We start from the raw sequence: 72,089 nt of genomic DNA, 5'->3' as shown, positions 1-72,089 counted from the left end.
TTACCATCAGGAGCACGAGTGACCCAAAAGTAGCTGCATCACTAAACCGCCCACCCCAGCATGGGTGTGTCCCCAGAGAGCCCCGCCCAACTAGTAGTGGCCCTGCTTCTCCTCAGCACTGCTTGTCTGGCCTTGGGAGAGGTCTTGTAAATCTTGCTTCTGCTACTTTCTGTTTCATATTTTGTTTCTTTTCTCAACCTTATGAATTTCATTTATTTCTTGAGTCTGACTCCCCCCTCCTCCCTGTGAGAGAGGATGTTTCATTTGAAAGGAAATGGTTGTACGTGCCTCTGAGGATGCTTCTGGACACATGTGCCACTCACAGACCCCAGAATTGCAGCTGCCTTATTTATCACGGCACTGGCTGCCAGCAGCCACGCTCCCCGGTAACTCTTGTGGGGAGTTTTATCCATGATGGCAGAATTTTTCAGTCTTCTTATCCACACCTGAATCCCTATGTCTAAACAACATTTGACACATAGTAAGTATTCAATAAATATTTTAATAAATGAATTGATGGATTCTAACAACATATGATGGTCCAAGTGGAAGTCCTTGTTAGGGACCTGCCTTCGGCACCTGCTTGCCTTAACCACCTTAGGGTGTTTCTTCCTCAGTGTGCTTTAGATCTGTAGGTGCTCCGTGGCTCAAGGATGATCACTGCTTCTGTTGAGCAATTCAAGAAACATTCCTGTTGCGCCCTCTAGGTGGAAACACACAGCTTTTCCAGACAGCAGTTCTCTTAGGGAACTGTAGAAATGGACTCTGAATGGAAACCATTAGATAGCCACACAGCTAGCTGCCAGGGTCTTCTTCATGTGCCCTGTGGGAACATGATTACCTGGATCTGTGAGATAATGCTTTTGAAGCAATTACCAGTAATTAAGCTCATCAACTAGTTATTAAATGCCCACTCTGAGGCAGCCTGTCTTCCAGATGCTTCAATATGGCTCATGAATTTCTCATGAGGCTTTAAACTCAGTTAAGCCTAGAAACCGGCAAAAGCTGCAGATTCCCCTCCGCGTGTGGCTTGATTCACATACACTGTGGTTCACAAACTCTAGACATGTGTTTCCTACCTGAGGATTTTGTGTCAATTCTTTGAGTTATATTTTAAAAATATTTTAATTTCACGAGTGAAAGCATAGGAGCAGCTTATATATCAATTAAAATGAAAGAAAATAAGTAAACAAAACAAAACAAAGAGCAGAGGCTCAGAGAGGGCCAGAAGCGTTGGAGGGACACGCCACCTCCTCCGTTCCTTTGTAGGCAGGAATAGCAGCATTGGTGCTGCCTTCCAAGACAAGAGCAGTTTCTACTGGGCTTTTTTTTTTTAGCACTTCCAACTTTTAACTGTTTTGTTTGTGTTTCATTATTCTTATTTAACATGTGTATTGATTTTAATCTACTCCAGACACTAGGAATACAATGTATTAAACTCCCTTTGTCAAGAATGTTTCAAATCTAGTGGAAGTCCTAAAACACACACAGGTTCTGCATTAGTTATTTTTCTGTTGCTTTGACAAAGCTTCATGACCAAAAGCAACTTATAGAAAAGAGAAAATGTATAAGAGACCATGGGAGAAGGAAATCTTGGCAACACATAGCAGGCGTGGGAACAGGAGCAAGAAGCTGAGAGATCACATTTTCTACCTCAAACATGAAGCAGGAAGAGTGAAGTAAGGCATGGCTATACAGCTCAAAGCCCACCTGCAGCAACATACTCTTTCCGGAAAGGCTGAACCTCCACACCTGCTGCAAACAACACTGCCAACTGAAGATCAAGCGTTTATAACCCAAGCTGATAGGAGACCTTTCTTATTCAAACTACTACAGTATCTATAAGCCAAACTTGGAGGTAGCATGTGCCAAAAAAACAGATATCTGCAACTAAAAATGTCTCAGAGGTCGAGCCTAGCTTGGGAAAGGGCAAGGTTTCCTGAAAACCAGGCATCGGGCATTTATGACTAAGCCAGGAAAAAGGATGCCATTTCATGATCTTTGCAGAAGAGCCTCTAGTCTGGTAAGTTACCCGCCTGAAAGAGGAAACTATGACCCATGTAAAGTTCATGACATTATTCTTTCATCAAAAAGATGAAAATGAAACACAGGCATAAATCCCCATGCTGGCGAGTTGTAGACACTCAGCCTGCACCCACCTCTCCCCAACTCACTTTCCACTGGAGAAAGTTTAGCGTCTAAACTGATGTCTAATTACAAGCTCCCCACTTCAGCAGACTGGAAACGCATCAGGGATAAACCTCAGTGCTGGCAGTCTGTTTCCTCCCAGTTAGACTGCATGTGCAAAGCAGATTTCAGACCCTGCTCATTCTGCTGATTACACATAACACAGAGAGGTGGCATTCGTGAGCCATCCCAATCTGAAGTGACTGCAAGCCTGGCCTCGGTGCCAGTGCAATGACAGTTGGCTTAGATACCCGGGTGGAAACTCATCAGCCAATATTGTCCTCTTATAGCTGATGTGGGAAATCAAGGTCCTTGAGTCACATCCAGACTCCCCCACCACCTCCTCACAGGACCTTGTTGAGATGACTGCATCAACAACTGGACAGTCCTATTTTTCATGTCAGCTTTTCCTCTAAGTTTAAAGAACTGTTCCAGGGAGTAAATTAGGGAGAATGATTTTGTGAGCCATGTCTGGAGCTAATAGCTATATTTTATTCCTTTTTCCATGGCATGTCTGTAGGAGAGTGCTTGTTTGGGGGTTTCTTTCAATGTGGCATTTAAAAGAAAAGAAAGATCATTATTGTTTTACATTTTTCGAAACTGAAATGCAAACCCTCCAAAGCTTTAGAGTAGAGAAGTGGAGACCACAGTGTAAGAAGAGCAGGCCAGACTGGGTACAGGAAGCTGCAGCCACAGTTACACAAATACCACCACATCAAAACTCCCTTCTCTACAAAACCCAAAATCTGAGGGCCTGAAGGGGGCCATGACAAGGCAGGGGGTCGCCATTTCATGTTCATGTTGTATCTTAATTCTCCATTCTTCACATTTTCCCACTATGGCTCCAAATGTTAGTCATGTGTGCTTTTATATTAATGGCAAATATTCTCCTTTTTCAGTTATCTCAGCAAGGTCCTGTGAGGAGGTGGGGGGGGGGGGGAGTCTGGATGTGACTCAAGGACCTTGATTTCCCAGTCCTGGTCCTCAGCTGCCTGCACTCCCTGGGAATGATTTCATACTTGATGGTGAGATGCCCTGGCTCCTCCTCCAGTGTGAGCACGACAGAAGGAGCTGTCATAAGGGTGAATGAGGAAATTAGGAACTGTGTGAGCAAAGGGGTTCAGGGTGGTGGTGGTGGTGGAGGTGACAGGGCTTAATATGTAGCACTAGATGGCCTGGAACTCATTTTGTAGACAAGCTTGGCCTCAAACTCAGAGTTCCATCTGCATTTGCTTGGGTTGAAGAACTTCAGTTGAAGACAAGCACCACCACATCTGGAAAGAATTTTTTTATTCCTTCTTAAAAGATCAATTAAAGCTACTTAGTGAAAACAACGATGAATGTTTTTAACACTAGAAAATCTTGGAATCCCAAAATAACAAATAGAAAGTAAGAACTAGTCTGGAAAATATTTTATAGCCATACCAAGTAATAAGATAAAATTTCTTTTATTAATAGGTAGTAAAATGCTGATTAAGTACCTATAACTCACCAAGCTCCAGGATAAGTACTTTACGCAGACTATACATCAGATATTGAAACTGATACCATGTAGACTCATCTAAGATACAGTCTGAAGAACTATCAAAGGCACAAGTACAAGATCTGCATTCAGGAAGTTCAGAGTTGAGGCCATGAAGCCTGGCTCACTATCCTAACTCTCCACAGCAACTCCGTTAGCTGAGTTGACTAAGTTGGTACGCTGCCAGTGCATTGCAGCAGAGAACTGGCATGATCTTCATTTTACATTTTTTTATGTGCAGAAAAAAATATTAAAGGAAAAGTGGAAAATCAAGCCTCTTGTTAAATAGAAATAATGACATGAAAATTGACCCTCAGAGCAAAAAACAATATATTTAAATGCCACTTTATTGAAGGGCTTCTTGGCTGCTTGGCAAGTTTCAGTTCAGATAAGTTACTTTGAGAAGGGAACAAAAAACAATGTGCAGTGAGTTGGTGACTGAATAGGAGACAAAGCAAGGTGACAAAGTGTAGAGTAAGGGGTTCAGTCACTAATACGATCAATATATTACATCTGACGGGGTCCAGTCACTAATACGATCAATATATTACGTCTGACGTGAAAGACATTAGAGTATGAGATACAGATAGCAGCAGAGAGGACAAGGAGCCTGAGAGTAGGGAGAGATCTGAGAAACAGGAAGGACATTGGGCAGTCAGTGAAACCAGGCTCCTGGAGGAATTCATAGCGTTGGTACATTTGCCATAGACAGAGCGTGGCCAGCCATTCCAAGACATCTGCTGAAGGCGAGGGATGGCATAGAGGAGATGAATAAGGCACAAGATGCAAGGAGATGAGGGTTTGTTAGCATGTGAGAGGAGAGACGATGGTGGAGAGCCCTCGGAGCAGGCAGGGTCATGGGAAGACTTGGAGTTCAGAGAATGAGATGGTCTCCATCAACAGAGTATGGATCAAAGACTTAACTTGTGACCCTTCCAGCACATGGGATTAGTAACAGCTTGTCACAGGAGGAAGTATCACTCACGCACCCGGGAGATGAACTTGCTAGTCCCCGTCATGCTATTTTAGGACAGGCACAATCACTGTGAGTCACTGGGTATGTGGGCCTGCTCCCACCATGCTAGTTCAATGTTTTTTTCCAAATTAGGTTTTCCTCAGATGTGCCCTTCATGCCTCTGTTCCTGTCCTTCCCGCCAGTCCACAGCCCAGAAGCCCAGCACTTGGAGGGCAGTTCCCATAATTCTTGCCTGGACTCACTTCTCTCTGGCCCCTCATTGATCTAACATGGATGATGGTCTTCACACAGGTCTTCACACACCTGGGAGCATGTGTCAGGATCCTGTGGCCAACAGCGTACCTGTTAGAGTTTTCTTCACAACCTTACCTTTAGGAATGAATCATTCACGTTCCCTATTAGACATTTGCCTCTGCATTGGTTCCCATCCCCCTCAGGTCAGCATAGGCAAGCTCAATTTGCTTGCAGGATCCTCTTCTGTTACAGCCCTCTTAATCCAACCTATCAGTCTCATTCATGGTTCCCAAAACACAAGCTGTTATGCTAATGAGGCTTTTATGCCTCTTTGGTTCCTCTGAATTCTTCTCTCATGTTGAGCATATGAGTCCATTGTCTCTGCTCTAGAACCTTGTCCAAGGCTGCCAGCTCTTGATACAAACTACTCCTTCCTCTGCCATGATTTCATTTTGTTAAGTGTCTGTGATGTTGGATGTAAGCAATATAATAATTATTTCTTTATGTATTTTCCCAAATAAAAAAAGAAATACATAAGATCAGAGGCTATATTTTATCTTTTCTCCCTGGCACAATTTCTAGCACCCAGTAAGAAATCAAGACATGAGTATAATAGAAAATAGGTAAATATGGATATAAATATACATGTTACTAGGGATTTCACTTTATTTATATTATAGTTTATCTAGGCATAGTAAATGGTTGATGGTCTATATATGTACATTAATCTTACATTAATACATTTAATCTTAAGGTACAATTTATAATTATAAGGAATAATTTATATTTGTGTGCTCGCTAGTTTTATGTCAACTTGATACAAACTGGAAGCATTTTAAAGAGGGAACCTCAGTTTTAAAAAACCGTCCTGTTGGATTGGACTGTGGACGAACCTGTGACACACTGTTTGATGATTGCTTGTGGGAGGGTCTAGCTCAGCTCACTCTGGATGGTGTCACCCAGGGATGGTGGTCCTTGTTGCTATGAAAGGCAGACTGAGCAAACCATCAGAAGCATGCCTGTAAACAACCCTCCTCCATGGCTTCTGGTCCTCTCCTGCCTCCAAGTTTCTGCCCTGATGTCCTTGGATGATAGAGTACAAACCGTAAAATTAAAAAAAAAAAACTTTCCTCCTCAAGTTGCTTATGGCCATAGTGTTTTATCACAGCAATAGAGACCCCAATGACAACAGTTTGTTTTATGTATTTAGTACATATTTTATATTTATTTATATATGTGCATAATTCAAAAACTATAGTTAGCTTCTCTGTGCTTGTGTGTGTGTGTGTCTTTAGAATAGTGGATCAGCCCTGGTTTCCCAGGAGAAAATATGAAGAACAGAACATGAGAGAATATTAAAACTGAAGGATTTGGAGAGACTGTTTTATTTCCATGGCCATCAAAGTGACTAATATAACCACATGAATCCCCAGGAGCTTATGAGATTTGTTTTTGGCCAAAACTACATTCTAAATAGTTACCCAAATCCTCTAGATTGCCAAAACTATATTTGCAATTGTCTTACTTTTCTTTGGATTCTAAATTCCTGTCTGAACCACTTACAAAGTGAATTCTGTTTTTTGTCATTTGTCACAGTCAATCAGGATTTAGAGTATTATAAAATGTACAATTTCCGAACCCTAGAACCCTCCTCTGACCCAGGAGAAACAAATGAAGGGGGAAAAAAGAAAATTATGTCTGAAATCCATTGCAGGTCGAGCATTAGTCTTCACTTTTACACGCAGTCTCTCTGTCATCTTAATGACTCTAAGAGACAGAATCAAATCTCCCAGCTCTCAGGTCTGAATTTGAACAGGAACTAAATACCATCTCTCCAGGCTCTTCACTTTACCCACTGCATGTCTTGAGACTTCTCAGCTTCTGTGGTACATGAGCCAATCCCATGTAATACATTTCTCTCTCCTCATCTGAGATGGGAGAGGGAGCAAGGAGAGATGTGACAATTTCATTTTTCTGGAGAATGATAACAAATATTATTTACAACTCATCATCTGTGCAGATAAAGGCAAGGTGGGTGCAAACTCTCCTGGAAATACTAAGATAGCCCATGTGCGTCAAGAATTAAAAGTTGAAGTCTGTTTCTGTCACAGCCTAAAGAGAATGAAGGTGGTGACAGGTGAAGGGAAAGCCTAGCCAAAAACCTTGTTTTGTAAGGCGTGTCCCCCTTTGTCTAAAGGCGTGTCCCCCTTAGGCTAATATTGACTTATAAAATCTTGCGGGCCCGTGGCCCGCCTGCTCTTTGTTTTCCTGCGCTCCTCGCTGGAACCTTGGATTTGTAAGTTCCCTTTCCTTTCCTTTATTAAAACTGAATTATATATATTGAAGCTAGTCTGGTGAATCATAACTGCCGATCAACCACGCACCTTCATTTGGCGTCCAACTCAGGCATTTGGGAGCCTTTAGCTCCAGTTCCCGCACTGCATGGCAGGGATTCGGCCTTGGGCTCTTGATTGCTTCAGCGCAGTTTCCCAGACTAGTTGGTCCCAGCCCTGCTTGTACGGAGCAAAGGACGCATGCCGGTGACTCAGTCCAAGCTCGCTAACCCCTCAGGCAGCACCAGTCCCGGCTGAGTTCGGCCTGGGCCCTGACCTGCCGGAGACTAGCTGTTACTGCCTGCGTCCCAGCATTCGAGCTCCGCCAGTACTGCAGACTCGGTTTGGCTGAGCGGTTACTGCCCTCGCCACCTACTGGCAGTGAACGGTCATTACAGGTAAAATTTCTTTTGATTAAAAAAAAATGTCTGACCATATCACCTTTGAAAGCTTCTGCAGCCTAATTAATTATACTATGGTAGAAATATTGCAGGATACATATGATATTCCCATAACTTGGATATTTATAGGGCTTGCAATTTTTCTCGTATTTGGTTTCTCCCTTACATGGTTTGAAAATAGAAAAATGATAAAGTCTTTACAGAATGAAACCAGGATTCTTAGGACAGAGGTTGAATGCTTAAGAAAGGGCACAACTGTTTTGAGTGACAACTTTAAGTCGGTCGAGGTATTTGCAAAAACAATTCAGACTGACACCAAGAAAGAGTTTGAAGTTCTCAAGGAAGGGAATAGGGTTTTGTCTGATATGACTCTGTCAAATGAGCAAAATTTAGAAAAACTACAGTCTGATATTAAGGAGAGATTCATTGCTGTGGAGGAGAGAACAGCTGATTTGGATCGTAAACTTCAGTCCCTGTCTGAAATATTATCAGAGAGAATTAAAACTGCTGAATGTGAAAATTGGACTTTGTCTAAAGGATATGACAGATTGGCTGACAGATTGTCAATACAAGAAGGCACAATTCATGCCATGAAAATTCTATCCAAGGATGAGATACTAACTCTACTGGAATATTTTGGAATCCTCCATGAAGGCCTTGGAGCATAATTCTGGACAGGAGATCCAGGCCTTACAGAAGGCAATAGTAAGCAGATTAGAAAAGACTGAGGAAATTATAGACTGTGATGAACAGGAGCAAACGGTAGAAAGGCGAAATTTAACTCTGTCAATGAGTAAAACTCTCCGGGATAATTTCCATAAAGTTCTACCTGCCTTTCCAATAATAACGTCAGAAAAGGTGACTGGTTCCAAAAACCCTAGGGTCATCAAGGAATATACATGGGAACCCATCCATATGAATGATCTCAAAGAAATTAAACAAGCCATTATGAATTTTGGGCTACATTCGTCCTTTGTTAGAGAGATGCTCAAAACTTGGTCTATAAGCAATAAGGCAATGCCACACAGTTGGATACAATTAGTATCAGCTGTTCTAGAGAGTGGGTCACAATTAAATTGGAAATGCATGTTCAGACAAGAGGCTAAACTTTTAGAACAGCAGGAAAGAGCAAAGGGAATTGAGATCTCCCTAGATCAAATTCTAGGTGAAGGACTTTTCTCCGATCCTCTGGAACAAGCTAATTATGATGAACACACCTTATCCATATGTACTACAGCAGCCTTAAAGGCTTGGGACAGGGTTCAAGACCCAGGACAGAGACTGGAATCATATATCAGAGTTACACAGGGTCAGAGAGAACCCTTTAGTGATTTTTTACAAAGGCTAACTAAAGCTGTACAAATAGGGATATCTGACCCAGAAGCAAGACATATAATAATTGAGTCTTTGGCTTATGAGAATGCCAATGTGGAGTGTAAAAGGATCCTGGGGCCTTTAAAGATGAGATCAGCGCCCTTGGACGAATGGGTCTTGCATACAATGAATGTTGAATCATTTGACTATGGCACTGAAGCATGGATAGAAGAAGCAATTTCTAATGCAAAAAGGAGGCATCAAGTTACCAAATGTTTTAATTGTGGCAAGATGGGACATATTAAAAGGAATTGCAAAGGATTTTCAGAAATAATAATAATAATAATAATAATAATAATGCCTCGTCTAAGAATAACAGATGTAGGAGGACTCAGCCTTCAGGTATATGTAGGAGATGTGGAAAAGGCAGACACTGGACAAATGAGTGCAGGTCAACAAGAGATAGACAAGGCAACCTGTTGCCACTGGGAAACACAATGGGGGGCCTCTCGCAGGCCCCCATGACGAATGTGGTCCAGTCATTTCCAGTTACTGCCGAGAACATGCCTTGTCAAGAAAATTAGAAAGCCCCATGCCTGCTTTTAAAAGCAAAAATGGCCTGAAAGATGAGTTACGTGTATTTTGGCAGACTTTTATAAATGAACAAAGACCAAAGTTAAGAGTGTGTGTAAATGGTGTTTTTATTACTGGCCTACTGGACACAGGTGTGGATGTAAGTATCATTACTCCAGAATCTTGGCATCCGTATTGGCCTCTTCAGGATGTAAAATATTCAGTTCCTGGGAATTGGAACCCTATCTCAAGTAACGCAGAGCACTAGATGGGTTGAATGCATAGGGACAGAAGGACAAATAGGAAAATTAAGGCCATATGTAGCCAATATTGCAGTGAATTTATGGGGCCATGACCTGTTGCAGCAATGGAATACCCAAATTAACATTCCTGCTGCTTCTGGAGCCTATATCACTGAGGAAAATATTAAAAGATATTACAGAAGGCGGAAACCGGCTGTTCGGGCTGTACAAGAACACAAAGCAATTGATGGCCCTTCAGAGATACGAACAGCCCTGCCTCTAAAATGGTTGACTGAGAAACCAATATGGACAAAGCAATGGCCTTTAGCTGAGGAAAAGTTGCAGGCTTTAGAACAGCTGGTACAAGAGCAATTAGATGCTCGACATATAGAAGAATCTACCAGCCCTTGGAATTCTCCTGTATTTGTTGTTAAGAAAAAAATCTGGTAAATGGAGAATGGTGACATATCTCAGGGCTATCAATAAGGTTATTCAACCTATGGGCTCTCTGCAACCTGGAATTCCTCTGCTCTCTTTATTACCAAAAGGATGGCCTCTCATAGTTATTGATTTAAAGGATTGTTTCTTCACTATACCTTTACAAGAATAAGACAGAGAAAAGTTTGCCTTCACAGTGCCTACTTATAATAACTCTCAACCTACAAGGAGATACCAGTGGACCGTCCTCCCACAGGGCATGTTGAACTCTCCCACCCTGTGCCAATACTTTGTAAATCAACCATTGCAAATAATACGCAAGCAATTTCTCAAATCTATAATTTATCATTACATGGATGTATTCTGTTATCTGATTCAAACATGGATACTTTAGAAAGACTGTTTGAAGAAGTAAAAATAGTTTTACCTAAATGGGGATTGCAGATTGCTCCTGAAAAAATTCAGAGAGGAGATTCTGTTAATTATATAGGTTATAAAATAGGTTTGCAAAAAATTAAGACACAAAAAGCACAAATTAGGAGAGATCAGTTGCGGACTCTCAATGACTTTCAAAGGTTGTTAGGAGACATTTCCAGCTTACCACCAGCTGTTGGGATAACACCTGATATGATAATTCATTTAAGTAAAACCTTAGATGGTGAAAAAGACTTAAACAGTCCCAGAGAATTAACAGCTGAAGCAGAAAAGGAGCTGAGAATGATTGAGGAGAAATTACAAGAGACACATGTGGACAGGGTGAATCCAGAGCTCAGTTGTATTCTCGTCATATTGCCTTCCAAAATTTCTCCTACAGGAATTTTAATGCAGAGAGATGATATTATCTTAGAATGGATCTTTTTACCACATAAACCAAGTAAGAAAATAAAACTTATGTGGACAAAATCTCTGAATTAATTATAAAAGGCAAATTGAGACCATCAACTAGCAGGAATAGACCCAGCAGAAATTATAGTGCCTTTCACTGCTGATGAACTAAAAAAGTTGTGGGAAGATAACGAACCATGGCAAAGAGCTTGTGCTAATTTTTTGGGAGAAATCAATAACAACTATCTGAAAAGCAAGAGGCTTAACTTTATAAAGAGAACTTCTTGGATTCTTCCTCGAATCATCGGTGATGCTCCGATAACTGGAGCACGTACATTTTATACTGATGCTAATAAATCAGGGAAAGCAGGTTACAAATCAGAAGATTTGAGTAAGGTGGAACAAAGTCCTTATGATTCTGTCCAGAAGGCAGAATTATATGCCATTCTTATGGTGGTAAGGGATTTTAAAGAACCGCTTAATATAGTTACTGATTCACAATATGCAGAAAGAGTAATCTTACATATTGAAACTGCTGAATTTATATTGATGATACAGAACTAACCTCATTGTTTATCCAGGTACAAGACATGATCAGGAACAGGCTTTGCCCAATGTATATAACACGCATCCGATCCCATATGGGTCTGCCAGGTCCTCTAGCACAAGGTAATGCAGAAATTGATCAATTGTTGATTGGTAGTGTGCTGCAGGCCTCTGAATTTCATAAAAAACATCATGTCAATAGCAAAGGCTTGAAGAAAGAGTTTTCTATTACATGGAAACAAGCTAAGGAAATTGTAAAGAAATGCCCTACTTGCTCTTTTTATAACCAAACACCACTGCCTGCAGGGGCTAATCCAAAGGGCACTCAAAGGAATGAAATCTGGCAGATGGATGTGTTTCACTTTGCAGAATTTGGCAAATTAAAATATGTACACCACACCATTGACACTTATTCAGGTTTTCAATGGGCAACTGCTTTAAGCTCAGAAAAAGCTGATTCATTAATCACTCATTTATTAGAAGTTATGGCCATCATGGGTATACCTACACAAATAAAGACGGATTATGGTCCAGCTTATATCTCTAGGAAAATGAAACAGTTTTTTGCTTATTACAATATTAAGCATGTTAAAGGTATACCATACAATCCTACAGGTCAAGCAGTCATAGAAAGATCAAATAGAACTATAAAGGATATGTTAAACAAACAGAAAGGGGTGGAAAATACCCCTAGAAATAGGTTACATAGTGCTTTATTAACCTTGAATTTTCTCAACGCTAATGAGAAGGGGACAACGGCTGCAGAAAGACATTGGATAATGGAAAAGTCTTCTGAATTAAATCAACCAGTTTATTTCAAGGATGTGCTGACCTTGCAATGGAAGCCAGGAGATGTGCTGCGTTGGGGAAGGGGTTTTGCTCTTGTCTCCACAGGAGAGGAAAAATTGTGGATACCGTCAAAATTAATAAAGGTTCGGTTTGAGAGGAGAAGCGCCTTGGAAAAGAAAAATAATTCATTCACAAAGATGATGATCATACTGATGGTAAGAAAAGCATATAGGTTGGGGGCAGGGTTCTTTTTTATCTCCACAGGAAACCACTCATCTTCAAAGAACTTAAGGGACCGTGGATATTTAAATACTGATGGATGGACACTAGTTACAACCTAATATGGATCAACACAGAATCTGAATAAGTTTAGTAAGTATAAAACATTTTTTACATATATATACATTACTGTGCTTTTATTTAAATGTATATAGAGCTGGTTTTGGAGTTGGACTATGGCTCATTCCCTCTTCAATTCCAAGCCTGTTGATAAGAGATATCTCAGAGTTTCTGTCTCAGGTCAGGAGCCATGAAATGGGACAGAATAATAATAGTAATAATGATGATGATGATGATGATGATGATGATACTTGATAAACTTTCTTTACCTTTCCTCATATCTGTGTCTGTCTTTATTATACCTTCCATCGAATATATATGTCTGTATATGTCTTTGTAGATAATGTTTACCTTTCCTGTAACAAACAACAAATTTTCCTTCAGTAATCTTTGAAGTTTCCAGGATGAAGATGGGGCCCCACAACATCAATTTCACCTGATTACTATGACGTCATTTTTTTAATAGCGCTAAAATTAGACCTGTTTTTTTTTTTTGGTACCAACTACACAAGACAGTTTCAAATGGTGTACAATTTTGACAACACTCTGGCCGGACCTCCTCAAAACGCTCAGAGGCTAGTTACAATTTCCTCGACCAAATGTTATTCTGGGAATTTTACCATTATTTGCTTTCACAGGACCCCCTGAGAAGAACGTTGCCCCCATGTCAGCTGGAAGCAATCTTAGAGGACGACGCTCCCTCTCCCAACAGAGTTTGCCCTCTGGTTTAGGGACATCATTTAGTAATTGGTATAGGGTTGAGGGGATGGGGGAAGTATTATATGGACTCAGGGGTGTTTATGAAAAAAAGGGGGGGAATTACCTGGTTTGATGGGATGATTGGTATTTGTGAATTATTGTTATTAGAAAATTGCATTGGTGTTGATTCTTGTATATTGAACATTGTATGTGAGTATGCTTCTACCTCTATTGTATGACAGTATGCTTCTACCTCTGTTTAAAACAATTGTTATATTGAGATATTTATCATATTGCAATGTACATTTCTACCTCTGATATTATTTGTGTAATGACATTGTTTACGTTTGGGAATATTGTCCTCATTTATTGCACAGTTGTTTATTCTCTTAGTCTCCAAGTTAGATAGCTATCGAGAATTATATATCAATAGTCATATGTTTGTCATATTTATATTTAGGATATTCAGGTTTTTTAGATACATAGAAATTATATTTAGTATAGATAGTATAATCTTCAACCTCTTTGAAGAGCTGTAGAAAATGGCCTTTAATCTAACCTAGAGTTTTGTACTTATGAGACACAATCACTCCTGGCAACACTGCTCTACTCCCGAGAGAATGTTGAGCACCAAAGGCACTCCACTGAGAGCTTGTCTTCTTCTTGGCAGAACTGGCCTTTAGGCAAAGATAAGCCCATATCAACTACTGACAAAGATACAGACTATCCATAAGTGGATAAAAAAGGATTGTCTTATCTTGCCAAGACAGGATAGGATAGTTCTACAAAAAGTTCCTTGCCTTTGAAAAATGTTGTGTCAGTTGTGTTAGGCCTTAGCCAAGTTGGTTGCCTCAACATTGCAAAACAAAACTTTGGGTGACTGCCCAGGTAGTTAGTTGTCTCTGTCATTTGTTGCACATTTTGGAAGTTTCTTGTTTGTACTTCCTGGTTGCTTAAGTAATATTACTTCCCTTCTCAGATCTTTGATGGGGTTGAAGATTAGATAATTGTAGTTACCCTCTACATTATTTAGACTCCTTGAAATAGAATGCTTAGTAAAACTTTTGTTATATGTTTCTTCTTAATATTATTTGTTGTTTGTAATTTTATATTTATTATTTGTTCCTATTGAATATAGTTGTATTTGGTTTGGTTCTGTCTTATTTAGACAAAAGTGGGAGATGAAGGGGAAGCCTAGCCAAAAACCTTGTTTTGTAAGGCGTGTCCCCCTTTGTCTAAAGACGTGTCCCCCTTAGGCTAATATTGACTTATAAAATCTTGCGGGCCTGTGGCCCACCTGCTCTTTGTTTTCCTGCGCTCCTCGCTGGAACCTTGTATTTGTAAGTTCCCTTTCCTTTCCTTTATGAAAACTGAATTATATATATTAAAGCTAGTCTGGTGAATCATAACTGCCGATCAACCACGCACCTTCAGACAGGGACCTATGAGGTGGGTATTCAGATCACAATTTACCAGTGCTTCCTTAGGAACTTCAGATGGATTATCTGAGTCAGTTCTTTTTTCCAGAAGACAAAGATTTATTTTTCAGAATATCCCAAGTCCTCTGCTATAAGAACTGCATTGTAGCCTGGCGGTGGTGGCACATGCCTTTAATCCCAGCTCTCTGGAGGCAGAGGCAGTTGTGGGTCTCTGTGAGTTCGAGGCCAGCGTGATCCACAAGAATTAGTTACAAGAACAGCTAGAGCTATTAGACAGAGAAACCGTGTCTTGAAAAAAAGTACATTGTTTCAGATCTCCATTTACATCATTTAGCTACTTGCTTTTTATAGACAGACAGACAGACAGACAGACAGACAGATGATAGATAGATAGATAGATAGATAGATAGATAGATAGATAGATAGATAGATAGATAGATCATTTAATTTTAAAAAGTAATCCTGCAATCAATATTGTCTTGATTTTATTGGATGGGAAAAGTAAAGAGGGTAAGTCTATTACTTATTTCCTGATGGTTTTAACCTTACAAGATCTCTCTCTCTCTCTCTGTCTGTCTGTCTCTCTCTCTCTCTCTCTCTCTGGTTTTTCAAGGCAGAGTTTCTCTGTAGCTTTGGAGCCTGTCCTGGAACTAGCTCTTATAGACCAGGCTGGCCTTGAACTCATAGACATCTGCCTGCCTCTGCCTCCGTGTACTGGAATTAAAGGTGTGCACCACTACCACCCAGCTTCACCTTCATCCTTAACTTAGGGTGGTTTTTCTCAGTTCACATGGCTGTTCTAATAATTAACTGATGACTTTGTAGTAGATCTTTCATTATTGTGTGTGTGACTGTAATCCAGGCTAGTCTCAAGTTTGCAATCCTACTACCTCATCCTCCTGAGTGATAAGATTGTGCATTGTGTCTGTGCATTGTATAGTTTAATTTATTCTTTACCCACATTAAACAAAAAATCACTTTCTTATATTTGTGCATAGGGTATAAGTGATTTTTGATTCCTATTATGCAAAATTCTAAAGAGTGAAAATATTCCTGAGAAAAAGTCAAGTGATGAGATGGAGCATCTTATGGATTTTAAATCCCATGCATCTGTGGCTGGCAAGCTTATTCATCAACAACACAAAGAAGGACTTGAGGAGTTAAGCAATGTCATGTTCTATATCTCTCAGTTTTCTTTCTCATGCCCACTAGATCTTCTTCTAAAACCACAGCCCCTCATGCCTCTGTTCACAACTTCAAGAAAAGTGGCTCTGAACATACCTGGGAGAACTGAAAAGCACAAAAACAATTTCCAAACAGTCTCAGCCCCAGAGAACTTGAAACACCAAGGCAAGCCCTGGGGTTATCTGCACTGTGTCTACGCTGGGTTCTGGACCTCACCACAGTCTGAGGAAGTGGACTGATTTAGTGGGTCCTTGTTGTCACTGGACGGCTTCCTGTGACCCTCTGTGGAGCTCATGAGCAAGGTGCAGTGACCACACACATTTCATGGCTCATTGTCTTTATAAACTCTGTTACCTCAAATTCACTCACTCACTTCACTCACTTTTCCCAGTGTTGGTTAACAAGCAAGATTCTCTCACAATCAAAACATCATCTCACCGTCTCAACTGGACAACACCTGTGAGAAAAAACCCTAAAGTGGATTCTTGTTCTCTCAAGTCTCTGTGTTTTCAAGAGGAAGTGGAACAAATGAAGCCTCTGAAGCTTTACTCCTCATCACCACAAATCTGGAGGAAAGGGTGAGCTGACTCCTGGGGGAAGAGGAAGTCAGAAGAATTCACCTTCAGCTGAATGCTACAGCACAGAGACAACTTAGCAGTCTCGGTAATTTTAGAAGTACTAACTCTTCAGCGCTGAAGAGATAACTCAGTCTGTGTAAAATGCTTGTCTTGCAAGCACAAGAACCTGAGTTTAATTCCCAGAACTCATGGGGAAATAGTGGTTTTTTCAAAAGCCAGGCATGGCATGTAAGCCAGCAGTGGGAAGGCTGAGACAGGCAGATCGCTGCATCTACTAGTCTAGCCTACCTGGGGAACTCCAGGGAAGTGAGAAGCTTTCTCAGAAAAGGGTAGACAGGTCCTGAGGAGAGATGGCTGTGTTTTCTCTTATTGACCATGTCCTTTGCTTTACAGAGCTTCTCAGTTTCAGAAGGTCCCATTTATTAATTGTTTCTCTCAGTGTCTGTGCTGCTGGAGTTATATTTAGGAAGTGGTCTCCTGTGCCAGTGTGTTCAAGTGTACTTCACACTTTCTCTTCTATGCGGTTCAGTGCAGCTGGTTTTATATTGAGGTCTTTGATCCATTTGGACTTGAGTTTTGAGGATGGCAAAAGATATGGAATCTATTTTCATTCTTCTACATGTTGACATCCAGTTATGCCAGCACATTTTTTAAATATGCTTTCTTTTTCCATTTTACATTTTTTGCATTTTTTCAAAAATTGGGTGTTCATAGGTGTGTGGATTGATATCTGGGTCTTCATTTTGTTTCCATCGGTCCTGCTGTCTGTTTTTATGTCAATACCAGGCTGTTCTCAGTACTGTAGCTCTGTAGCAGAGTTTGAAGTAAGGGACTGTGATGCCTCCAGAAGTTCCTTTATTGTACAGATTTGTTTTGGCTATCCTGGGTTTTGTTGTTTTTCCATATGAAATTGAGTATTGTTCTTTTGAGGTCTGTGAAGAATTTTGCTGGAATTTTGATAGACATTGCACTGAATCTGTAGATTGCTTTTGGTAAGATTGCCATTTTTACTATGTTAATTCTACCTACCCAAGAGCATAGGAGATCTTTCCATTTTCTGGAGTCTTCTTCAATTTCTTTCTTCAAAGATTTAACGTTCTTGTCAACTAGATCTTCCACTTGTTTGGTTAGAGTTACTACAAGATATTCTATGTTATTTGTGACTATTGTGAAGGATGATGTTTCTCTGATTTCTTCTTAGCCCATTCATGATCTGTATAAAAGAAGGCTACTGATGTTTTCGAGTTAATCTTGTATCCTGCTACATTATTGAAGATGTTAATGAGTTATAGAGTTCCTTGGTAGAATTTTTAGGGTCACTTATGTAAACTATCATATCATCAGCAAATGGTGAGAGTTTCACTTCTTCGATTTGTGTCCCCTTAATCTCCTTTTGTTTTCTTAATTGCTCTAGCAAGAACCTCAAGTACCACATTGAATAGATATGTAAAGAATAGATAACCTTATCTTGTCCCTGATTTCAGTGGAATTGCTTTGAGTTTCTCTCCATTTAGTTTGATGTTAGCTGTTGGCTTGCTGTATATTGCCTTTATTATGTTTAGGTATGTTCCTCATATCCCTGCTCTCTCCCAAGACCTTTATCATGAAGGAATGTTGTATTTTGGTGAAGGCTTTTCAGCATCTAATGAGATGATCATGTGGGATTTTTTTCAGTTTGTTTATATGATGGTTTACATTGACAGATTTTCGTATGTTGAACCATCCCTGCATTTCCAGGATTAAGTCTCCTTGATCGTGGTGGGTGAATTTTCTGGTGTGTTCTTGGATTTAGTTTGCCAGTATTATATTGAGTATTTTTGCATCAATGTTCATGAGTAAGACTGGTCTGTAATTTTCTTTCTTAATAATGTTTTTGTGTGGTTTGGGTATCAGGGTAATTGTTCCCTCATAAAAAGAGTTTGGCAATGTTTCTCCTGTTTCTACCATGTGGAACAATTTGAGGAGTATTGGTATTAGTTCTTCTTTGAAAATCTTTTAGAATTCTGGGCTAAAACCACGTGATTCTGGTTTTTGTTTGTTTGTTTGTTTGTTTGGGGTTTTGTTGTTGTTTTGTTTTGTTTTTGGTTGGGAGACTTTTGATGGATGTTCCTATTTCTTAAGCAGTTATAGGTCTATTTAATTTGCTTATCTGTTCTTGATTTAATTTTGGTAAGTGATATTTATACAGAAAATTGTCCACTTCCTTTAAGTTTTCCAATTTTGTAGAGTACAGATTTTCGAAGTATGACCTGATATGATTCTCTGGATTTCCTCTGTGTCTGTTGTGTCCCCCTTTTCATTTCTGAATTTGTTAATTTGGATATTCTCTCTCTGCCTTTTGGTCAGTGTGGATAAAAGTTTGTTTATTTTGTTGATATTCTCGAAAATCCAACTCTTTGTCTCATTGATTCTTTGCATTGTCTTCTTTGTTTCTATTTTATGTATTTTAGCTCTCAATTTGATTATTTCCTGCCATATAGTCCACCTGGGTGAGTTTGCTTCTTAATGTTCTAAAGTTTTCAGATGTTCTGTTAACTCACTAGTGTGGGATTTTCCCCGCTTCTTTGTGTAGGCATTTAGTGATATGAACTTTCCTTTTAACACTGCTTTCATTGTATTGCATAATTTTGGGTATGTTGTGTGGTCATTCTAGTTAAACTTTAGGAAGTCTTTAATTTCTTCCTTTATTTTATCCTTGATTCATTGGAGATTCAGGTGAGAACTGCTAAATTTCAGTGTGTTTGTGGGCTTTCTTGGAATTAGTGTTGCTGTTGAATTATAATTTAAGCCATGGTGATCCAATAAGACACATAGGGGTATTCTGATTTTTTGTATCTGTTGAGGTTTGCTTTGTTACTTAGTATGTGGTCAATTTTTGAGAAAGTTCCATGAGGTGCCAACAAGAAGGTATATTCTTTTATGTTTGGATGGAATGTGCTATAGATGTCTGTTAAGTTCATTTGAATCATAACAGCAGTTAGTTCCCTTATTTCTCTGTTAATTTCTGACTGACTGACTTGTCCAGTAGTGAGAGTGAAGTGTCGAAGTCTCCCACTATTAGTGTGTGGGGATTAATGTGTGATTTAAGCTTTAGTAGTGTTTCTTTTACATATGAGGGTGCCCTTGTATTTGGGCCATAGATGTTTAGTATTGAGATTTCCTCTTGATGGATTTTTCCTGTGACAAATATGAAATGTCCTTCTTTGTCTCTTTTGATTGCTTTTAGTTTGAAGTCTATTTTGTTAGATATTAAAATAACTACACCAGTTTGTTTCCTAGGTCCATTTAATTGGAAATATTTTTCCCAACCCTTTACTCTGAGTTGATGTCTGTCTTTGAGGTTGAGGTGTGTTTCTTATATGCAGTAGAAGAATGAATTCTGTTTTATTATCCAGTCTGTTAAGTCTGTGTCTTTTTATAGATGAGTTGATTCCATTTATATTAAGGGATATTAATGACCAGTAATTGCTATCTCCTGTTATTTTAGTTTTCATTGTTGGTGATGTTATTGTGTGTGTTTTCCCCTTCTTTGGGATTTGCTGCTGTAAGATCATCTATTGTCTGTGGTTTTGTGGGTGTAGCATCCTTGGTTTGGAGTTTTCCTTCTAATATTTTGTATAGGGCTCGGTTTGTGAATAGATATTGGTTAAATCTGGCTCTGTCATGGAATATCTTTTTTTCTCCATCTATGGTGATTGAAAGTTTTGCTGAGTACAGTAGTCTGGGATGGCATCCTTAGTCTCTTAATGTCTGCATAATGCTTGACCAGGACCTTCTGGCTTTCATCATTTCCATTGAGAAGTTATGTATAATTCTGTTAGGTCTGCTTTTATATGTTGCTTGGCCTTTTTCCTTTTCAGCTCTTAATATTCTTTCTTTATTCTGTATGTTTAGTGATTTCATTATTATGTGGCAAGGGGGCTTGTTTTTTTGTTTGTTTGTTTTGTTTTTGTTTTTGTTTTTGGTCCAGTCTACTTGGTGTTCCATAAGCTTCTTGTATCTTTATCTGCATATCTTTCTTTAGGTTGGCAAAGTTTTCTTCTATGATTTTGTTGAATATATTTTCTGTGCCTTTGAGTTGGACTTCTCCTTCTTCTATCCCTATTATTCTTAGATTTGGTCTTTTCATGGTGTTCCAGATTTCCAGCGTATTTTCTGTTAAGAATTTGATAGATTTAACATTTTCTTTGACTATTGAATCTATTTCCTCTAGTGTATCTTCAGCACTTGAGATTCTCTCTTGTATCTCTTGTATTCTGTTAACACTTGTATTTGTTGTTCCTGATCATTTTCCCTTATTTACCATTTCCAGAATTCCTTCAGTTTATGTTTTCTTTATTGTCTCTATTTGAGTTTTCAAGTCTTGAATAGTTTTTTCACCTGTTTGATTGCTTTTTCTTGGTTTTCTTTAAGGGATTTGTTGATTTCTTCCAGTTTTTTGTCTTTTCCTCCATTTTTTTCATCTTGTCTTTAAAGGCCTCAAACATTGTCCTAAAGAGTTTTTAGGTTATTTTCTTCTGTTTCATCTATATTTGAGTATTCAAGTACTGCTGTTATAGTACCACTAGTTTTTGTCACTGTCTTATTGCTCTTTGTGGTACTGAGTGTGTTCTTACCTTGTCTATCCATTTTTCTCTGATTAGTGTAGTTAAAATCTTTTCTCTGGTGATCACTCTTCCTGCCACCACCTCCTGGCTGTGATCACTCTTCTAAATGCCAGTGAATCCAAGGCTCATATGGTTGCTCCTCGTGGTGGAGTCCAGGCCACAGTTCCAGTCACCCCGGTGGTCACTCGGCATTCCCAGCAGTCACTTGGTGCTCCCAGAGGTTGCTCTGCAATCCCAGAGGTCATTCAGGCCTGCCCTCATGGAGGTCACTGGCTCACACCTGCTCCCTCAGAGGTTACACCCTCCTCCTGCAGAGTTTGCTGTCTTGGGCCTGCTCAGAAAGAGGTGGCTAGCTCTGGCCTGCTCTGGTGGAGGTTGCTAATTTGGGCTTTCTCCAGCAAAGGTCTCTGGCTCAGGCCTACTCTGTCAGAGGTCACTGGTTCAGGCCTGATCCCTCAGAAGTTGTTCCCTCATACCTGCTCCTGCAAAGGTTCCTGACCTGCCAGATCCCACAGAGGTTGCTGGCTTGGGTCTGCTCCAGCTGAAGTCACTGGCTCAGGTCTGCTCCCACAGATGTTGCTGGCCCAGACCTGCTCCCATGAAGGTTGTTCCCTAGTGCCTGCTCCTGTGAAGGTATCTGGCTCCTACTTTATTGTCTTGAGACTGTTATGTCCCACAGTTGATTCAGATACAGAGAGAGATGATAGAAAAAGAATTTCTTACAAATTATCCTGCCATGACAAAACCTCCCGACACACAGGATATCATACTAGATCAGGGCTTCTTCCAACACTAGTATACAATAGAGTCACCTGAAAAGCTTGTTAGAAAGGAATGCAGGTCCCCAACCCAAGTATCTGACTCCCTAGGAGTACAATAAACTACAAATGTACATTAAGTTTCCTGGCCCTGACCCTGTTGATATGTGGACCATGATGAAGGAGGCTTAATTAGGCTACTGTGCTATGATAACACCTTCTAATATCGACATATTTTAATGAGAAAATATTAAACATTCATGAATGATAGCCCTGTGTTATGTTGTATCATGGTAAGGACATTTACTTCAATGATTCAGACAGTAGCTATTTCAAAGCCAAAAGCTGTAAAGGGCCATTTGGAGAGTCAATTTGGAAGGACTGAGGAGTCTCTAGAGGACTAATAAAGCTTTGCTTCCCATCATGCTTACAAAAGTATTTTCAAAGATGAGATAAGTTGGGTGGTAACTGCTGTCAACAAGGGAAAATATCATCCAATTGGCTAGAACTCAAAATGGGAAAGCAAAAGGAAACTCTTGGCTCTTCCTCCTTTAGTGGGTTGTTTTCTCTTGCTGTGACCCTGGAACAAAACATGCAGGGTTCTTCTGGCTTTGAATCCTGAGATGTGCACCACTGGCCCTCTGAGGGCTCTTGAACCTTCAGCCTTTGTCTAGAGCCTGATGTAGCAGTTCTGATTCTAAGTTCCTTCTTCATGGATTGAGCCAAGCATCTGGCTTCCTTGCTTCTCTGGCTTGAGGAACAGTTTCTCTGGTCCTGTCAGTCAGTCCTCTAATTCATGGTCCATCTCTGGAGAAACTAACACAAAGCTAAGACAGAATCCCGTGTCTCGGCAAAAGTCAAGTAGTCAGTTGGTGAAATGCAGGGCACTGTCCCAAAACAGCAAGTCAGATGGCTGTTTCCAGCCTATCATCTGAACCACCCATGACTTTCCTACTCAAGACCCTTGGGGAGCAAACTGTCGAACATCATTGCTGTTATCTGGAGGAAATAATGTGTTGTTTTCCTATTGACTTAGTGGCTGCACCTGAAGTTACTGCATTTTAACTATCTTCTGTGTCCCTGCAGTCCTGTAGGCAGCAGCCTGGCATGATTTCCAGTTCCACTGACACCAACACTGCTACTGCCACCAAATGTAGTTTTTTAACTAAGTCTTTGTTGTCCTGTTTATCAATAAAGACTTGGGAGTCAGATGCTGTGGTGAAAACCTACTACCTCAGAGAGGCTGAGATCCTGACTGGAGACCCAAGAAGAGATCTTCTCTCATGCCATCCCAAACCAAAAAGACCGTGAATCTTTAAGTCCCTCCCTACTCCTTCCTGTGTGTCTCTCTATCTACCTTCCTGGCTGCTCCCTACTCTCTATGGATAATTGCTGTCAACTAGTTGCTGGCTCTGCCCGCAATCCAAGGTTGATTTTATTAACATGGTCTTGGGTTTCACAGTACGATCAAATATCCCTCAACAAGAATGTCTAAGCGAGAAAGAGAGAAGGAGAAATAGGAGAAAGGAAAGAAGAAAAAAAAGCTTTGGGCAAATGAAGCTTTGAAAAAGCAAAACAAAGCCTCACCCATGGTCAGCTTCCCTGCCCATCTGACTGTCTGCTAAGGAAGTTTAAATCCAAATGCTGGCTTGTCCTAAAAACAACCTTTCCAGTCTTTACTGTGGCATTTGTCTTCCTTCTTCCTTCCTTCCTTCCTTCCTTCCTTCCTTCTTTTCTTCCTTCTACTTTGCAACAGCAACATCATCCTGCTTATGTTTCCAACTGAACAAAACCCCCATCAACACTACACAAAAGTAATACATTTCATATGATATTACTCAGGGAGAACTCAGGTTATATTTCTGGAGAACAATCTGGCTATGTAAATCCAAAGCTTCTATAAAGAATATTCTCTTTGACTCTATTTCTTGTAATTTATCCTAAGTGAATATGACAGTACCTTCAAAATCACAGCAACAATATTCATCAAAACAAGGTCTATTTTTGAAGCATTATAAAACCTTAAATGTCTGATAAAATAATATTTTTATATCTGTGGCACATTAAAACCAATCACTTAAATATAAAATATTTTTAATTTGCATAAAACATCTCCAGAATGTTATATTGCATTTTGGAAAAGAAGTTGAAAGCATTAGCTTTTAAACTATAGTTTTGAACCAATGAGTATGTAGCAAATAAGAGACCATGGGTATAAACTAAAACAATGGTCCGGAATCTCACTGTCAGAGCTTAGTAGTTATAAGGCTTTTAGTCATCCAGAAATGCTACAACAAACAGATGTATATTTTGCCAGAGAAACAAATGTAAGTTATTTAGAATGTTTGAGCAGTTATAAAGTTAAACTTTCGTGTTCCATAAAAGATAATGAGAGCACATGAGAACGCAGTCCTTCAAACTCGAATTGATTCCCCTTGGCTTAAAAACACATCCTCAGAACTGTCCTCACCATCAAGCTCTACTTGCAAACCACTCAGTCAGGCTTCTGTGGTTTAATCACTAAATAATCCTAGATTCTCAGTTCAGTACAGATGCAATGTTTGAAAGAGATCTCTCAGTTGTAAAAAGGTTATTTCTTCCCCTATTGTTTTTTGTTCCATCCCTTTCCTGTTCATTAACTATTCTTCACTCAGGATAGACTCCAACAGCATAAAAAAACTTACAAAAATGATTCTTATTATTCTAGTGTACCTTTTAAAAATGCAAACTGGAAACAATTATAGAGCTATTTAGAGAGGCTCTATCGGAAATGTGATTTGTGTGTTCAAACTAAGTGATGAAAGACAGCTTCCTCTTTAGAAATCAAAAGCTAAATGGGTTGTAGTGGAAGGACCCAGATAGAAATGACAACTTCTCATCTGCTTTAAATTAAAGTTTAATGACTCATTTACTATGCAAGTATAAATGGCATTTAAATTTTATGTTTGTATGCGATTAAATTTTATCCTTACTTTTAAGTCCTCAAATCAATTTATATCCTTATTTGATTTTAAAAGAAAAAAGACAGTACTTCAAAAACTGGCACGGCAATAGATAATGTGGATTCCAGCATGCATGCTTTAACATGAAGGGAGACATGCCATCTCCACTCAAATCCACGTGTGCATCCTGCTGTCCCAGCATGTAGATCTTAGAACAGAACAAGATGGGATGTTGGGTTTGTGATGTTTAATGAGTGGATATTAAAAGACCTCCTCACCGTGAGTGGAAATGTTGTTTCCTGACCTACCAGACACCAATTAAGTACAAAATCTAACACCGATTTTCTTTACTTCCTTAAAATAAGAAATGATTATGCCTGCCAGTACTTTAATTAGTAGCCAAATGGCTCAGTAAAAAGGTCCACCAACGTGTCCATCAGTAGATGAATGAATAAAGAAAAATTCAGTCACTTAAAAAAATGAAATCCTGTCATTTGAAACAACATAGATGGAACTGGAGGAAATTAAGTTAAAATAACCTCGGCATGAAAAATAGGCATGTGTGTTGCTAGACATGAAAAATAGGCATGTGTGTTGCTAGACATGAAAAATAGGCATGTGTGTTGCTAGACATGAAAAATAGGCATGTGTGTTGCTAGACATGAAAAATAGGCATGTGTGTTGCTAGACATGTGTGCAAACTCAAATTTGACTCATGGAAGTAGAAAGCAGAATGGTGGTCACTAGAGAGTGGGAAAGGAGGCTGAGAGGTGGCAGCACACTCGGGAGCCAGAGGAAGGTGGGTCTCTGTGAATTCAAGCCCAGTGAGTTCCAGGACAGCCAAGACTACACAGAGAAACCCTGTCTCAAAAACCAAAAAAGAAGGAGAAGAAAAGGAGGAGGAGGAGAAAGAAGGGTAAGTAGAGATAAAGGCTATATAATACTAACAGTCAGTTAAAGAGGAAGAAAAGTTCTAATTTTGTATAGCACAGAAAGCTGATTACAGGTTACAATAATCTATATATCTCAAAATAATTAGAAAAAAAGGAATTCAATATTCCCAATACAAGAAACAGTAAACATCTTGATTTTACCATTATACATCATATGCATATATCAAATGCACCCAGCTAATATAATTAATTAATAATTAAAGAACTCTCCATTAGATGAAGCTGTTATTTTAAGTATTTTCTCTAAGTTGGCTCAATGTAATGTTATAAAATCTTCACTGTGAAGCTTGAAAAGATAGAATTTATATTTCAGATGGCATAAGCACACAAAATTAACCTAGTAGGAAAGTGCATTTACAAGCATTTTCAGAATTAATAAAGGAACCAGCATATAAGAATGTAACAGTTTCTCACAAAATGCTATAGATATTTGTAAGCCTCAAAGAAGAGATACCATAAAGAATAAAGACAAACATTGTCCTCCTCAATTTTATGCTTGTCTTAGAGCTGAAGACACCTAATGGCCCTACCTTCCTTCACTAGTTGTCTAAGAAAAACTGGAGCCCTGGAGAGATGAGGTGGAACAGAGGCACAGGGCTCCATCTGAGATACAGTGAGCTGTGGCTTCAGCAGGAACAGAGAGGGGAATCCTCATGTGACTGGGAGGGATGCTGCAGAGAACTTTGAGCAGGCCATGGGTTGCTGGCCAGAACTAATGCAATTCTCACAAGAGAAAGGAAAATGCTAAGAAAACACACTTATAACTCAGCACTCATCAAGGTCACCTGGGTAAGTTCCTTCTGAGTCTTGATCACTCTCCCTGAATCACCTAAAATATCCATCATTTTCGACATCACCCTTTCCCCTTCAAGGATCAGCTCATTTATCAGCATGAACAATAGCCTTTCCAGCATCCCTGTTCCCAGGGATGTTTGTTGTTGTCGTTGTGTTGTTTGTTTGAGTGTGTTTTTTGTTTGTTTTTGTTGGTGGGATTTTTTTTGTTTTGGTTTTGGTTCTTAACTTTTGGTTTTCAAGACAGGGTTTCTCTATGTAGCCCTGGCTGTCCTAGAACTCACGCTGTAGACCAGGCTGGCCTTGAACTCAGAGATCAGCTGCCTCTGCCTCCCAAGTGCTGGGATTAGAGGTGTGCTACCATCACCCAATGGACATTTTTATTTTTAACCTTACTTTCATTATCCTTACAGTGCTTTCATTAGTACATAGAAATATAATAACTGTGAATTTTAATGATTCAGTTAATGTGGTCTTATGAGGTGTATAAACATTGTGTCATGTTTAATTACTTGAACTATGACCATCTCTACAAATATTAATTCTTTATGATTTTAAAGAAAATATTTCAGGGGCTGGAGAGATGGCTCTGCAGCTAAAAGCACTCACTACTCTTGCCGAGAAAACTGGGTATAGCCCCTATCACCCACATGAGAGCTCACACATCTGTAACCTCAGTTTCAGGGAATCCCATGTCTTCTTCCAGCCTTTGCAGGCACAAAGCACACATGGTGCACAGACATATGAGCAGTTTCAAAGTGTTTTCTCCCAGAACTTTGAATCAGACAACACATTGGTGGTGGCATCTAGAACCTCCCTACAGTGCAATGGTGCTGGTCTTGTCTTTAAAGAGACATTCCCTGGGGCTCAGTTGCCCAGGTTGTGCACCCAGATCAGCATCTTGTATGTCACATGAAATAGAGCAAGTTGCCAAGCTTCAGTCTGCCTCTGTGATGGAACCCAGTACCTAGATCCTACCTGTGGTAGGTTTGTGTTAATCTCCTTAGTGATGTGTCAAGTTTTGTCTCTCAGAAGATTCCAGAATATTCTAGTGCTGCTGAAAAATTGTGTAAATTGGGAACCGAAGCCTGGGGATGTTCTTATACAATGTCATAAATTCTCCAGGTCTAGGCACTTCAACTGGCCTTGTAAGATGCTTTTTACCTATATAAGCTTTTGAGTTACTGACAAAAAACTAAAATTCATAATAGTTACTTATTTACATAGTTCATCAATCTGTCTTCTATTCTTGTATTCTCTCTTATGCCATATTAATGAAGTAAAAGCTATGTGGATGCTTTAAGTGTGACCTGTTTATAGGTTAATAATTTCGCTTCTAAAAATCCCTTCCGGTACTATTCCCATAGTTGAGGGTATCTTTAATCTTTTAAAAATTCATTCTGTATTCATAAAAGCCAGGGGAAAAAAGAAACTCTGGATGAAGTGATCAGTTTTAAAGATGCACACACATACACGCTTACACCTATGCAGTAAAAACATGACATGGACGTGGGAAGATGGCTCAGTGGGTAAGAGCTTCTACTGTGCAAGCGTGAGGACCTGAATGCAGATCCTCGGCACCTGTGGAAAACAGGGGCCAAGCACCAGTCACATGGTGCCTCCCACAGTGCTGCAGGGAGGCAGAGGCGAGGTGCATAAGCTCCAGGTGCAGTGCAGACCATGCTCAGGAAAATGAGGCAGAAATGGCAAAGAAAGACACCCAGCATCCTTCTCTGGCCTACACACACCTGCAGACTTTCTTACCTTTGTACACACGTGTACATGTGATATACACACATAAACCAAGCTCTCTCTTTCTTGCCCTCTTCTGCTGCTCGCGAGATGGCGAGGAAGCGAACTGAATAGATCGAGAGAGGGAGACGCAAGAGCTCTCTTCTCGATCTATTCTCTTCTCTCTCTCCCTCTCTTTCCTTATCTCTCTCTCCCCCTCTCTCTATTTCTCCCTCCCTCTCTTTCTCTCTACCTCTCTCTCTCTCTCTCTCTCTCTCTCTCTCTCTCACACACACACACACACACACACACATACACACACACATACACATGAAGAAACTTTTTTAATTTTACAAAATTGTAGCTGTGGACACTGAGAAAGGGTAGAAATGCAGTAGACAAAGAAGACCATACTCCTATGAAAGGACAGGCACAAGTGGTATAAATGAGCCAGTGGATCCATTCCAAACTAACTTTTTGATTCTGTTGTTAAATCTGTTAATTATGAAAAGCTAGATTTTTGTGGTTAAATGTTTCATAATTAGAGTGGATGAAATGTAAAACACATACTATTTTAAACTTCAAAAAGGAATGAGAATAACTTCTATTTATAAGACAATGCTAAAATAAATATTTTCATTCTTTCTGGCCTTGGGTCACTGCTTTTGGGACCTTAGTCCCTGGCACCAACTTCTGTCTTTGTTAGCATTTTATTGCTGTGAGGAGACATCATAACCATGCAAATATTACAAAGGAAAACATTCAATTGGACTGGCTTAGACTTCAGAGGCTTAGTCGATTATCATCAAGGTGAGAAGCATGATGGCATGAAGAAAGACATGGTGCTGGAAAAGGAATTGAGAGTTCTACATCTTGATCTGAAGGCAGCAGGAAGTGAACTGTGACACTGGACATAGCTTGAGCATAGGAGACTTCATAGCTCACCACCACAGTGACACACTTCCTTCAACAAGGTCACACCTACTCCACAAGGCCACACCTCCTAAGAGTTCCACTCCTTAAGGGGGTCATTTTCTTTCAGACCACCACAGGTACCCTACCCACAGGAAAGGCCCACAGTTCTCACAACCTTGAAATCCAGTTGGGTATTTTGATGAGACAGTGACTTCTCCAGTCTGGTGAGTCAGAAGTGGAAGAAGATCTACCTTGCCACTTCCCAGTTCTCAGAGGGGCTGAGGCTGAGTGCTGTCCTTAGATAGAACTTATTGCTTAAGACTGCATTACCCTGGGGGGTCGGATAACAAGGAACAATCTCAAATCAAAGAGCCTAAGGTAACCTGCCAGACTCGCTAAGTAAGCACCAGCTATGGGAGGTAGTCATGGAGAAGGAGAAGACATGATGCAGACCACAGAGAAGTGTTAGGTGTCAGAAAGCTCAGTGAACCCTAAAGAGTGGGCTGTTCACCAGGATCCCCAAATAAGACTAGAAGAGATATCCAGAACAGAAGTAAAAATTATAACATAGCACACAAAACATGAAAAAGCAAGATAGCACAGCACCACTGAGGGACTGTAACTCAATTATAAAAATCCCAAGATACTGAAATAGTGGCAAAAAATTCAAAACTCTCTACTTCTAAAATTAACTTCAAAGAGTAAATAGATAAACAAATGAAATAAGGAAATCAATTTACATGATAGATAAAAAAGTCAGCAATACTGATGACAAAGTCAGTGGTGAAATTAAAATACTGAAAAATAAATGGATGTCAGAAATAAAAGTCAATTATATAGAAAACACAATGAAAGGCATTACCAGTGACTTAACAAAGCGGAGGAAATGGTATCAAGAGTAGAGGACAGACACAAGGAAACGCTGCATTCAGACATCAATAAAGAGGAACCAATGTATTGCTATCAAACCCAGGAAAACAGATATGATCAAGAGGACAAACCTAAGAATCTGCTAGGTAGAAGAAGCTAAAATAGAAAATAAATTCAGAGGAAATTAAGTAAGATTATAGAAGGAATCTCTGAAGCAAACATTCAAACACAAGAAGTGCTTGTAAACCCAAAAAGACATGAGCTGAGAAACTTCTCCATAACACATCAGAGTGAAAATGCCAAAACTATCAAACAGAAGTAAGATGAAAAACTGTAAGGGAAAAGGTCAAACAACTGACATAAGCAAACTATCAGAACAACAGCAGACCACGCAGCACAAACTCTAAACCCTGAAGAGCATGGAATAGTGTCTGTCAAGCCTGGAAAGCAAATACTTGCCTGGAGTGATTAACAACAGGAAAATGCACTACTTGAGACAAGCACAAACTAAAGAAATTTATGACCACCAAGCAGAAGATACTTGACGTAATCCTAATATGAAAGAATCCCAATACAAAGAAAGGAAAAACAGTCTTAATCATGATATCCCAGGAAAAAATAAATTTCAAGAGAAAAAGACAAGAATATAGAAAAACTAAGAAAAAATAAATTATGTCCAACTTTGTAAAACAGCAACTCTTAGCAAAAATAGAGAGAAAGAAAAAACACAATAATCAAGGACAAACCAGCAAGCCCTCCCTCTAACCCTAAAAGTAAACCAACTAGTGACTGAATTAAAACTGAAGCCCTAATTTTTCTAATAAGGAATGCACCCAGTGGCAAAGACATGCATACATAGAGTGTGAACAAATGGATGTTTGTCAGCATGTCAAGTAAATGAACTACATTTACATCTGATAAAGTAGACTTCAAGCAAAAACAGTCCTAAGATGCTACCTAAGGGTGAAGATGTAGAAAAACACATGGAACCAAACAGTTGCCACTGTTCTAATATTGGCTGAAATAGACTATAAACCAAACATAGTGAGAAATGATAAAGAAGGTGGCATTACACTTGTTAGGGAAAAGATACAACTCTAAACATACACACCAAGCACCAGTACATCCAACTTCATAAAACAAATTCTACTAGATGTAGGATTATAGATCAAGCCCCTGGCATAATGATGAGTGACTGAAATACCCTTCTCTTACCATAAACAGAGCCCCCAACAATAAACAATAAACAGATAAACAGTAAATTAAATGATACACTTTGACTGTAGGGCAAAAAAAGAATCTCAAACTGACCAGGAAGCTTCCTCCATGTTGGCTAGCTTTTATAGTGCTGAAAAGTACTGCGCAGGGTTCTAGGGAAGAGAAGCCATCAATGGTCTTAACAAACACTGGATCCTCCATGCTGCAATAGCAACCTGCCAGGCAAATTAAGCCCACTAGTACAAAAGCGGCATGAGTGTTGCAGGGTAACAAAGTACTTTTTATTGGACTTGAGACCTATTCACCTGATGCTGTAATCCCAGCTGGGATAGTAGAACCTATTATTATTATTTTGCTAAATGGTCATGCTGTCAAAGTCCTTTCTAAATGTCCATGTTTATAGCCATAGACCTGGGCTGCTCTTGGCCTTTGTCAAAGAAGCTTCTTTGTGCAGTGGTTGTAGACGGAACTTTTTCTCTATCCTGCCCAGTCCCACTGGACCGATTTCTCCACCCTCCCACCAGTCCCCATAGCCACTTATAAAATAATCATTCAGAGGTTTAATATTAATTATAATTTTCTTGGTTGATGGCTCAGGCTTATTAATGCCTAACTTTTACATATAAATTAACCCATTTCTAATAATCTGTATATCACCACATGGTTTTGTGACATTACCTGTTCTCTTGATGGGGAACTTCCTTCAGCCAATGGCCTTTGAGAGGCTGGACCAGGTAGGGCATGGCCTTTGGTGCCAAAAAGCATGTGAGTCTGCCTGCTTACTCTCGCTCTTTCTCTCCCTGGATGTTGGATTCCATTCCTGTTTCCCATTGTGATCTGTGAGTTCCCACTTAATAAAGAACTCCGCATTATATCCTATTCGGAGCTATTGTGGGATTCCTTTATTCATGTTCCCCCCATCTGACTCATCCCCCTTCATCTGGTGCCCCACATGGGAATGAGTCCACACTTACTAGGACACACACACCCGCTGGGCTCCCTGTTTGCCACTGCCTAGGACCCCAACATTCCCTGCCACAGCCCACCATTTTGCACATCGCAGCTCATAACTGACAGAAAGCTTTGGTTGTCTTTCTCATTCTGGCCACCAAAAAATCTCCATGTACAGAATCACTTTAATCATTCTTAATAACTGTTCTTAATTTGTTAAACAAAGCATATTTGTCGGTATCTAAGAGGGCAACGTCGTGTGAAAACAAACCAGGATTGTTCACGACTGTTCACTTCTCTCTTCCTCATGTCTCTGCCAAGCGACTGCAACAGCAACACCTGCTGGCCAAAAAAAGATTATTACACCTACACCAATTCAAAATTTTATAAGGGGTGTAAGTGAATTTGAATATTTGAAAGTTATATGATTACTAGTAATATCACCATTCAGGAATTTAATAACCATTTTGCTTATGCTATGGATGGTATTCTGCAAGTCTTATGTGATTATTCTTAAACATCCATTTATTTGATTTGGGGAATTAGCTTTGTTTTTCATATTATATCCTTTAAAAATGGTTCTATAACAGAGCCAAAAATGAGGCACTTTTAAAAATGAATGAGTCTTTACAGACTAATAATGAAAAGCTAGCTTAAAAATTTAATACAATTGAAAAGGATAATGTTAATTTAATAGACAAAATTCAATCCATATCAAAGGGTGCTGAGAAATTATCTGAAAGAATTCATACTGATGAATTTAACAACTAGAATTTGTTTAAAAGGTATGATAGGTTGATAGGTAGGGTATATATCCAGGAAGGCAATATGCCTTGAACAAGGACGAGACATTATCTTTACTGAACAAATTTCATACCTTGGAATCATATATGCAGAATAAGGACCAGAAGTTAAATGAATCAATGAGGGCACTAGAACTATATGCAGGACAGGAGATTCAGACTTTTCAAACAGCAGTGGTAAAAAGATTTGAAATGATTGGGGAAGTTATCAGAACTGATGCGCAAGGAGAGACAGTATAAGAACAGGATTTAGTCTCCCCAGTATGTACCAGAGAGTTTGGGATGACTTACCCAGAGTTTTAGCTGCTTATCCAGTAATCTTCAGTGATAAGGCATCTGACACTAAATAACCTAAGGTATTCAAAGAATGTAAATGACAACGTATAGGTATGAGAAATCTAAAAAGCAAGCAATAATATATTGTTGCTTGTATACACCATTTGTTAGGTGAAAATGTGGGCTTCAAGCAAATAAGGCTACCTCACACAATTCGCTTCAATTAGTTTCAACAGCCCTCAAAGATGGATCACATCTTCTATGGAAGTGCTACTAGTGATAAGAGACAAAAATTTTAGAACAACAGGGAAAAGCAAAAGGATTTGAGGCTTCCTAAGATCAAATTCTTGGTGACGGCTATTACTCAGACCCACAGAACCAGGCTCCATAAGGTGAACATACCTTGTCCCTATGCCACACAGCAGTCTTAAAAGCTTAGAACAGGGCATTGGAGAGATGGCTCAGAGGTTAAGAGCACTGACTGCTCTTCCAGAGGCCCTGAGTTCAATTCTCAGCAACCACATGGTGGCTCACAACCATCTGTACCTCCAGGCATGCATGCAGACAGAACAATGTATTCATAATAAATAAACAAATCTTTTAAAAAAATTAAAAAATAAAAATAAAAAAAAGCTTGGAACAGGATTCAAGAAAAAGGAAAAAGAATTGAATCATATGCCAAGGTTAAACAGAGCTAGAGAGAACCCTTTAATGACTTTTTACAAAGATTAACTAAGGCTGTACAAGTAGGACTAACAGGAGCTAGATGAGTACTTATTGAATCTCTGGCTTTTGAAAATACCAACATAGATGCAGAAAGATACTTGGGGCTTTAAAGGTCAGATTAGCACCAATGGATAAATGGATCCTCCATACAATTAATGTTAAGGCTTTTGATTGTAATACTGAGGCTTGGGTAGGAGAAGCAATTTCCAGTGGTATAAGGAAACACCAAAATACCAAAAGTTTTACATGTGGTAAAATAGGACATCTGAGAAGGAATTTTAGTCCCAGCCAGTAGGACACAAATGGGGCCAATGGTAACCTAGAAAGAGGAATGGAGGGGCAAGAGACACAAGAAACAACAGCAAGTCTGGCTTTCTGATCAAACTGCCATCTTTATTTTTCCTCAGGAGTTTGGGGTTTTTTTTGTTTGTTTGTTTTGTTTTTTGTTTTTTTGTTTTTTTTTCTCTCATGGTTTATTTTTTTTTTATATTTAAAAATTTCCATCTCCTTCCCTCCTCCTCCCCCCTCCCTCCGCTCCTCCTACCCCTTCCCTCCCCTCCTTCTCCCCCTTCCCTCCCCTTCCCTCCACCCATACCTCCCCTCCCTCCCTCTCAAGGCCAAGGAGCCATCAGGGTTCCCCACTCTATGCTAAGTCCAAGGTCCTCCCAACTCCCAGCAGGGGGAGAGTAGGTAGGATGCTGGAATGTCATTGCTCTAACTGGAATGTCAGGTGTGGAGACATCCCTAGCTGATAAGGAAATACTGAGGGTCTGTGACTGTTAACTAACAAAGGAAGTGCTAATTGCTTCTAAAGCCTTGGGTCTGCAAGTCTCACTAGGTTAATATCCTAGGCCTGGAACTTACCCTACAGGACCTTCTAAACAGCTTACTTAACTTGTGAACTTAAGATGGCTATAAACAAAATACACATCTTTGCTTCCGACAAATTCCTAGAAATAATTTCTCCTCTGGTAATGGCAATGGTCTCAATCTTCTGAAATATGTAGGAGATGTGGCAAAGTCCAACATTGAACCAATGAATGTAAATCAACAAAAGACATACAAGACAACAAGATACCATTGGGAAACTCATTGGAGGGCCTCTCGCAGGCCCCTATGTCAAACAAGGTACAGTCATTCCCAGTCACTATGGAGAACATGTCTCAGTAGGAAAATTTAAAAAATCCAGTACCTACTATAAAAAAAAAGTACTGTTCTGGATGATGGAATAGACACGGAGGATAAATCAAAAACTACAGTAGGAAATAGAAACTCATGATTCTGGAAAGGATATTATAAGGTACTATAAACAAAGGTCACCAGCCCAACACAAAGAAATTAGCAAACCTTCAGAGGTACTAGCAGCCCCACCTCTAAAATGGTTAACCAATATGGGTTAAACAATGGCCTTTAACAGAAGAAAAACTGCAGGCTTTAAAACAGCTGGTACAGAAGCAAATAGATGCTCGCTATATTGAAGAATCAACCAACCCTTGGAACTCTCCTGTATTTGTTGATAAAAAGAAATCTGAAAAATGTAGGATGGTGACAAATCTAAGCTATCAACAAAATAATTCAACCTCTACAATCTGGAAGTCCTCTGCCTTCTCTATTACCTAAAGGATGGCCTCTTATAGTTATTGATTTAAAAGATTGTTTCTTCACTATACCTTTACAAAAAAAGGATAGAGAAAAATTTGCCTTTACAGTGCCTACTTATATTAATTCTCAGCCTACTAGGAGATATCAATGGACTGCCCTCCCACAGGGAATGCTCAATAGACCCATCCTGTGCCAGTATTTTGTAAGTCAGCCATTGGAAATAATACATAATCAATGTCCTAAATCTATAATTTATCATTACAGGATGACATTTTGCTATCTGATTCAAACACAGATACCTTATAAAGAACATTTGAAGAAGTAAAGAAAGTTTGAAAGTTTTGCCTAAATGGGGATTACAAATTGCTCCATTTCAGGAGAATTTGTATTCTACAAAGAGAAGATTCTGTCAATTATAAAGAAGTTTATAGAAAATAAGAACACAAAGGGCACAAATTAGGAGAGATTGATTGTGGACTATTAGTGACTTTCATGGATCGTTAGGAGACATATCCAGTCTATAACAGGCTATTGGGATCACACCTGATCTAATAATTCATTTAAACAAAACCAAAGATGTTGAAAAAGACTTAAATAGTCAAAGGGAATTAACAGTTGAAGCTGAGAAAGAATTAACTGTTATTGAAGAGAAATTACAGGAGGCACATGTGAATAGAGTGGATCTAAATCTTAATTGCATTCTAGTCATATTGCCTTCCAGAATTTCCCCATCTTAATACAGAGGGAAGATATTATTTTAGAATGGATCTTTTACCACATAAACCAAGTAAAAAATTAAAAACTTAGGTGGAAAATGTCTATAAAAGGAAAACTGTATGCAGAGAAGGGTGGATTCTGTTTTCGTATCCAATCTGTTAGCCTGTGCCTTTTTATAGGTGAGTTGAGTCCATTTACATTAAGGGACATTAATGACCAGTGTCAGTGTCACAGTTCTAGTTACCCCATTGGTTACTCCAGGTTCCTGGAGATAGCTCAGGGCTCCTGTGTTTTGCTCTGCTCCTTGGACTTTGTTGTCTCAGGTCTACTTTGGCCTAGGTTGCTGGCTTTGATATTTTTCTGTAAATTCTGGTCTAGATCCTTTCCTGCAGATTGCTCTCTCCTGTTAATTTAGTCTTTATTGTTGGTGATGTTAATTTGTGTGTTTTTCCCTTCTTTGGGATTTGTTGCTGTGAGACCATCAATTGTCTGTGTTTTTGTTGGTGTAGCCAACTTCCTTGGGTTGGAGGTTTCCTTCTAGTATTTTGTGTAGGGCTGGGTTTGTGCCTAGGTATTAGTGAAATCTAGGTCATGGAATGTCTTGTTTTGTCCTTCTATGGTGATTAATAGTTTTGCTGGGTATAGTAGTCTGGGCTGGCATCCATGTGGTCTTTTAATGTCTGCATAACACTTGACCATGACCTTCTGGCTTTCATTGTCTCCAATGAGAAGTCAGGTGTAATTCTGATAGGTCTACCTTTATATGTTACGTGGCCTTTTTCTTTTGCAGCTCTTAATATTCTTTCTTTACTCTGTATGTTTAGTGTTTTGATTATTATGTGGCAAGAGGACTTTTTTATCTAGTCTATTTGGTGTTCTGTAAGCTTTTTGTATCTTCATAGGCATATCTTTCCTTAGGTTGGGAAAGTTTTCTTCTATGATTTTGTTAAAATGTTTTCTGTGCTCTTAAGTTGAACAACTTCTCCTTCTTCTATACCTATTATTCTTAGAATTGGCCTTTTCATGGTGTCCCATATTTACTGGATATTTTGGGTTAAGCTTTTGTTAGATTTAATGTTTTCTTTAACTGATGAGTGTATTTCCTCTATTGTATCTTCAGTGCTTGAGATTCTCTCTTCCATTTCTTATAATCTGCTGTTCATGCTTGCATTTGTGGTTCCTGATCATTTTCTCATGATTTCTGTTTCTATAATTCCCTCAGCTTGTGTTTTCTTTATTGCCTCTATTTCAGTTTTCCAGTCCTGAATAGTTTCTTTCATATGTTTGATTTCTTTTTCTTGGTTTTCTTTAAGGTATTTGCTGATGTCTTCCAATTTTTTGTTTCCCTTTTCTCCATTTTTAAGGAAATTTCTCCTTTCCTCTTTTAGAGTTTCAAATGTTCCCCTGAAGTTATATTTTAGGTAATTTTCTTCTGCTTCATCCATATCTGGTTGTTCAGATCTTTCTGTTGTAGGGTCTTTCATTTTTACTGGTGTTGTGTTGCTCTTTGTGGTGTTGCATGTGATCTTACCTTTTCTACTCATCTTTTCCTCTAATAGGTGTGGTTGGCACTGTCTGAGATTCTGTCAAATAATCTTCTAGGTGCCAGTGAATCCAAAGCTCAGATGGTTGTTCCTTGTGGTACAGTCAGTGTCACAGTTCTAGTTACCCCATTGGTTACTCCAGGTTCCTGGAGATAGCTCAGGGCTCCTGTGTTTTGCTCTGCTCCCTTGGAGTTTGTTGTCTCAGGTCTACTTTGGCCTAGGTTGCTGGCTTTGATCTTTTTCTGTAAATTCTGGTCTAGATCCTTTCCTGCAGAAGTCCCTGGGTTGGAGTTCGACTTGGAAAGGTTGCTGACTCTGGTCTACTGCCTCAGAGGTCCCAGGCTCGGGTGAGCCTGGAATCACAGAAAACCTGCTTACTCTCTCAGAAGTCCTAGATTCACACTCAGACCTGCAGAGGTTCCAGGTTCCTGCCTATTCTCTTTGATGTCCCAGACCAATGCCCAGACCCACAGAGGTCCTGGCTCAGGCCTCCTCCCTCTAAGGACACAGACTCGTGCCTGGCCCCACTTAGATCTCTGGTTCCTGCCTATTCCCGTGGAGGTCCCAGGTTCACTCATGCCCAGGCTAGCAGAGGTCCTGGCTCAGGCCTAGTTCCTGGGAGGTCCTAGACTCACACCCAGACCCACCAGAGTCCTGGCTTAGGTCTACTCCCTTGAAGGTCCCAGATTCACATCCAGACCCTCAACAGTCTCTGGCTCTAGCTTACTCGCTCAACAGTTACTCCCCTGTACCTGTTCCAGTAGAGAACATGGACTCTGGATCTAGTCACTCCCTCACACCTAATCCACTAGTGTCCCAGGACTGGGTTGGCTTCCAGGATTGGATTTGCTCCTGTTGGAGCTTGTTCACTCTCTGTCTTAGGTAGCTGGTTCAGTCCCACTCTGGTTCTGGTAAAGATCTTTGACTCTGAGTCAGGTCACTGGCTCAATTCTGATCCACCAGTGTCCCGGGACTGGATTGGCTTCTGAGACTGGATTTGCTCCTGGCTTCTGCTCCCATTGGAGCTTTTGTAGCTACATAACCTCCATCAGATGTGTAAATCTGGTGGGTCACCTTCCAAATATCAGCTGTCATTACTGCATTTCTTTCTAAACTACATCAAAATAATTTCCTTTTTTTTTTTTTTTTTGGTTTTTCAAGACAGGGTTTCTCTGTAGCTTTGGAACTAGCTCTTGTAGACCAGGCTGGTCTCGAAATCTGCCTCCCAAGTGCTAGGATTAAATATCCAAAGCTCTGTGAAATGTTCAAACCACTTTACAATTACATGTAAAATTTCCATGATGTTCTCTGTAATCTCTGGGTATTTTAGCCACTTGACACATCTGTCTGAAGTGTCTATATACATAATAGATTGGAGATACGTTTTACTGGTTGCAATTTATGTAATAATCAACATCATACTTTTCATTTAGAGATATTGTTTGCTTTATAGAATTACTCTACAAAGTCCCTGTTAGTGATATATTCAAGTCTGTTTTGTGAATGTTTTACATGTTTTCAAGGACATTTCTGATTTATGGTATAAAATTATTCTGTAATGAAAACGAGTACAAACAGGCAAGTAACAGGAATGTAAGTATTCAAATAATATGTATTTTGAAATATTAAGACCTGTATCACAATAGTGAAAGACACTGGAGCTATTGGATCTTCTGGGAAGATTCCTAGGAGAGGCAAGGAAAAGACTCACTAGATGTTTTCTGGAAAGAAAAAGACAGAAAAAACAAACAGATTATGATACAGTTCTGAAACATGAAAAGCACAAAAAAGGAGAAGCGCTATGTAGGAAAAGCTGCAGGCAGAAAGTCTCACACAGCCTGCTAACTGTACTCAGAGACTCCTGGGGACAGACTACTGCACTGGGCTGAGGGATCAGACTCCTGGGGAGAGACTACTGCACTGGGCTGAGGGGTCAGGCTCTGCTGTCCTCACCAGGCTCAGTGGCCATGGCTCCTGGTAAAACAGCAAGGCCATGTGTCCTACTTTGCTTCTCTGTTGCTAATGGAAACACTGTGACCAAAAACAACTTAAAGAGGGAAGTGTTTAATTCATTTAGAGTCTATCATTAAATAAGCCAAGGCAGGAATTCCAGGCAAATATCTGGAGGCAGGAACTGAAGTGGAGACTGTGGAGAAGTGCTGCTTACTGGCTTGCTACCCTTGCTTTCTTACACACCCCCAGGATCACCTCTGCAGGAGCGGCGCTACCTGTAATGGACTGAGCTTTTCCACATGAGTCATTAGTCAAGAGATGCCCTACTGACATGCCCACAGGCTAATCTGATCTAGACAGTTCCTTAACTGAGATTCCCTCTTCCTAGGTGACTCTAGTTTGTGTCAAAACACATCAGTATGAGTTATTATGACCTAGAAGGCACTACAGCTAGATACTCTCAGCTAATTAAAGTCACAAATAATTAGCAATTTGTCTCTTAAAAGGATATCTGAACAGTGGCTCTTCATGACTGTCATCACCTATGCTGAAGTTCTGGAATGATCTACTTTTACATATATGTTCATGGAAAAATTAATAAGTGTTATGGTACTGATTCCACTTGTAGCCTTTATCATTATGGGACTTCCATTCCAGTTCAAGATGACTAACACTGAGGCTGGGTACTGCTAATGGACCAATCATTCCAATCTACCTGTCATTTCCTTCCATGGTAAATCCTGACTTTCGGGTTAGTATTACTTATCATTAGAAATCATTTACACTCCATATTCATTCCCAGTTCTCTATGCATTCCCCCATCACAAGCCTTTCAGTTCTTTTCCTTTGATAAAACTACCAGATTACCAACCACTTGCCAAAGATGTGTACTTATGTATCCATGAAGAATATAAAATACTTTACCTCAAGGGCTAACTTTTAACACATGTTCCAGCAGCTACAAACTAAATTCAAGGCATAGCAATTATTGTTATTACTATTACTGTATTGTAAGATTTTGGAGTTAAGTGGTCTTGAGTACAAGTTCCAATATTCATGGATGTCTTCTGACCAGTCAATTAACCTCCATGAACCTAGATTTCATTATCTGTAAAACACAGAAATATCCATGTAACCTATGTACCTAACATCTAAGTGCATCAAAGGTATTCAGTAAAATGATTGTAACCTATATTATATCTCTAACATATAATCTATTTGTTACTATCATGATGTCTTCCTAACAGAAGACATTCTGTCTCTTTCCTCTGTAGCCCAATATTTCTACTATTATCAAAGCTCCCAAAATTGAGAATAATATAAAATGAATCTCACCATTTCTCTATCAACAAAATCGATAATAGTACTTTTAAGAAAGATTCTCAAATTTTTATCAAATGCCTGTAGGACTTGACTTTTATTTCTTTCCCATCTGCTCCTGCAACATTTCAAGCGTCGCCAGTGGCAACCTTTGAAAATATGCAGGTACAGTGACTGTGGTGGCAAGCCACAAACATCATCCAGAATCCTGGAGCATGTGTAACTGGTTGCAGCCAATACATGTCACCTCTTCCTGGAGAAGATGGGTACTTGCCCATTTATCAAGACACAAATGCTCATGCCATCAAGTACCAAATATGGGCCACCAGGGAAATGAAGTGGAACATAAAAGGTAACTCTAACCAAGAGAGCTTTCCAAGTAAGAAAGAAAAACAGAAACATGATGAAAACAGTTTCTGGCTTTACTCTTGACACTAGACGCAGAGACAGGTGTTCAGGTGGACAGCAGGAGAGCCAAATGCCCATGGGAAGTGATTATCAGAGAGCCCAGACAAGTCCTTGCTGGTTCAGAGCTAGGAAGATGGACAGGATTTCTACAACCAGAAGGAAAAGTGTTAAACCTGGCTGATCAGCTTGTGACCAAGTGCAAAGTCACTACAGAGAAACAAATATCTCAACTGTAATCTTGGTCACTGGTAAACTGTAGAGATTCTGAGTATCTTAATCAACTATGATATATGCCTGGTGAACAGATAACTCACTAAGTACAGTAGGATAACTAATCATTCCAGGTAACTGGTGCACAATTTATTTTAGTGGAATTTTCATTTTTATTGAAAATGGATTTTTTTCATACAATATATCCTAATTACAGTTTCCCCTCTCTATACTCCTCCCACTCCCTTCTCACCTCACCTCCCATCTGGATCCACTGACTTCAGCCTCTCATTAGAAAACAAAGAAGCATCTAGGGAATAGTAATAATAACAATTAATAATAAAAACAGAAGAAAAAGCCCAAGAAAGGCACAAGAAGCAGATACAGATGCAGAGACCCACAACTTCACAAACTCAGAAATCCCATTAAAACACAAAACCAGAAGCCATTATATATAAGGGCCAGTGTGTGAGAGAGAGAGAGAGTAAAAAATACATTAAATTTTAAAAAATAAAAAAAAATCCGCCACAACATTATAAGACAAGGAACCACTAAAGATTCCTCTGAGCTCACTTTCCGCTGGCCATCTACCTACTACTGGGCTTGCAGCCTGCCCTTAAGAATAGTTTGTTTCCCCAGTGAGATCGCCTTGGAGAACACCATATTTTCATGTAAGTGGTTATCACTTGGAGACAGATCCTGGATTAGAAATGGGTGCATGAGTTCACTTCTCCATTAAACTCTAGGACCCACCATACAAATCATGCAGACCTTGTGCATGCTGCCTCAGTCTTTATGACTTCATACGTGCTTTGATGCTGTTGTATTTAGAAGGCATGTTTTCTTGGTCCTCATCCCCTCTGGCTCTTATACGCTTTCCTCCTCTTCTCAGATCGCCTGAGCCTTGAGGGAAGGAACTTGATGGAGACATTCTGTTTAGGGCTAAGTGTTTCAAGGTCTCTCACTCCCTGCATATTGTCTGGCTTGGGTCTCTGTATTTCTTCCAATCTACCACAGGAGGAAGCTATGTTCAAGTCCTGTAGGAGGAAGCTTCCCTGATGACGAATGAGCAATGCACTCATCTGAGTATAGGAGAATGTTGTTATGAGTCATTTTATTGCAATGTTTCTGTTTTGTTTTGTTTAACAGTAATATTTAGTTTTACCTTAGTTTCCTGGGCTAACTAGTCTCAGCTTCTTAGTCAGTCAAGCAGCACTGGGTATGGACCTTAATCAAAGCAGATGTTGGTTGTTTACTGCCACAAATTTGTGCCTCCATTGCCTTAACATGTCTTGAAAAGGAGGACACCCTTGTAGATTAAATGTGTACCTGGGTTGGTGTTTTTGTTTCTCTTTTGATGGCCTGCAGAGTACATTCTAGTACCAAAATACATTAGTCCAGAGATAGAGAATTTGTTAAACATATGTAAATTGATAAATGCAATCCATCATATAAACAAACTGAAAGACAAAACCAACATGATCATTTCATTAGATGCATAAAAGATCTTTGAAAAATCCAGTACCCCCTTCATGATAACAGTTCTAGAGAGATTAGGGATACAAGCAACATACCTCAACATAACAAAGGCAGTCTACAGCAAGCCCACAGCTAACATCAAATTAAATGGAGAGAAAATCAAAGCAATTTCACTAAAATCAGGAACAAGACTAGGCTGTTCACTCTCTCCATATCTATTCAATATAGTGCTTGAAGTCTTATCTAGAGCAATAACAACTGCAGGAGATCAAGAGGATACAAACAGGAAGGGAAGAAATCAAATTACCTTGACTTGTAGATGATATGATAATATACATAAGTGACCCTGAAAATTCTACCGGGGAACTCCTACAGCTGATAAATACTTCAGCAAAGTAACTGAACATAAAATTAACTCATAAAAATCAGTAGCCCTCTTATATACAAATGACAAATGCACTGAAAAATGAATCAGGAAAATAATACCTTTCACAGTAGCCTCAAATAATGTAAAATATCTTGGGGAAACACTAACCAATTACATGAAATACTTGTATGATAAAAACGTCAAGTTGAAGGGTCCTCCTAGCACCTCTAGGCTCCAAACTAAAGGAGGCGAGGAACTGGCTGATGTGGGAGGCCTGTTTCCCATCCAGGGCCATGGCGATGTCAGGGCTGCTTCTGAGAGCTGTGTCTGGGCCCATGGCCCTACCACAGCCAGAGCCTATGTTGGTTGCCAAGGTACCTGCTGCTATCAAAGATCAGGTGGGTGCCCACCCACCTGGAGCAATGTTGGTGTCTAAGGGTCACCCTGCAGCTGAGGTGATACTGATCTGAGTGGCCTGCACTGCCACCCAGGGTCATGGTAACATCTGGACCTGGGCTGATGCTGAGTACCTACCCCAGCCACGGTCTCTGTTAATGTCCATGGCCTGTGTCACTACCAAAGGTCACATGATGCTTGAGCTCTGGGTCACTCCAGTTGGTGTGTCACAGCCATGTTGGTGACTGAGGGATGTGCTACAGCCAGGACCATGAAGATTTAAGTGGACTAGACTGCCACCTGGGACCATACTGGTGTCCAGGCCCGGGCTACAGCCAGGGGCCATGTCTGGATCTATGACCCTATTGCAGCCAGGGTCTGAGCCAATATCCATGGCTCTTAATACCACTGAAGTCATGCAGATGCATGAAATCTGGCCTGTGGTCACATTGCTGTCCAAATGCCAGCTAAGGCAATCCCGATATGAGAGTCTTGTGCAGTTACCTAGAGCCAGAGTGACATCAGGGTCGAGAGGCTGCTGGGGACCATGTTTGGGTTCATGGTCCTACTTCAGCTGGGGTCTATGTTGGTGTCCATGGCCACCAAAGGTCACAGGGATGTCCAGCTTCCAAGTTACAATCTATGACCATGATGGAATCTGAGGGACATGTAGCTGCTGCGGTCATGGCCTACACTGACACCCATCACCATGGAATCATCCATGGGTAGGCTTCTGCCAAGAGCATGACTAGGCCCATAGCTTCACTACAGCCAGGGTCCACATTGATGTCAGTGGGGTCTAGGCTTACACCTGAGGCCATATTGTTATCCGAAGATCATGCTACCATCGGGATCATATAGATCAGGGTGGCCTTTGCTGCCACCTGGAACCATGGTGACATCTGGGCCCAAGCTGCTATTCATGACCATGTCTAGGACCATGGTACTGCTGCAGTTGGGGGTCTGTGCTGATGCCCATTGCCTGTGTTACCACAGGAGCTGATGAACACCATGTGTTGAACCATGAGTTGAAGTACAAGGGCCTCCCTCAGCCGGCCCCACCCCTCACTGGCCTGGGGAGAACTGCCCCCAGTCACCAGAAAGCCAACCCCATCCCTAATCAGTCCTGGTAATAATAGACCTCCATAACTCTGGCAGAAAAGTTGGCCCTCCCCTAATGGGAGAGCTGCCCACATATACACACTTATGAAATATAGTCCCACTCCTAACCTCAGGCATGGAAGAGCAGGCCCTTTCCCTCCATCTGAGGAGGATCGCCCCAGTGACCCAGACTGGCCAACTCAGCAGTCACTTAGGTATACACCAGGGCTTTGAGGTGGCACACCCCAACAACTACCCTATCTATGATATACTGAACCCACTGGTCCTAAAGAGCCATGGCCACATGGTCTGCATGACTCAGGGCAACAGTGAGATTTCCTGGAAGTTTAAATGAAGGTCCAGGGTTGATGGTAGACCAGAAGCCAGAGGCCTTAAACCTGAACACATTACACCATGATCATTCCCAAGGGAAGCGACTTAGACAAAGAGTATACTGCATAATACACAGCAACTCCCAGTGCCACTAAGACTGAGGAAGAGGCCATGGAGAGGTAAGGATGCAGAAGTGAAAAAAATTCAGGGGGAGGGGTTGTTTTGTTTGTAGTTTTGTTTTGTCAATTTGCTTGTTTGTTTTTTTGTTGGTTTGCTTGTTCTTTAATTGAAATTGGTATTTTTATTTGTAGTATTTATTTCTTTTTTTCTTTATCTTTATCATATCTTCATTATTTCCTTTTTGCTTTCTTTTTTAGGAAACACTATAAGAGTAGGGACAGATGCAGAGGGACTGGGAGATGAGTAGGGTTGGAGTGCATGATGTTAAATTCCCAAGTAAACAATAAAAACAAGTTAAAAGGTAAATAAATAAAATGCAAAAGAATACTTCAAGTCATTGATGAAAAACTGAAGAAGATATCAGAAGATGGAAAGATCTTACATGCTCATGGATTGGTATGATTTGATTAGTATAGTAAAAATGGCCATCCTACCTAAAGCAATCTATAAATTTAGTGAAATCCCCATCAAAATTTCAACACAATTCTTCATAGATCTTGAAAACACTGCTTTCAGTTTCATATGAAAAAAAAACATAATAGCATAACTAAAACAATCCTGAATAATAAAAGAACTGCAGGAGGTATCACTATCCCAGATTTCAAGTCATACTACAGAACTGTAGTGATAAAAACCATATGGCATCGGCACAAAATCAGAGACCTTGATCAATGAATCAAATTGGTAAAGACACACCAATGATACCTGATTTTTAATAAAGAAGAAAGAAATACAAAATGGAAAACAGCATCTTCCACAAATAGTGCTAGTCAAATGGACGGCTGCATACAGAAGATTCCAAACTGATCCATACTTATCACCCTGTACAAAACTCAAATCCAAATAGATCAAAAACTTCAATATAAAACCAGATACACAGTACTGAAAACTTATTTGCACAGGAAAAGACTTTCTGAACAGAACACTGCTAGCCCAGGAAATATATAAAGAACTCAAAAACTAGATATCAAGAAAATTACCCAATTAAAAAATGTATAGATCTAAACAGAGAATTCTAAACAGAGGAATCTCAAATGGCTGAGAAACACTAAAAGAAATTTCTAAACATCCTTAGTCATCAGGGAAATGCAAACCAAAACTACTTTGAGATTTTATCTTACACCTTACAATATCAATAAAACAAATGAGTGTTCATGCTGGCAAGAATGTAGGATATAGGGAACACTCTCCCATTGCTGGTGGGGAGCAAACTCATATAACCACTAAGGAAAACATTGTGGTGGTTCCTCAGAAAGATGGGAGTTAATCTACCACTAGATCCAGCTATTCCATTCTTAGTCATATACCCAAAAGCCGCTTCATCCACAGAGGCACTTGCTCAACCATGTTGATTGCTGATCTATTAATAATAGCCAGAAATTGGAAACAACCTAGATGACCCTCAACAGATGAATAGATAAAGAAAATGTGGTACATTTGCATAATAGAATATTACTTAGCTGTTAAAAAGAATGGCATTCGCAGGTACATGGATAGTACTAAAAAAAAAAAGTCATGCTGAATGAGGTATCCCAGACCCAGAAAGACAAATATATGTGGATATTAACTGTTAAATCAGTGATGACCAAACTGCAATCCATAGATCCACAGAGGCTAGGTATAGAGTAAGGAAGTTGGGGTGGAGAAGACAGATATCCCTAGAAAAAAGATAGAATAGATACCTAAGAGTGGATGAGGATACTGGAATGGGAGGATCAAAAGATGACAGGGGAAGGAGGCAAAAGGGAAGGAACACAGGAAGAGACAGAAAAATTAAGGACCATTTGAGGGGTAGTATAGAAACCTAATAACAGGGCTGGAGAAATATCTCAGCTGTTAAGAGCAATAGCTGCTCGTCCAGAGGTCCTGAGTTCAATTCCCAGCAACAACATGATGGCTCACAACTGTCTATAATAGGATCTGATGCCCTCTGCTTACATCCAGATATACAAGTAGAGCACACATACATAAAATACAAATAAATTTTTTCAAAAATTTAAAGAAACTTAATAATACTAGAAGCTTCCTAAAACATATACATATGTGAAGGTGATTTATCTAATGAAACTGCCAAAAAATGGGGAATACAGAGTCCTAACTGGACATCTCTTGTCACCAAGTGAACTCTCCAGTACTGGGATAGGGTTACATCTCATTGAGTTGTTGGCCAGTGGGTTCCGATGGAAACCCTCAAGTATCCCTGCTGCTGCCAAGACAACAAGCTGCTCTCCACAAACTTATAGCAAAGCTCCTTGTCAAAGACAACACCTACACAATTTTTGAACACAGAGAAGTAAAGTTGCTGCCTACGTAGAGCCTTCACCCCTAAATTCTAGCATCCTTGGTATAGGATTGTATTCTACAGGCTATCAAAGGAGAAACACAAACTCCAATGCATGCTGCAAGCTGTACAAACACTGGTCCTGGAAAGGAATGTCATGGGAAGAGTTTCTGAAGTGGTCCTATTGACTCTAAGAGACAGGTGGATGAATCAGTACCCTCTAAGAAATGTCTGGGTCCTGATCCTTGTTCTGTAATAAAAGATGAGTTCCTCGACAGTTTGTGCTTAGACCTAGAAAGTTAAAGAAAACCTGGCTGAAGAGATCTAAAAGCATAGTTGAAGAAATTGTTTCACTGATTTTACTTTGTATTTATGCTCTCACACTTTGTCTATAAGTGTAGCTTTATAGGAGGAGGCAACATAATATAAATAATTTAAAGTATTATCATAGATGGAAGCTCTTCTAGTTAGACAACTGTCCAGTTCTAAAAGCAGCTACTTGCCCAAATCCCTTGGAAAGTTTTAACTGACTGACCAGGCACAGTTTTAAGATTTCACTAGTAAGTAATGCCCTGACCAAAAAAAAAAAAGGGTATTTGAAGTATGCAAAAAAGGAATACTTATAGATCGACTACATCCAAATTGTCACAAATTTAGAATATGCATATACAGTTTAGTTCAATTTTATTTCAAAGTTGTATTCTAGTAATATAATGTATTTTTAAGTTATAATTGTAATTATAGTACTGGAAAGTCATATTTGTAAAACTGAATTTAATCTATGGAGCTAAGTATTTTCACGTTGTATAGTATTTCATTTCTTAATACCAGAAATATTTAAGACTATGTTGCCATCTGCTGGTAGACCTTTTAAGAATTTCATATAGTGTAATGCTTATTTTATTTTAAATTAAACCTTTCGCCACTAAGTTCAGTGATACATGTTTCACTTTTTGTTTGTTTGTTTGTTTGGTTGGTTGGTTGGTTGGTTGGTTGGTTGGTTGATTAGTTGTTTTGTTGATTGGTTGTTTGGTTATTTGTTTGATTTTTTAAAGCAGTCTCACACAGCCTAAGCAGGCCTTAGGGTCACTACATAGCTGAAGATGTTCTTGAATTCATGATTTCCCTGCCTCTATCTTCCCCCATTGAGATTAGAGGACTGCCCCACCATAGTGAGCAAAGATATACTGACCAGTTGATAGATGGGTTAGTTGATTCTTCCAGGACTGGGATGGAGTCAGGAGTCTCCCCACTTACTAGACAAGTACTCTACTACCAAGTACAGCATAGTTTGTCCTATCTCAGTTTAAAAATTCCAAACTCATAAAACAAAAGCATCTAGCCACTTCATAATTCTTCAGCACAGTGAAAGCATGTGACAAAATGGGCTTTGAAAAAATGCCAGTCCTGGAATTCTATAAGGAAGCTCGCAAAGGGAGAGAGATTCATCTTTTGTGAAGGCACTGGAGACTAGGGCAAGCAAACTCGGCTTTGGAGAATCTCACAATTACAGCACTCACATAAAAACAACTGGTTTAAACTAGAAAAAAGAGGCAGGCACAAAAAATTATTTTCATATCTGTGTGTGTACATATATATATATATATGTACAGCTTTATAGATACAGAAGAAATATTAGGGTGGTTGGGATCTCATGCCTAAAAAACAAACAAACAAACAGAATTCAACACATGTCCCACTTTCAAACATGTGAAAGCTCTCCAAGATGTCTGGCAAGATGCTTCTAGAACCCAACTCTACTTAGACTAGACTGTATGACCTGCTGTGGCTCCAATGCACCACAGTAAACCACCTCCTCAGACCCGGAGCATGGTAACTCCAGTACACTGCTGTAAACCACCTACTAACCTCAGCCCTGAAGCATGGTAACTCCAGTGCACCCGTAAACCACCTCCTCAGCGCTGAAGCGTGGTAACTCCAGTGCACCGCTGTAAACCACCTACCAACCTCAGACCGAAGCGTGGTAACTCCAGTGCACTGCTGTAAACCACCTACTAACCTCAGACCCAAAGCATGGTAACTCCAGTGCACAGCTGTAAACCACCTCCTCAGACCCGGAGCATGGTAACTCCAGTGCACCACTGTAAACTACCTACTAACGTCAGACCCAAAGCATGGCAACATGCTGGTGACTATGGCCATTTTGTAGATACCATACATGTTCAAAAAACAAATGCATAAAAGTTAGTTGATACAAAATTTGCAGGTAATTAACATAAATTTAATAAAGATAAAACCTCAATAGGCAATAAGCTAAGAAATGCTTTCATAAACTATGTTTTACTTTTTAATGTTTTTATTTAATATTGTTGTGGATTGTGTGTGTGATGTGTGTGTACTTGCATGTACACATGCACAGCTCACAGTGTGCATGTGAAGGTTGGAGGACAACTTCCAGGGATCAGTTCTCTTCCTCTGCCTTATTTCTGAGTCAAGGACTCTCTTATTTCTTCTGGGCTGTCTGTGTACCCAGGCTAGCTGGTCTGTCTGTGTACCCAGGCTAGCTGGTCTGTCTGTTTAACCCAAGCTAGCTGGTCTGTCTGTATACCCAGGCTAACTGGGATGTCTGTGTACCCCAGGCTAGCTGGGCTGTCTGTATACCCAAGCTAACTGGTCTTTTGTATACACAGGCTAACTGGTCTGTCTGCGTACCCAGGCTAGCTGGTCTGTCTGTGGACCCCAGGCTAGCTGGCCTGTCTGTGGACCCCAGGCTAGCTGGGCTGTCTGTGGACCCCAGGCTAGCTGGGCTGTCTGTGGACCCCAGGCTAGCTGGGCTGTCTGTGGACCCCAGGCTAGCTGGGCTGTCTGTGTACCCAGGCTAGCTGGGCTGTCTGTGCACCCAGATTAACTGGTCTGTTTGTGTACCCCAGGCTAGCTGGTCTGTCTGTGGACCCAGGCTAGCTGGGCTGTCTGTGGACCCAGGCTAGCTGGGCTGTCTGTGCTTCCAGGTTAACCTGTCTGTGTACCCCAGGCTAGCTGGTCTGTCTGTGTACCCAGGTTAACTGGGCTGTCTGTATACCCAGGCTAACTGGTCTGTTTGTGTACCCCAGGCTAGCTGGGCTGTCTGTGTACCCCAGGCTAGCTGGTCTGTCTGTGGACCCAGGCTAGCTGGTCTGTCTGTTTAACCCAGGCTAGCTGGTCTGTCAGTATACCCAGGCTAACTGGTCTGTCTGTGTACCCAGGCTAGCTGGGCTGTCTGTGTACCCCAGGCTAGCTGGGCTGTCTGTGTACCCCAGGCTAGCTGGGTCTGTGTACCCCAGGCTAGCTGGGCTGTCTGTGTACCCAGGCTAGCTGGGCTGTCTGTGTACCCCAGGCTAGCTGGCCTGTCTGTGGACCCAGGCTACCTGGTCTGTCTGTTTAACCCAGGTTAGCTGGTCTGTCAGTATACCCAGGCTAGCTGGTCTGTCTGTGTACCCAGGTTAACTGGGCTGTCTGTATACCCAGGCTAACTGGTCTGTTTGTGTACCCCAGGCTAGCTGGGCTGTCTGTGTACCCCAGGCTAGCTGGTCTGTCTGTGGACCCAGGCTAGCTGGTCTGTCTGTTTAACCCAGGCTAGCTGGTCTGTCAGTATACCCAGGCTAACTGGTCTGTCTGTGTACCCAGGCTAGCTGGTCTGTCTGTGTACCCCAGGCTAGCTGGGCTGTCTGTGTACCCCAGGCTAGCTGGGCTGTCTGTGTACCCCAGGCTAGCTGGGTCTGTGTATCCCAGGCTAGCTGGGCTGTCTGTGTACCCAGGCTAGCTGGGCTGTCTGTGTACCCCAGGCTAGCTGGTTTGTCTGTGTACCCAGGCTAGCTGGTTTGTCTGTGTTCCCAGGCTAGCTGGGCTGTCTGTGTACCCAGGCTAGCTGGTCTGTCTGTGTACCCCAGGATAGCTGGGCTGTCTGTGCACCCAGGCTAGCTGGTCTGTTTGTGTACCCCAGGCTAGCTGGTCTGTCTGTGTACCCCAGATAACTGGTCTTTTTGTATACACAGGCTACCTGGTCTGTCTGTGTACCCCAGGCTAGCTGGGTTTTCTGTGTACCCCAGACTAACTAACTGGTCTGTCTCTGTACCCCAGGCTAACTGGGCAGTCTCTGTACCCCAGGCTAACTGGGCTGTCTGTGTACCCCAGGCTAGCTGGGCTGTCTGTGTACCCCAGGCTAGCAGGGCTGTCTTTGTACCCCAGGCTAGCAAGGCTGTCTCTGTACCCCAGGCTAGCTGGTCTGTCTGTGTACCCAGGCTCGCTGGTCTGTCTGTGGACCCAGGCTAGCTGGTCTGTGCTAGTTGTTATTTGTCTCTGCTAGTTATTATTGGAACATGAGATATCTGGGATCACAGAATTTGAACAATCTAACAATGTATGACTTGTTTCTGTAACAAGCGTCCGGTATGTGGAGGATCTGACCTAAGACCCCAGGCGCTCTGCAAGCCTTTCCTGACCAGGCTCCTAGGACTGTTCTGCTCCCAATCCAAAGCACTCTAACACTCTCCTGGTTCAGAGTCTTCACTGCCTTCATCTATTCATGTGAGCTGGAAGCACACCTGCCACAGCGTGTAGAATCGGGGGGTAATTTATGGGAGGTGTTGTTCCCTTCAGTCATCATGTGCACAGGCAAGATCTAATTTGAGTCTTTAGGATCTTACCAGCCCAGAGGTTTGTTTGTTTTTCCTAAGACAGGGCCTACCTTGAAGCTCAGGTTGACTTCAAACTTACCTTTTAGTACAAACTAGCTTCATACTCATAATCCTCTCAGCGCAGCCCCCTGAGAGCTATGGTTGCAGCCTCAGTGTGTATCCCTCACCACTGTGATGCACTTCCAGCACAAAACAACAAACTGCCTGGAGGACAACTGGGTGGATTTTTGTTTGTTTGCTTTTTTTTTTTTTTTTTTGAGACAGGGTTTCTCTGTGTAACTTTGGTACCTGTCCTGGAACTAGCTCTTGTAGACAAGGCTGGCCTCTAACTCACAGAGATCTGCTTGCCTCTGCCTCCTAAGTGCTGGAATTAAAGGCATGTGCCACCACCACCCAGTAGTTTTATAATCTATTCTGAAGTCCACATGAGTCCATGGAGAACCTAGCCTTAGTATTTCAAATGGACTCTATCCCCTGTTGTGAAATAGAATATTTGTTTAACTATTTAAAGATGTGTTGTTTTTGTTTATGCTGCATTTATTTAACTACATACATAAAAACATGTTGTTGTTTTACCTTGTCTGCCTAAGGCACCTGATTGGTCTAATAAAAAGCTAATAGCTAGACAGAGAAAGGACAGGTGGGGCAGGCAGAGAGAAGAGAGGTCAGCCATCCAGCCAGGGGTCAACCCACCAGGGGCCAGTAGACAGACATAGAGGAAGCAGGAAAGCAGAATTGACAGTACACAGATGAGGTAAATGAGCCTCCAATAGCATATAGATTAATAGAAATTAAGTTTCAAAAAAAGCTAGCTAGAAACAAGTCAAAGCTAAGACCGAGCATTCATAATTAAGAAGTCTCTGTGTCGTGATTTGGGGGCTGGCAGTCCAAGAAAGACTGCTACAATCCTTTGGCATTCCATAATGGAATGGAAAAATACTGAAATGTTCAAGGCCAAATGGGCATTGGAGAAAGAGAGATGCCCAATCCTTCAGGGACTGTTAGACAGTGAGGGGATGAGACTCCTTAGCAGTTCCCCTGTGTTTCATTGGATAGTCCTATGCAATTGACAGAATCTGCACAATGGGAACTATAGAGTGAGGGCTAATGTAGAAGCAAAGTGATAAATATGCTATTAGCTTTCCAACTCTGTTAAAAACAAATCTCTAAAACCTCGGAGGAATTTCATTTAAGGATTCATGACACAGCCGAGTTACTTCTCTCATTCAGCCACAGGATGAGAAGATAGAAGCGTTTTAAGCTTACACAGTAGTAAGGCCCTGTTTTCATTTTGTATTTGAGAGCCTGACAGCAAGTCAGTCTTTGTCTGAGGGCTCCCTCTAGGTACCAGGCTCACTTGGACAAGAACAGAACCCACCACAATGAGAAGAGATTTACTACACTGTGGAACAGACATCAGTCAAAATCATGTGGAAGCCTTTGCTTGGGATAACAAACACTAGGGTGGTCACTTCTTCACTCCCATGCAGTTTCCCAGAGAAATGGAGACACAGCTGCCCACAGAACAGCAAGCTTAATAGTATGCACCTGTTGATGGAGGTGTCTATCCTGCCCATTCCCACCACTGTTCAGTCCCAGAGAGACACACAGACGTTTACATTAGTTATAAACTGATTGGCCTATTAACTCAGGTTTATTATTAACTCTTACATCTTAAATTAACCCAAAATTCTTGTGTATGTTAGCCATGTGGCTTGGTATCTTTTATCAGTGATGCAGTCTCATCTTTCTTCCTCTGTGTCTGGGTGACAACTGCAGACTGAGCCTTTCCTTTTCCCTGAATTCTCCTGTTCTGGCCTCCCCGCCTCCTGCCTGGCTACTGGCCAATGGACATTTATTAAACAAATACAAGTGACAGGATGTAGAACTCAGAGGAAACTCCAACAGAGGTCCTCTGAAATGTTGGATCATCTTGGCCATCCACTCCTATCAGAGATTTCTGATCGGGGTCTTCCTTAATCAAGCCTGATTTTTCTTAACCCAGAATGAATCTATGGCCTCTTATTTCCTATAGAAACAAAAGCAAAACCTCCTCTCCAAAGCAACATATCTTTTGACTTAAATTTTTTTTTAGTTTTTCGAGACAGGGTTTCTCTGCAGCTTTTAGAGCCTGTCCTGGAGCTAGCTCTTGTAGACCAGGCTGGTCTCAAACTCACAGAGATCCGCCTGCCTCTGCCTCCCGAGTGCTGGGATTAAAGGCGTGCACCACCACTGCCCGGCTTGACTTAAATTTTGAAGTCAGGGCATTTTCAAAATACATGTTGGATTAATTCAGCAGTATTTATAATCAAATGTCTTTTAGCAGCTGTTGCTCCTTCCTCAGCAGTCCTACAATTCAAGGACAACAGAACAACATACAGTATCTAGATTCTCTGTGTATTTTCCATCTTTACATTTATTTTAAACTCTATTTCTTTTATTTTTAATTTTTGTTTTTTTGAGATAGGGTTTCTTTGTGTATCTTTGGCTGTCCTGGAACTAGCTCTTGTAGACCAGGCTGTCCATAAACTCACAGAGATCTGCCTGCCTCTGCCTCCAAAGTGCTGCAATTAAAGGTGTGTGCCACCACACTCAACTACTTTTTTTAAGGACTTTATCCTTTTTCTTTTCTCTCCTAAGCCTACTTACATTTTTAAACACACTGTAAACTGTTTAGAGGGTTTTTTTGTCCGCCTGAATCTATCTTTACTGTATATCTCTCTTTTTCTCACCATGAGTCTTTAATTTGCTAAGGAATATGGCTAGGATTAAAGCCGTGACTTTGACAGCAGGATCCTCCACATTCCTTAGTTTTCTGAGAGTCTAGCTTCATGACAGTCACTGGTGAAAGCCATGTTTATTGTCACAACTCTATGGAGTTTCAAGGTCCCTGCCACAATCAAGAAACATGCTGTCAACTATTCATAAACACCATTTAAGTGCTTTGTGGCAGAGCCTCTTAAAAGGGCTACAAGGATTTTGCAACTAAAGGTGAATCAGGAAACCTCTCTTAAATGAGACGTACTTGCCTCAAGCAAACAGAGCCCACCTGAGAAAATGTTGCTACCAAGAAGCCATGCATAACTCTGTTCCTTTGTGTCTAGAATTACTTCCCAAGCTCTCTCGGGTTTTATGTGGATGTAGTTGTCCACGTTGGCGACATTTGTATGGATACCATCAAAATTAATAAAGATTTGATTTGAAAAGGAGAAACCTCTTGAGACAGAAATGACAGATCATCCATACAGGTGACAATCATACAGGTGGTAAGAAAACCTCATAAGGGTTGGGGCAGGGTTCTGTTCCTGTCTTTGCAGGAAAATACACATCTTCAGAAAGTCAAGAGACCCTGAACATTTGAATGCCTAAAGAGGAAAAGATAACTATCCAGAAAGGATCACTGAACAAAGAGGAATATGACTTATGAGGACAAGTCATCTGCAGGGTAAAATTTCATATGTACATTCTCTGTACCTATATATAAATATCTAATACCAAATAGTAATATGAACTCACTTAAAAATCAAAGCTGGTCTTTCCCTTCTCCCTTCCTTCTCCCCCTCTCCCCTTCTCCAAACCTCACCCCTACCCCTATCACACCTCCATGCTCACAACTTTTGTCCTGCAATCTTGTTTGCTTCCAATTTCCAGGAGGATCTATATATGTTTTTCTTTGGGTTCACCTTGTTATTTGCCTTCTCTGGGCTTGTGAACTATAGGCTTAATGACCTTGGTTTGTGGCTAGAGTCCATATATGAGTGAGTACATACCATATTCATCTTTTTGGGTCTGAGTTACCTCACCCAGAATAGTGTTTTCTATTTCCATCCATTTGCATTCAAAATTCAAGATGTCATTGTTTTTTACCACGGAGTAGCACTCTAATGTGTATATATTCCACACTTTATCCATTCTTCCATTGAGGGGCATCTAGGTTGTTTCCAAGTTCTGGCTATTACAAATAATGCTGATATACATAGTTAAACAAATGCTTTTGTCGTATGATTGGGTATCTCTTGGGTATATTCCCAAGAATGGTATTGCTGGATCCTGAGGTAGGTTGATTCCAAATTTCCTGAGAAATCGCCACTGAATTTCCAAAGTGGTTGCACAAGTTTACATTCCCATCAGCAATGGATGAGTGTTCCCCTTACTCCACATCCTCTCCAGCAAAGGCTATCATTGGTGTTTATGATTTTAGCCATTCTGACAGGTATAAGATGGTATCTCAAAGAGGCTTGGCTCTGGAGGGGTTCCCAGGAGTCCACGAGGATGACCCCAGCTAGAACCCTGGGCAGTGGAGGATAGGGTGCCTGAACTGGCCTTGTCCCATAGTCAGACTGATGACTATCTTGAATATCACCATAGAACCTCCATCCAGTGACAGATGCAGATAGAGACAGAGACCCACATCAGAGCACTGGAATGAGCTCCCAAGGTCCAGTTGAAGAGCAGAAGGAGGGAGAACATAAGCAAGGAAGTCAGGACCATGGGGTGTTGGTCCACCCACTGAAACAGTGTGCCTGAGCTAATGGGAGCTCACCAAATATAGCTGGATTGGGACTGAACTAGCACGGGAATCAAACTGGACCCTCTGAATGTGACTGACAGAAACAGCTGGCTAGCTAGAAGTCACCTGAAGTTCCTCTGCAACATTGGGGCATCTCGGTCGCGGATGTGAGCTCCTAGGCACTGCAGGTCTAGAGACGCCAACATGCAGTTTGCCAGAAGTTGCGTTTGTCGTTACGACCTATGTGACCCCAAGGAGACCCTTCGAGAAGTCGCGTCTCGACCAGGAACTGAAGCTCATCAGAGAATATGGGCTCTGGAACAAGCATGAGGTGTGGAGAGTCAAATTTACCCTGGCCAAGATCCGCAAGGCTGCCCAAGAGCTGCTAATGCTGGATGAAAAGGACCCACGGCGTCTTCTTGAGGGCAATGCTCTGCTGAGGCGACTTGTTCGCATTGGGGTGCTGGATGATGGCAAGATGAATCTGGATTACATCCTGGGCCTGAAGATTGAGGATTTCTTGGAGAGGTGGGTGCAGACCCAGGTCTTCAAGTTGGGTTTGGCTAAATCTATTAACCATGCCCGTGTGCTCATCAGCCAGTGTCACATCAGGGTCCGCAAGCAGCTGGTAAACATCCCGTCCTTCATTGTTTGCCTGGACTCCCAAAAGCACATTGATTTCTCCTTCCAGTCTCCTTATGGTGGTGGCCGACCAGGCCGAGTAAAGAGGAAGAATGCCAAGAAGGGCCAGGGTGGTGCTGGAACTGGTGATGATGAGGAAGAGGATTAAGTTAATGTCTCCCTGGACTGGAGAATTGTCTAGTTTTCCAGTTGGCTAATAAAACTGAATTAACACCTGGGAAAAAAAACATTGGGGCATCTTCATCTTTGGCCTACAGGCCTAACATATCTGATAGACCTTTCTGAGAAGCAGCACATTCTGAAGCACTGTCCCTCTTTGTCTTGGCAATGATTGGCAGTCGCTTTTTTGTGTCCTGTTTGTTCAGTTTAGACAGCATACTATCAACAGCCAAGACAAGGACGTTTTCTTGTGCAATGGCTTACTTTTGCTACAAAGAAAAGGTCCATGTTGAATTTCTTCGATGCAAATTATCTTCTCTGAATAAATTGTTGATGCCAGGAGTAGGCATGTCACATTTTCAAAAAATAGAGGAACCTAGGTTATTAAAAGATCTTAAATACCATATTCTGTAGATCTATGAAATGTTTCAAGATGACCTGTCTATCTAAAATGTATCTTTGTCTGACCCTGAAAACATACCTAATGTGGCTAAAAGTTAATTATACTACGTTATTGAATATTAACCTGTATTTTATTATTATTCTAAAAAGTTGGTAATAATAAGTTTTAAGGACTATAAATTTACATTACGTTGTTTAATGAGTTATATACATATAATACCTTGAACAAGAGTAGAAATGTATATACAGTATGTTGTTAAAGATTCATTTCAGCCGGGCGGTGGTGGCGCACGCCTTTAATCCCAGCACTCGGGAGGCAGAGGCAGGCGGATCTCTGTGAGTTCGAGACCAGCCTGGTCTACAAGAGCTAGTTCCAGGACAGGCTCCAAAGCCACAGAGAAACCCTGTCTCGAAAAACCAAAAAAAAAAAAAAAAAAAAAAAAAAAAAAAAAAAAAAAAAAAAAAAAAAAAAAAGATTCATTTCAATAATACAAAATTTGTGTATAATAATACAAAAGTCAATCCAATGTGAAACATTAAAACTCATAGCTTCTTTTTAAAGGTAGATTCAATAATCTACCATTTCATATTATCATATTTATATCCTCTCTTTTTTTCAGAGTGGATTCAAAAATCTACCCTTTTATCCTATCATATCTATATCCTCTTATTTCTTTTCCAAATTATAACCTTGAATATATTCTCCTTTGTTTAGCTTTTTCCTGACCATTATCCATAACAACTTGCCACTAATACTCTAAACAATAACACACATCCATAATCCATTTAACAAACAAAGTTCACCCACCCCACACTTGAGAATGTGGGCTTGTAATCTTAAATTTACTTCCTGCTCTCTGTGGGTGACTGCATCTTTAGGGGATCCTTAAAAGAAAACTCTGAGTTAATTGTCAAGTCCTGGGAGAGGTAACTGTTCCATTTTTTTCTAATCTCTGTGTAACTCTGTGTAATAGGATTGTTCAGGGCTGGCCCCAAGTCCTGGCTAGAGCAGTCTGTTAGGCTGGATCATCTCAGATAGCCACCTTGAAATTATTCTGTGCAGTTTGTCGTCCAAAGCTAATCATTAACTCTGTAACTCTGTAGACCAGGCTGTCCTTGAACTCACAGAGATGCACCTGCCTCTGCCTCCCCAGTGCAGGGATAAAAGGTGTGTGCTACAACACCTTGAACTCACAGAGATCAGCCTGTCTCTGCCTCCGGAGAGGCATTGGGATTAAAGGCGTGTGCTACCACACCTTGCAGTCACAGAGGTCAATCTACCTCTGCCTCCCGAGTGTTGGGATTAAAGGTGTGTACAACCACACCCAACTACTTTCTTTCTTCCTTTTTTACCCTAAGAACTTTAACCTTTAGCCTGCATATATTTTAAATACATTGTAAACCATTTAGACATTTTCTTCGACTTTGAATCTTTCTTTTACCGTATATCTCTCTTTTGGTGGCCATGTGAGTCTTTAACTTACTAAGCAATATCGGTAGGACTAAAGCCGTGGCTTTGACAGCTAGATCCAGCCCATTCCTTAGCTTTTCAGCCTCATGGCTGAGGTACCAGCTGTAGCCATTTTTATTGCCACAACTCTATGGTGTTTCAAGGTCCCTGCCAGCAAGAAAGCTGCAACATTCTGCTCACAGACCACGTTCAGACACACTGCCTGCCTGAAAGAGTCAGTTTGCACTGGCAGGACGGCCCAGAAAGCTGGCATTTTAAAATGGCACAGCTTTTTTCCTGCTACGGCTGAAAACCGAAAAGCATGTGTCCAGCTTTTCATCAACACTGTTTAAGTGTTTTGTAGCAGGACCTCTTAAAAGAGCTGCAGGGTTTTTGCAGCTAAAGCTGAGTCAGGAAGCCTCTCTTAGATGAGAGCGCTTGCTTACCTCTAGCAAGCAGAGCCAAACCCGAGAAAACATGCTTTACTCTATTCTTTCCCAAGCTTTCTCAGGCTTTCTGTGGATTTAGTTATCCACGTCTGGGTGCCATTCTGTAGTGACTGGAAGCAGTGGGCTGCACTCCTGCCTGGCTCCCAGTCGCCTGGCTAGCTTATGCCCCGAAATAACAACACACAAACTGTATTCATTTAAACATTGCCTGACCCATTAGTTTCAGCCTCTTATTGTCTAATTCTCATATCTTGAATAACCCATATTTAGTAATCTGAGTAGCACCACGAGGGGTGGGTTACCGGGAAGATTCTAGCCTGCATCCATCTCGGAGAGGAGAGTCATGGCGACTGCCCGAGGCATCTGCCTCACCCCCAGCATCCTGTCTGTCTACTCCACCCACCTAAATCCTGCCCTATAAAAACACCAAGGCAGTTTCTTTATGAGAGTCCTCCATCATTTGCTATGTCTCACATTGGCATGCTATACTTTTAAAGCGAGTAGGGCAGGGCTAGAGGAGGGGTGTGGTCAGCGATAGGCGGGACCCTTAGTGGGTGGTCAAGCACTGAGTACCTCCCATCTTCCTAGGTATAAAAGAGGGAGCGCTCAGGCACCAACTTCAAAGCCAGTGGAGTCTCACTGGAGAAAGCTGCTATCCCTTGCTGCCCTGTCTTCTGCCAAGCCTCCATTCGGTGCCATGGGGTAAGTCATCTCTGTTCGACCACTTTTGGATGTTTGTCTTTCTGTGAAAATGACGAGTACCAAAGGTTCATATGAGAGCCTGTCAGCTTTATCTGTGGTTCATTTGTGTCTCCTCCTCATGTCGATGGCATTTAGGTCACATTATTGTGGGGCAACATTAACCTGGGCTGTCCATAGTCACAAGGAGTTTTGTCAGTCAAGGAGTTGACATGACTGCCCAGTTAGTTCTTATCCCACATAAAATGCGGACCAAACGAAGGGGGTGGGGCGCGGGTGGAAGCTTAACTAGCCATCCTAGCTCACTTCTCTCTGGGATTGATTAAGGCTAGAATCTATCTTATGAAATTTCCAGATTTTTGATTTTTAAACTTTAAGTCAATTGGGATTACATTTTCCTATTGTGTATCTTTTGGGGAGGAGGCTAATGTGTTTTCTTTCAGGAGTAGCCTTGTCACGGTCCTGCAAAGTGTTAGGCAGTGATTGGTCAGAGGGAACCCTGGGGTCTGGAACATCTCCAGCTACACACCCCAGGATCTCCTTGACCACCACACTCTTCCCTACTATAAAGGATCTGAGACCCCTGGTGCCTCGAGGTCTCTTCTCTGAGGAACTTTCTGAGGCCTCCAGAAATATTGGTAGGTAACCAGCTGAGAAGACTGCAGGGACATGGGTTTAAGCAAACTGAAGAAAGTCTTTATTAGACTGCCAGCGGCTACACTGGGTGCCGGGATCCAAGTATGGATGTGAGCATTTCTAGGGTGACCTTGTAAAGACAAAAACCATGTTCTGGGTTGACATACCTCAGTTATCAAGAATAGTTAGCCAGAAATAAAACTACAGAAGTTTAAAAAAGAAAGAAAAAGGCAAGGTTAGTACATTTAAAGATGTTCCCACAATGATGGTCACTATTGTGGTTTGGGCAGGTGGTGCCGTGTGGGTGCTGAATTCTCACAGCCTGAATGGTACTTCCAGCATGGAGTCAGTCATGCTAGGGTCTGAGGCCTGTGTCCTGCTCATCTTTTCAGAGAAGTCAGCTTTCCTCTCTGCTCACCGCTAGTGAGGTTAGGTTTTTCTGTTCTGACAGTTGATTTGAAATCTTAGTTTGTCATTTGTATTGTTTTTCTTCGATTTTAATTCATGAAGTTCCTTGAATGGATGAGTAAATGACCTATTTCCCATGCACTCAGGATGACTTGGAGTTCAGTTTGGATCTAAGAACAACCTTGAACTCCTGATGTTCTTGCCGCCAACCCGCAAGTGCCAGGGTTAAGGTGAATGTCACCGTGGCTCACTTACTGTAAAACCTGGTTTTCTCCACCTGAGTTCAAATAATGTGTCTCTTTACCAGTCTTTTGATTTGAACTTGAATTGTCTTTAGCTCAGTATTTTTTTCTTTTAATTTTTTTGATTTTTATTGAGCTATACATTTTTCACTGCTCTTCTTCCTTCCTCTCCCCTCTCCTTCAACCCTCTCCCAAGGTCTCCAAGTTCTACATTTACTTAGGAGATCTTGTCTTTTTCTACTATCCATGTAGATTAAATTCATTTATGTCTCTCTTAGGGTCCTCATTGTTGTCTGGGTTCTCTGAGATTGTGATTTGTTGGCTGGTTTTCTTTACTTTATGTTTAAGAACCACTTCTGAGTGAGTACATGTGATAATTGTCTTTCTGGGTCTGGGTTACCTCACCCAAAATGATGTTTTCTAGCATCATCCATAGGCCAGCAAAATGCAAGATGTCATTATTTTTTTTTCTGCCGTGTAGAACTCCAGAACATTTGATCCCCACATGTGAAAAGCACATTTTAGAATAACGGAATCTGAGCTGGGCGTGGTGTCACAGGCCTTTAATCCCAGCACTCCAGAGGAGAGGCAGGCAGAGCTCTGTGAGCTCTAGGCCAAATGACAGTTTCCAGTTAGTTGTTACTCACGCCTTTAATCCCAGCATTTGGGAGGCAGAAGTGGGCAGATCTCTGAGATCAAAGCCAGCCTTGTCTATAGGGTGAGATCCAGGACAGCCATAATGACACATAGTTACATAGTTACATAGGCTAAGATTATTGAACATTGGACTATAGCCAGAGTGTAAATGAACCACATTTTTTTATCCATTCCTCAGTGGAGGGGCATTTAGGTTGTTTTCAGGTTCTGGCTATGACAAACAATGCTTCTATGAACATAGTTGAGCAGGTGTCCTTGTGGCACAATTGAGCTTCCTTTGGATAGATACCCAAAAGTGGTTTTACTGGGTCTTGAGGAAGGTTGTTTCCTAATTTTCTGAGAAATTGCCACACTGACATACAAAGGGGCTGTACCAGCTTGCATTCCCACCAGCAATGCAGGAGTGTTACCTTTTCCTCACATCCTCTCCAGCATAAATTCTCATTAGTGTTTTCGATCTTGGTCATTCTTACAGGTGTAAGATTGAATCTCAGAGATGTTTTGATTTGCATTTCTCTGATGACTAAGAATGTTGAACATTTTCTTAAGTGTCTTTCAGCCATTTTAGATTCCTCTGTTGAGAGTTCTCTGTTTAGGTCTGTACTCTAATTGATCAGTGCTATGGCGGATATAAGGAGGAAGACTTGCAGGTTATCTGCAGGTCGTCTCACCCCAGTTCCAGAGTCTGGGTATATTGAAGAAAGACTACAAAGGGGACAGAAAGAACTCAAAGCTCCAGTGCACGCGTGGTTGGTTACCAGGGTCCCCTGGTTCCCAGGAAGGGGGGTGCAGTAATGCTAAGGTGCTCCAAAGTCTTTCAACTCAAAGGAATTACTGAAATAAAATTAAGCTAAACAAGTTTGGGACTGGCAATGCCAATGTCAGAATTTAAAGTCAAATCAAAACATAGGTCAAAAGAAATGGACATTTGATCCCCACGTGTGAAAAGCACACATTAGAATAACAGAATCTGAGCTGGGCGTGGTATCACAGGCCTTTAATCCCAGCACTCCAGAGGAGAGGCAGGCAGAGCTCTGTGAGCTCTAGGCCAAATGACAGTTTCCAGTTAGTTGTTACTCACGCCTTTAATCCCAGCATTTGGGAGGCAGAAGTGGGCAGACCTCTGAGATCAAAGCCAGCCTTGTCTATAGGGTGAGATCCAGGACAGCCATAATGACACATAGTTACATAATTACATAGGCTAAGATTATTGAACATTGGACTATAGCTAGAGATAGGGAAATATCCCAACATTTAATTATTGGAGAAGAAGTCAAAGCTATCACAGAAAGGCAAGCTCAATACTGTGCTCAATATTGATCCTCTGAATTTTTTTTAATTTTTTTAAAATTGAAGTTTAAAATGTTTGAACTTCAATTTTAATAAAAGTTTGATAACTTTTTACATATAAAAAAGGACATTTCTTTCCTGATTTTTAGAGACAAGGTTTATCCGTGTAACTATGCCTGTTCCAGAACTCACCCTGCAGACCAGGCTGGCCTTGATCTCAGAGATCTGTTCACTTCCACCTCCCAAATCCTGGGATTAAAGGCCTGAGCCACAACCACCTGTCAAAAGGCAATTTAATTATTCCTTTTATGGTGCTTTCCTGTTCTCTGTTTAGGTCTGTCCTCCATTTTTATTGGATTATTTGTTCTTTTGGTGTCCAATTTATTGAGTTCTTTGTATATTTTGGAGACCAGACCGCTGTCTGATGTGGGGTTGGTGAAGATCTTTTCCATTCTGTAGGCTGTTGTTTCGTCTTGTTGACCATGTTTTTTGCTTTACAGAAGCTTCTCAGTTTCAGGAGGTCCCATATATTAATTGTTTCTCTCAGTGTCTGTGCTACTGGCCTTATATTTAGGAAGTGGTCTCCTGTGCCAATACGTTCAAGGGTACTTCCCACTTTCTCTTCTATGAGGTTCAGTGTGTTTGGAATTATGGTGAGGTCTTTGATCCATTTGGACTTGAGTTTTGTGCATAGTGATATATATGGATCTATTTTCATTTTTCTACATGTTGATATCTAGTTATGCCAGCACCATTTGTGAAATATGCTTTCTTTTTTCCATTTGATATTTTTTGCATCTTTGTCAAAAATTAGGTGTTCAAAGATGTGTAAATTAATATCCAGGTCTTCGGTTCAGTTCTATTGGTCCTCCTGTCTGTTTTTATGCCAATACCAGGCTGTTTTCAGTACTGTAGCTCTGTAGAAGAGTTTGAAGTCAGGGATTGTGATGCCTCCAGAAGTTCTTTTATTGCACAGCATTGTTCTGGCTAACCTGGGTTTTTATCTCAGCATTTCTTCAGTCCATTTATTTTCTGCTAATTTTTATTTTCATTAGGTTTGGGGTTAATCCTCCTGAAGAGACCTCAACATCTCCAATCTTCCAGATCATCAGAAGAGATCTCTAGGTGACAGGTCCGGACCAAGATATCCTGGGCAGCTGGCTGACGTAGGCCTGGGCTGGCCTTCTGCTCCCTAGAGACTCTTCTTGGGGCAAGAGCCCTGACCAGGGTACTAGGGCCCTGGGTAATTGAGTCAGCAAAGCTTTGTCTTCTCTTCCCTTTTTTCAGCCTTTATTTGGAGGAGAACGGTTTTGCTGCATAGGTCAGAATCTCCTCAGACGTCTGATTCTCCTGAGAGTCGTATTTAATATTTAAAGTGGATCCCTGACTAAAAGGACACTAGAGAATTAAGAAAAAGGGAAGAAGAAAGATAAGAGGGAATGAAAGGACAGTCGTGAGAGTGGAGAAAATGCTCCAGGAAGACAGGGAGACAAGAGAAGACAGTCAGACAGACAGACAGACAATCTGACTGATCCTTCGGGAGAAGCCCAGGATCTTGGCCAGAGTAGCCATGTCTTCTGAACACCGAGGCCCCCAGAGCACAGGCAGCACCATCATGACCTTCTGCCCAACCATGAGCGAATTTTCAGATTTCAGCAAATATATAGCCTACATGGAATCCCAGGGGGCGCACCGAGCTGGACTGGCCAAAGTCATCCCACCCAAGGAATAGAGAGCCCGGCAGTCCTATGAAGACGTCAGGGACATGGTAATAGGCACTCCCCTGCAGCAAATGGTGTCTGGCAAGGCCGGTGTTTACACACAGTTCCATAAGAAGAAGAAAGCCATGACAGTGAGACAGTACCGTGACTTGGCCAACAGCAAAACCTACCAGACACCGCCACACTTGAATTTTGAAGATCTGAAGAGAAAATACTGGAAGAATCGGTACTTTGGGTCGCCAATTTATGGTGCGGATGTCAGCGGCTCCCTGTTTGACGAGAACACTCAACATTGGAACGTGGGACACCTGGGAAGCCTCTTGGACCTCTTGAAGCAGGAATGCGGCATTGTGATTGAGGGCGTCAACACGCCCTACCTGTACTTTGGCATGTGGAAGACCACCTTCGCGTGGCATACAGAGGACATGGATCTCTATAGTATCAACTACCTGCACTTTGGGCAGCCCAAGACGTGGTACGCGGTGCCCCCCGAGCATGGCCGGCGCCTGGAACACCTGGCCAGACAGCTGTTCCCGGGCAGCTCCCAGGGCTGCCAGGCCTTCATGAGACACAAGGTGGCACTCATCTCCCCCACTGTGCTCAAGGAGAATGGCATCCCCTTTGGACGCATGACGCAGGAGGCTGGGGAGTTCATGGTCACCTTTCCCTACGGCTATCACGCAGGCTTTAACCACGGCTTCAACTGCGCAGAGGCCATCAATTTCGCCACCCCCAGGTGGATCGACTATGGGAAGGTGGCGACTCAGTGTAGCTGTGGGGAGGCCAGGGTGAGCTTCTCCATGGATGTCTTTATGCGCACCGTGCAGCCTGAGAGCTCTGAGCTGATGAAACAAGAGGAGTGTCATGGAACTATGGACTCCCTGGAGGTCACCTCACGCCACAGGCAGGAACTGACCCTTGGGACCTACACACAGGTTCAGGGGACATCTACTCCGGGCTAGAGGCGATCCCATCTGGGACGCTCAGGAGTCTGGTAGGCAGAGCCCACAACAGCTGTCCTTACACCAAGGTGCACTCTGTGTACCCGTTCCTTTCAGCGCCTTAATCCATTGTGCCAGTTAGAAGATGGGCCAAACAAGCTCCTGGGGCCTCCGTGATCCCCGAGTATGCTGCTGATGTCAAAGCCGTGGAGCATTCACAGCATTCACAGGCCTGTGGGATCTTGGCTAGGAGCCCCAAATGATATAATAAAAGATTAAATGAAATTGTAAGCCCCCTCATGTAGTGTGGAGCTGAGCAGGCCTGCTTTTCATCCCGCCCGGATTCCACACGGCTAGCTTTACACCTGAAATAACAACACACAAACTATATTCATTTAAACACTGCCTGACCCATTAGTTTCAGCCTATTACTCACATCCTGACTAACCCATATCTAAAAATCTGTGTAACACCACGAGTGGTGTCTTACCAGGAAAGATTCAGCACGTCTGACCTGGTGGCTGGCTTCATGGTGACTGACCCAGACAGCAGAGGCATGGTGATTTATTAACTTCCCTTCCTTGCATTCTGTTCTGTCTACTCTGCCTACCTAAGGGCTGGCCAATCAAATGGGCCAGGCAGTTTCTTTATTAACCAATGAAATCAACTCAAACAGAAGACCCTCCCACATCATTTCGCCTTTTTATGTTTAAACAAAAAGAAGGCTTTCACTTTAACATAGTAAAATTACATATACCAAAACAGTTATCAAGAAAGAATTACAGTTACAATATTTATATCTACTTTATCTTTTATCATAACTAAGGAAAACTATAACTATCTATTTATTCTTCAACTCCATCAAAGACTCCAGAAAGATATAATATTACCTAGGTGAACAAGAAGTAAGCTACTTCCAAAACTCTAGAAATCACAGAGACATCTTGCTACCTGGACAGTCACCCAAAGTTCCTCTGTACCGTTGGGGCATCCATCTTCGGCCTATAGGCCCATAAGTATCCAGCAGACATTTCCATGAAGCAGGAAATTTAAAAGGCAGTTCAGTCAGTATCTGTTGTGTCCTGTAGAATGTCTCGCAGACTCTTTCATGAGTCAGGAACCCTAAAGAATCATCTCACATTGAGGCAAGTTCAGCAGTCCTCTCTCTGTGGGTTCTTTGTGTCCAGTTTCTGCAACAGTCCAGGCAAGAGCAGTTTCTTGCGCAAATTGATATCAAACTCCATAAGGAGCGTCTTAGACGCCCATCATCTTCTTGAAGTAGATTGGTGCTGCCAGGAACAGACGTGTCTCATTGTCATAAAAAGCCCTAAGTTATTAAAACATTTAAGTGGAATATTCTGTAGTCTTTGAAAAATATTAGGAATGCCTATCTAACTGAAATATATCTCTATATATCTAGAAAATCTAACTAACATGACTACAAGCTTTACTATTATTGATGACTATCCATTAACAACCTATATACATTACATTTTTAAATGAACTACAGAATCACAATACCTTAATCAGTATCAGAAATATACATATAACAAATTTGACCTTAAATTTATATCAATAGAGTAAAATTTATACCAATGTAAATTATTCATATCTATATCATTTCCCCCTTTAAATGTAAAAGAATATTTATAAACAATATTTGGGAATATGGGCGCATTTATTTCTCTCCAAACTGCTTCCTGCTGAATGGGGGCACTGTTAATCAGATCTTTCATGGTGTAACCTGTGTGCCAGGTTCATCTCTGTCATCAGTTGGGTGAAGTAATTTTCTGATGGTGTTCACAGCTGCAACCTTTCAGGAGGGTGTGATCTATCATACCATATTGGGATAGAAGCAATCCATAGGGTCCCATTTTCTGTAGAAACAAAAGAAGAATCTCTTTTCCAAAGTATCATATCCTTAGATACAAATTCTGAAGTCAAGGTATTTTCAAAATATCTATCTTGGATTAGTTCATCAGCTTTTGTAAACAAATATCTTTTAGCAGCTGTTGCTCCTTCCTCAGCATTCAAACAATTCAAAGAGAGCATAATAGCACACAGTATCAAGATTCTCTGTGTATTTTCCATCTTTGTGAGGCTTTATTTTAACCTCTATTTTGTTTATTTTTACTTTTATTTTTTGAGACAGGTTCTCTATATATCTTTGTCCTGGAATAACTCTTTAGACCAGGTTGTCCTTGAACTCATAGAGATCCACTGTCTCTGCTTCCCAAGTGCTGGTATTAAAGGTGTGTGCTACAACACCTTGAACTCACAGAGATCTGTCTGTCTCTGCCTCCCAGGCATTGGGATTAAAGGTGTGTCCTGCCACACCTTGAAGTCACAGAGGTCAATCTACCTCTGCCTCCCAAATGTTGGGATTAAAGGTGTGTACCACCACACCAAACTACTTCCCTTTTTTTCTTTTTTACTTTTAAGAAGTGTAACCTTTAGCCTGCATATATTTTTAACACATAGTAAACCATTTAGACATTTTCTTCAACTTTGAATCTTTCTTTTACTGTATATCTCTCTCTCTTTCTGACCACATGAGCCTTTAATTTACCAAGCAATATCAGTAGGACTAAAGCCGTGGCTTTGACAGCTAGATCCAGCCCATTCCTTAGCTTTCTGCGATTCCAGCCTTGTGGCTGATATACCGGCCAGAGCCATGTTCATTGCCACAACTCTACAGTGTTTCAAGGTCCCCCTGCCAGCAAGCAAGCTGCAGCATTCTGCTCACAGACCATAGTCAGTTGGACTGCCTGCTTGAAAGAGTCAGAGTTTGTCCTGACAGGATGGCCCAGAAAGCTGGCATTTTAAAACAGCGCAACTTTTTTCCTGCTACAGCTGAAAACTGAAAAGCATGCCGTCGGCTTTTCATCAGCACTATGTAAGTGTTTCGTGGCAGGACCTCTTAAAGAGCTGCAGGGTTTTGCAGCTAGAGCTGAGTCAGGAAGCCTCTCTTAGCTGAGAGCGCTTGCCTCCCTCTCGCAAGCAGAGCAGACCCGAGAGATTGCTGCCACCAAGAAGTCATGCTTTATTCTATTCTTTCCCAAGCTTTCTCAAGCTTTCTGTGGATTCAGTTAACCACGTGGGCGACATTCTGTAGTGAGGAGCTGCGGGCAGGTCTGCTTTTCATCCCGCCCGGATCCCACACTGCTAGCTTTACACCTGAAATAACAACACACAAACTATATTCATTTAAACACTGCCTGACCCATTAGTTTCAGCCTCTTACTCACATCTTGACTAACCCATATCTAAAAATCTGTGTAACGCCATGAGTGGTATCTTACCGGGAAAGATTCAGCACGTCTGACCTGGTGGCTGGCTTCATGGTGACTGACCCAGAGAACAGAGGCATGGTGATTTATTAACTTCCCTTCCCAGCATTCTGTTCTGTCTACTCCGCCTACCCAAGGGCTGGCCAATCTAATGGGCCAGGCAGTTTCTTTATTAACCAATGAAATCAACTCAAACAGAAGACCCTCCCACATCACCCTCAATCCTAAGACATTTTTCTAAAACCTTACACTCACTCTCTCTTGGAAACGGGACAGTCGCCCACACACGCACATGCAGGACTGCTCATCCTCCTGTGTCCTTGGGAATAACCACATGCTGGACTGCTCATCCTCCTGTGTCCTTGGGAATAATCTTCAAACATAACTCCATTCTGGGAACTGAGGCAAATACAACCCACAGATGTTGACTCAGTTCCTGATGTGTTGATTTAGTCACTAGAACAAGGTAAGGAAGACCATAGAGATGCTCCCTTATCTCACCCGATCACACAGCTATTCTCCTGCCCTGGAATAGACCAATCACTGCTAGTAACCCTTTGAATAAGCCAATCCAATAAGTTGGAAAACAACCTTCAGTTTCCCTCCCCCTTGTATCTGTGTCTTTTTGCTTTAAAAGATGGACTGTAACAGCTATCGGATGGCCTTCATATCCCGAACCTGAAGGGCCCTGTTGTGACAGAATAAAAATCCTCTTGCTTTTGCATCAATTGTGCCTGTGTGAGTGGTGTCTGGAACGACTCCTCCCTGATGTTTGTACTTCTAGTCCAACAGTAGGAGTGTTTATATCTGCTGTTTCATTGGTTAATTAATAAAGTGCTTAGCCTGATAAGTTAGAACATAGGTGAGTGGAGTAGACAGAACAGGATGCTGGGAGTGAGGCAGATGCCTCGGGCAATCATCATGCCTCTCCTCTCTGGGCAGTCGCCATGATTCTCTGACCTGAGTCAGTCATGATGGAGCCAGCCGCCAGGTCAGACATGCTGAATCTTTCCCGGTAAGACACCACTCGTGGTGTTACACAGATTATTAGATATGGGTTAGTCAAGATGTGAGTAAGAGGCTAAAACTAATGGGCCAGGCAGTATTTAAATGAATACAGTTTGTGTGTTGTTATTTCGGGTGTAAAGCTAGCCAGGCAGGAGTCAGGTGGGATGAAAAGCAGGCCTGCCCGCAGCTCCTCACTACACCCAAATTTCCCTGCCACTCACGAAGATGGACTTGAACTAAGCAGATCCAGGTTCACAGGTCTCCTGAGGCCGGCAGCAGAAACTTTTAGTTATCTGACAATTGAGCCTTCATGTGACCATTGATTTGAACCTCCCACAAGTTGGATTCCACAGGAAGAGAAAGCAGTTTCAGGGGCACCCAACACGGTTCCAAACATGTGTGCCTGCGCCTTTTGTAGTATGATTGGGCATCTCTTGGGTATATTCCCAAGAGTGGAATTGCTGGGTCCTGAGGTAGGTTGACTCCCAGTTTCCTGAGAAACCGCCACACTGATTTCCAAAGTGGTTGCACAAGTTTGCATTCCCACCAACAACGGATGAGTGTTCCCCTTACTCCACATCCTCTCCAGCATAGGGTATCATTGGTGTTTTTGATTTTAGCCATTCTGAGGAGTGCAAGATGGTATCTTAGAGTTATTTTGATTTGCATTTCCCTAATCGCTAAGGAGGTTGAGCAAGCCCTATAAATATCCAAGTTATGGGAATATCATATATATCCTGCAATAACTCAGCCATAGTATAATTAAATAGGCTGCAGAAGCCTTCAACGGTGATATTGTCAGTCAGACTTTTTTTTTAATCGAAAGAAATTTCACCTGTAATGACTATTGCCTGCCAGTAGGTGGCGGGGTGCACCTGGATCCACATGACCGAAAACG

General features: G+C 41.2%; 2 protein-coding genes across 2 annotated transcripts; both read left to right on the top strand.

Annotated features, from left to right (window-relative positions):
• The first annotated feature begins 57,401 nt into the window (after nucleotides 1-57,401).
• On the top strand, nucleotides 57,402-57,987 carry LOC119810416 (40S ribosomal protein S9-like). Its single transcript, XM_038323875.1, is given in 2 exon segments — nucleotides 57,402-57,431; nucleotides 57,433-57,987. Coding segments are annotated over 2 exon segments (585 nt in total).
• Nucleotides 57,988-65,801: 7,814 nt separating this feature from the next.
• LOC119809261 (lysine-specific demethylase 4D-like) lies at nucleotides 65,802-66,914 on the top strand. The gene is given in 1 exon segment (XM_038322117.1): nucleotides 65,802-66,914. A coding segment is annotated over 1 exon segment (1,113 nt).
• The last annotated feature ends 5,175 nt before the right edge of the window (nucleotides 66,915-72,089 follow it).

This window comes from Arvicola amphibius, chromosome 3 (assembly GCF_903992535.2).
Source record: "Arvicola amphibius chromosome 3, mArvAmp1.2, whole genome shotgun sequence".
NCBI lineage: Eukaryota > Metazoa > Chordata > Mammalia > Rodentia > Cricetidae > Arvicola > Arvicola amphibius.
The sequence above is the reverse complement of the archived record's forward strand: the minus strand, read 5'-3'. Positions and strand labels throughout refer to the sequence as shown.